Source organism: Aegilops tauschii, chromosome 4 (genome assembly GCF_002575655.3).
Source record: "Aegilops tauschii subsp. strangulata cultivar AL8/78 chromosome 4, Aet v6.0, whole genome shotgun sequence".
Taxonomy (NCBI): Eukaryota; Viridiplantae; Streptophyta; class Magnoliopsida; order Poales; family Poaceae; genus Aegilops; species Aegilops tauschii.
The window spans coordinates 409,990,214-410,061,636 of NC_053038.3; the positions used below are offsets into that span (position 1 = coordinate 409,990,214).

At 44.2% G+C, this 71,423-nt stretch overlaps 4 protein-coding genes across 8 annotated transcripts; 2 read left to right on the forward strand and 2 right to left on the reverse strand.

Annotated features, from left to right (window-relative positions):
* Nucleotides 1–22,151: 22,151 nt before the first annotated feature.
* On the reverse strand, nt 22,152–27,057 carry LOC109733292 (probable UDP-3-O-acyl-N-acetylglucosamine deacetylase 1, mitochondrial). The gene is made up of 7 exons (XM_020292487.2): nt 26,845–27,057; nt 26,459–26,758; nt 26,134–26,340; nt 25,337–25,435; nt 24,493–24,557; nt 23,816–23,960; nt 22,152–22,533 (listed from the first exon to the last, which is right to left on the reverse strand). The coding sequence occupies exons 1-7, from the start codon at nt 26,908–26,910 to the stop codon at nt 22,456–22,458; spliced, it is 960 nt and encodes a 319-aa protein (XP_020148076.1). The 5' UTR covers nt 26,911–27,057; the 3' UTR covers nt 22,152–22,455.
* Nucleotides 26,836–46,697, forward strand: LOC109733291 (uncharacterized). Of its 5 annotated transcripts, none has more exons than XM_045227914.1 (19): nt 26,836–26,987; nt 27,822–27,908; nt 29,970–30,163; nt 30,832–30,936; nt 33,352–33,452; nt 33,853–33,931; nt 34,727–34,738; nt 35,336–35,401; nt 37,261–37,329; nt 37,402–37,458; nt 41,519–41,605; nt 43,659–43,756; nt 43,835–43,880; nt 44,353–44,480; nt 44,634–44,733; nt 45,332–45,400; nt 45,491–45,658; nt 46,099–46,155; nt 46,285–46,697. In XM_045227914.1, exons 1-19 carry the CDS (start codon nt 26,963–26,965, stop codon nt 46,492–46,494), a joined length of 1,758 nt encoding a protein of 585 aa, XP_045083849.1. In that variant the 5' UTR covers nt 26,836–26,962; the 3' UTR covers nt 46,495–46,697. The 5 variants fall into 5 exon arrangements, with proteins under 5 accessions (XP_045083849.1, XP_020148073.1, XP_020148074.1 ...); XM_020292484.2 differs by having other exon boundaries at nt 26,978–27,232; XM_020292485.4 differs by having other exon boundaries at nt 26,978–27,232; nt 41,528–41,605.
* LOC120963049 (uncharacterized) lies at nt 37,879–40,131 on the forward strand. Its single transcript, XM_040387350.3, has 3 exons — nt 37,879–38,429; nt 38,520–38,973; nt 39,057–40,131. Exons 1-3 carry the CDS (start codon nt 37,945–37,947, stop codon nt 39,108–39,110), a joined length of 993 nt encoding a protein of 330 aa, XP_040243284.1. The 5' UTR covers nt 37,879–37,944; the 3' UTR covers nt 39,111–40,131.
* A 656-nt stretch (nt 46,698–47,353) lies between the features above and the next one.
* Nucleotides 47,354–57,091, reverse strand: LOC109733293 (nuclear pore complex protein NUP155). Its single transcript, XM_045227913.1, has 13 exons — nt 56,811–57,091; nt 55,085–55,254; nt 54,400–54,526; nt 53,067–53,329; nt 51,352–52,981; nt 51,067–51,279; nt 50,704–50,951; nt 50,193–50,586; nt 49,423–49,607; nt 48,994–49,339; nt 48,116–48,334; nt 47,681–48,009; nt 47,354–47,551 (listed from the first exon to the last, which is right to left on the reverse strand). Exons 1-13 carry the CDS (start codon nt 56,973–56,975, stop codon nt 47,449–47,451), a joined length of 4,392 nt encoding a protein of 1,463 aa, XP_045083848.1. The 5' UTR covers nt 56,976–57,091; the 3' UTR covers nt 47,354–47,448.
* Nucleotides 57,092–71,423: the final 14,332 nt, after the last annotated feature.

The window sequence follows — 71,423 nt, forward strand, 5'->3', positions numbered from 1 at the left end:
TTAGTGAGGGATCATCTTATAATGCTACCGCCGTACTAAGCAAAATAAGATGCATAAAAGATAAACATCACATGCAATCAAAATATGTGACATGATATGGCCATTATCATCTTGTGCCTTTGATCTCCATCTCCAAAGCACCATAATGATTTCCATCGTCACCGGCTTGACACCTTGATCTCCATCGTAGCGTCATTGGCATCTCGCCAACTATTGCTTCTACAACTATCGCTAACGCATAGTGATAAATTAAAGCAATTACATGGCGATTGCATTTCATACAATAAAGCGACAACCATAAGGCTCCTGCCAGTTGCCGATAACTTTTACAAAACATGATCATCTCATACAACAACGTATATCACGTCATGTCTTGACCATATCACATCACAACATGCCCTGCAAAAACAAGTTAGACGTCCTCTACTTTGTTGTTCCAAGTTTTACGTGGCTGCTACGGGCTTCTAGTAAGAACCGTTCTTACCTACGCATCAAAACCACAATGGTGATTTATCAAGTTTGCTGTTTTAACCTTCAACAAGGACCGGCCGCAGTCAAATTCGATTCAACTAAAGTTGGAGAAACAGACACCCGCTAGCCACCTTTAAGCAAAACTAGTTGCATGTCTGTCGGTGGAACCGATCACATGAGCGTGGTCATGTAAGGTTTGTCCGGGCCGCTTCATCCAACAATGTCGCCGAATCAAAATAATACATTGGTGGTAAGCAGTATGACGATCACCACCCACAACTCTTTGTGTTCTACTCGTGCATATCATCTACACACAGACCTGGATCTGATACCACTAATGGGAAACGTAGCATGCAATTTCAAAAAATTCCTACGCTCATGCAAGATCTATCTAGGAGATGCATAACAACGAGAGGGGGAGAGTGTGTCCACGTACCCTCGTAGACCGAAAGCGGAAGCATTAGTATAACGTGGTTGATGTAGTCGAACGTCTTCACGATCCAACCGATCAAGTACCGAACGTACGTCACCTCCGAGTTCAGCACACGTTCAGATCGATGATGTCCCTCGAACTCTTGATCCAGCAAAGTGTCGAGGGAGAGTTTCATCAGCACGACGGCGTGGTGACGGTGATGGTGATGTGATCTGCGCAGGGCTTCACCTAAGCACTACAACAATATGACTGAAGGAGTAAACGGTGGAGGGGGGCACCACACACGGCTAAGAAATAATTGATGTCCTTTGGGGTACCCCCTTCCCCCGTATATAAAGGAGGACAGGGGAGGAGGCCGGCCCTAGGGGGCGCGCCAAGTGGGGGGACCCACTAGGACTCCTAGTCCTAGTCGCCGCCCCTTCCTTCTTTCGGAGGGGGAAAGGGGGAAGAAGAGGGAGAGGGAGAAGGAAAGGGGGGCCAGGCCCCCTCTGAGGGAGTCCTGGATAAGGGGGTCCTCTCACTGCCGGACTATATACTTTGGCCGGACTGTTGGACTATGAAGATACAAGATTGAAGACTTCGTCCCGTGTCCGGGTGGGACTCTCCTTTGCGTGGAAGGCAAGCTTGGCAATTCGGATATGTAGATCTCCTCCCTTGTAACCGACTCTGTGTAACCCTAGCCCCCTCCGGTGTCTATATAAACCGGAGGGTTTAGTCCGTAGGACAACAACAATCATAATCATAGGCTAGCTTCTAGGGTTTAGCCTCTACGATCTCGTGGTAGATCAACTCTTGTAATACTCATATCATCAAGATCAATCAAGCAGGAAGTAGGGTATTACCTCCATCGAGAGGGCCCAAACCTGGGTAAACATTGTGTCCCCCGCCTCTTGTTACCATCCGCCTTAGACGCACAGTTCGGGACCCCCTACCCGAGATCCGCCGGTTTTGACACCGACATTGCTGCTTTCATTGAGAGTTCCACTGTGCTATCATGATAAAGGCTTGATGGCCCCATCGATCATCGGCAACGATGCGATCCAGGGTGAGGTTTTTCTCCCCGGACAGATCTTCGTATTCGGCGGCTTCGTACTGCAGGCCAACTCGCTTGGCCATCTGGAGCAGATCGAGAGCTACGCCCCTGGCCACCAGGTCAAGTTTGAAAGCTTGAACTATACTGCCGACATCCGCGGAGACTTGATCTTCAACGGATTCGAACCCATGTCAGGTGCGCCGCACAGTCACGATGAGCATGACTTAGCTCTGCCATCGGACGGTGTTCGGGAGATCATACCTGTAGCTGCCCCGGCCCTCAAGCCGGAGCAGATCGTGCCATCCAAGGACGGGTGGATGGACCCCGCCACGGAGGTCGCACACTCAGCGGTGTTAGAGCCGAATACTGACTTCATCTCTTATGAGACCCGTGTTGCCGAACCCTTGGACTCGTCCCCGGCCACGGGCTCTGAACCGCCTGCGTCCATGCCTATCGAATCTGATTGGGCACCGATCATGGAGTTTTCCTCCGTAGATATCTTTCAGCACTCGCCCCTGGGCGACGTGCTAAATTCATTAAGGTCTCTCTCCTTGTCAGGAGACCCTTGGCCGAACTATGTCCGGCTTGAGTGGGAAGCGGAAGACGATGAAATTCGTTCCCCACCCACCACCCACTTAATAGCCGCTGTCGACGACTTAACCAACATGCTCGATTTCGGCTCCGAAGACATCGACGGTATGGACGACGATGCAGGAGAAGAACAGGAACCACCACCCACAGGGCGCTGGACAGCCACTTCATCACACGATATATACATGGTGGATACACCCAAAGAAAACAACGACGAGGAACGGGAGGAAGCAGCGAAGGACAGCTCCCTCGAGAAGCAACCAAAGCGACGACGTAGGCGCCGCTCCAAATGCCGCCTCGGCAAAAACAGCGATAACAGTGCAAGAAAGAATAATACCTCGGTCGACCCCAAAGGAAACGACGACCACATGGACCCAGCGATGGAGCAGGACGAGCCAGCGGACGGCAGACATAGTACGGAGCCGCTGTCCGATCATGGCGACGCCGAGGGTAAAGCTCATCAACCTATCTCCGGAGATGAGAACAGTCCGGACGACGATGCACACATCATCCCGGAAAGGCACTTGGAACAAGAGAACCTCCATAGAAGGCTTATGGCCACCGCGAGGAGTCTGAAGAAGCAGAAGCAAAGGCTTAAGGCCGCGCAGAATACGCTCAACAGCAGATGGAATAAAGTGCTTGACACGGAAGAAAAGTACGGCGGCAGTCGCCACACAAAGAGCTATCCAAAGCGCAAGCGGTTGCCTGAATTCGTCGACGAGGCTTTAGAGCCCACTCAGCTGAAAAATAAAACGGCCGATCAGCCGGACCGACCACCCCATGGCCGCGATAGGGCAGCTAACGATGTCGCACATAAGTCAGCACACGATTTACGTGAGGACTTGCACCAAAAAGCCGGTATGACCAGGTCCATCTACGGATCTAGGAAGCGCGCTCCGGCACAGAATCATGGCCGAACAAACAACTATGCTGACCGAATAACAGCTCGGAATCAAAACCGAACACTACAACCGTCAGAATGCCATGACACATCCAAATACAGGGGTGCCGCGCACCCCCTATGCTTCACCGATGAGGTGCTGGATCACGAATTCCCAGAGGGATTCAAACCCGTGAACATAGAGGCATACGACGGAGCGACAGACCCTGGGGTCTGGATTGAGGACTTTATCCTTCACATCCACATGGCTCGCGGAGATGACCTCCACGCCATCAAATACTTGCCCCTCAAGTTGAAAGGACCAGCTCGGCACTGGCTCAAGAGCCTCCCTGAAAACTCAATCGGAAGTTGGGAAGAGCTTGAGGATGCTTTTAGGGCTAATTTCCAAGGGACCTATGTCCGACCTCTGGATGCAGACGATTTAAGTCATATAATTCAACTGCCCGAAGAGTCAGCCCGAAAGCTTTGGAACAAATTCCTCACTAAGAAGAATCAAATTGTCGATTTCCCGGACGCCGAAGCCTTAGCGGCTTTCAAACACAGTGTCCGGGACGAATGGCTCGCCAGACACCTCGGCCAGGAAAAACCGAGGACAATGGCAGCCCTAACAAGCCTTATGACCCGCTTTTGCGCAGGCGAAGATAGTTGGCTGGCCCGTAGCGGCACCAGAGACCCAGGCACATCCGAAGGCAGGGATGGCAATGGAAAACCACGACGCAATAAAAACAAGCGTTGAAACAATGAAGACAGCCCAGACAACACGGCGGTAAACGCCGGATTCAGGGGCTCTCGACCCGGTCAACGGAACAAGCCATTTAAAGGCAGCAAAGATGGACCGTCCAGCCTAAACAAGATTCTAGACAGATTATGTCAGATTCATGGCACCTCCGACAAACCTGCAAATCACACCAACAGAGAATGCTGGGTCTTGAAGCAGGCCGGCAAGCTAAACGCCGAACACAAGGGGAGAGAGACACCAAGTGAAGACGAGGATGAGCCTCGCCAGCAAAACACTGGGGACAGAAAAAAATTTCCACCAGAGGTCAAAACAGTGAACATGATTCACGTAACGAAGAGGAGGAGCAAACGCGCACTCTGAGACGTATGCGCCGTGGAGCCCGTCACCCCCATGTTCAACCCCTGGTCGGCCTGCCCTATCACTTTTGATCGCAGGGATCACCCAACTAGTATCCATCACGGAGGATCGGCTGCCTTGGTGCTAGACCCAATAATTGTCGGATACCATCTCACCCGAGTCCTTATGGACGGCGACAGTAGTCTTAATCTGATATACTAGGACACAGTCTGCAAAATGGGGATAGACCCGACAAGAATCAGCCAAAGCAATACTACCTTTAAAGGAGTAATACCAGGCCCAGAGGCCCGCTGCATGGGCTCTCTAGTACTATAGGTTGTATTCAGTTCTCCCGACAACTTCCGAAACGAAGAATTAACCTTCGACATCGCTCCATTCCCAAGCGGCTATCATGCACTACTCGGAAGAACGGCCTTCGCTCGTTTTAATGCAGTACCGCATTACGCTTATCTTAAGCTCAAGATGCCCGGTCCACGTGGCATCATCATAGTTAGCAGAAACACAGAGCGTTCCTCACGCGCGGAAGAATGTGTGGCGGCTCTAGCAGCCGAACACTGAACGGCCTCTCCAACCAGAATAAATGATCGGTCGTCAAGACCGCGGACACGGCTAGACGAGTCCGGCGCACCACTAGCTGTAACAGCTCGGATAAACCTGAGATTGGGTCGATGGATATACCCCCATAGGTGGTGCTAGTGGCTTCCCGCATGTAAAAAGGGTTACAGTTCGGCTTGACCTTATTTAGATTAAATTTTAATGGTTTATTAAGAATAACCAATTTTTCGCACGAAAACTTTCACCTGAGTTTTTTCTCTCTTACAGATGATCATCGTGCTACACCCTTCCAGGATACGGCACAACGGAGACACAGGCGCAGACGTGCAGCAGGGCCCCGCTCAAAGGTTTCTTTTTAGATTAAGACCCTGTGTAAACCTTTTTTACTGTCTCTTGTTGCTTTACACCCTCCGGATACTCAACACAACCGAGAGGGATGCTGGCGATATTGGCATTTCGTCACGTCAGACTAATGAACTTACCTGGAAATTCAGGGCTCATTATCAAGGGCGTTACTCAGCCCAGTATATGTTGTAAAGTCCGAATACCTTAGGGAGTGTTCGGCGTCGCGAGTTTGGCCTTATATGCATCAGATCCGAATCATGTCTTTGGTCAATAGTTGGGTTTGCCCGGCTCCCATGTTTTTCTACCTTACATTCCGCTCTATCGGCTAAGGTGGCACCGGGAGAACTACTGCGATTGTGCCCTGGTTCATCTGGATGAGCACCTCAGTAGAGAAAGCCGAAAACTGACTGTCATGATAAAGCGTGAGACTGGTCAACCACTCGATGACTCAGCGGAATCTTCGCGATTCCTCCACATTAACGAAGGGCCGGTTTCCCGATCATGTATGTACGCGCCCTGTATTTGGATGAGCGCGGAAGTACCAGGGGCTATATAGTAGCCCCACCGTCAAACTCCTATGGCTAAGTGAAAGTGCTAAAGCTATATAGTCCGATTGCCTTGTTCGCCGCGCTATCACCTCCTTAATGGACCAAGACGTTGGATCAAGTGTGAATACACGCTTTTCCGAACACCCCCGCATTATATGCGTGGGGGTTGAAGCCGACGACTGCAAACTTTCAGGTTATATACATACATAAACGGCCGCACAGGAGGCATTATAATACTTTCGGGCAAAAGTATAAATACAGCCTTTATAATCCAAATAGCATTATTTTTACAATTGGGACACATGTCACTCGAACATGATACTCTTCGAGCACTGAGCCTCTATTAAATGAGCGCCTTCTAGGACTTCTTCAAAATAGTGCTCAGTCGGGACCTGGCCTGTGGCCGGACCTCGGGTCACAATAGCGGTGGCCTCCATCTGTGCCCAGAATGTCTTAACACGGGCAAGAGCCATCCGCGCACCCTCTATGCACGCCGACTCTTTATAGCATCGATATGCGGCACAACACCAAGGAATCGTTGCACTAAACCAAAGTAACTATTCGGCCTTGGTCCCTCCGGCCAAAGATGATCCACGACAGACCTCATGGCAAGTCCGGACAACCTATGGAGCTCGGCCCACTCGGCCATTTGTTCATTTAATAGCAGCGGACGTGTTGGAGTACTGAACTGCGACCAGAACAGTCTTTCCACTTCATGATCTTTTTGATCTTTGAAAAACTCAGTCGCATCAGTAGCACTCATTGCCAAGTCCGAGTACGCGTCTGCAGCACTCCATAATTGATCCAGAGGGGCATACTTCAGGTCTCCGAACTTCGTCCGCAACAAAAAGGGCTTCCCAACCGTGATATCTCCGGCTTGACGGAGCTCCTCCTTCGCCGCTCTGATTTTAGAACGGGTTTCCTTGGCTGCTTCCATGGCTTTTTTCAGGTCAGCCGCTTTCGCTTGGCTTTCCTTTTCAAGAAGCTCATATCGGCCGGCGGCATCTTTCAGCTCAATAGCCATCTTGGCTATTTTATCTTCGCTCTGGCGATGAGCGGCCTGTTCGGCTCTTAACTCTTCGACCGCTTTTAGGGCAGTCGCATCACTTCTCATGGCTTGTTCCTTCGCTCGGGCAAGTTCCGCCCGAAGGGTCTCCACGGCGGCAGCTCCATCTGCAGTCACAACATATTATAGATACTAGCAGCATGCTCCTCTTAATATTTGTTGACCACACGGAAATACATACCCTGTGCCTCGTCAGGCCGCTTGTTCACAAGCGCGATGTCGGCATCTGCCGCATCAAGCTGCCGCCTCAGTTCGGCAAACTCACCAGTCCGGCCAGCCACCGGACCATCAGTCGCCTGCACATAAAAGTAGCGTGATCATTACCTGGGACTATGATCCTCTGTTTGCTGCCTATGGACAGCAACCAGAGTCTCAGGGGCTACCATCTGTTTAGGGCACACCTAGCATGTGTAGTACCATCAAAAAAATATATTACTTTGCGTACCTCAAAGCCTCTTAGCAGGCTCGTAAAAGCTTCATGCAACCCACTTTTGGCGGATGAAATCCTCTCAACCACCATACCCATTAAAGTACGATGCGCCTCTAAGAAAGTCGCTTGCTCCAGAAGACCCATCAGTGCGTCCGGTTGTGCACCGGACAGTCCCGGACTCTTTCTGTTGCTTTCCTTAGGAGCCGAATACTCCGGACTTCGGGTGGCCAAAGGGTTACCTTCTAGCCTTGGCAGATCAGGAGAAATCCTCCGTGACGACACCTCAGGGTCATCCGCCCCATGAGGCGGGGAGACAGGGGGAGGCGTTTCGCTCTCCATCATCTTCGGAAGAAGATCCCCCGAAGACGAACTCTGTCGAGAAGGGCTACGATCCGGACTGCAAGACATACGTCTCGGTTATTGTCCTCGGAGATAAAGCAGGATATACTTACCAAAAGTACTCTTGTTCACTTATAGCTCATTGGAGGGCTGACCCCCTTGCGGGCACTGTGCGGTAAGGACGCCCTCTGGGGTAGGGGCCCCTGACGAAGGTTTCGTCCCTCGTTTGGAAACCCTCGTTTCCAAATCTTCAGAGGTGGTCCTTTTCCTTCCTTCGGGAGAGGGAATTTTAGATTCTTCTCCCCAATTATCCTCCTTCGCGGAGACACTAATTCCCCCGGTTTGGATGAGTAATGCGTGAGGCCCGCTTTCGGCTTCTTTATTCCCCCCTTTATCTTCCTCTGATGGCACTTGGTAAGGTGCGTGCTCAAGCATCCTGGCTAGTATAGGATCCGGTAAGCCTTCGGGAAGGGGGGTCGAACACCTGATCATCTTCGCCTTTTTTATCCAGTCCTAGTCAAAGAGCGATTTTTTTAAAATAATGTTGTGACAAATAAAAGGACAGCATGTTCGGCCGCAGAATTACTTACGTGGGTATCTGGACGATTGCAGTTTAGACCCGCATCCTCGATGGTGTCCGGACACTTTATTCGTGATCCAAAGAACAATCCATACATCTCTTCGAGCGTCACGCCGAAGAATTGCTGAATAGTTCGTGGCCCTTACGGGTTGAACTCCCACATACGGAGAGGTCGACGTTGGCATGGTAGGACCCGACGAACTAGCATGACTTGGATTACCTTGACAAGGCTGACATCTCTCTCGAAGAGATCTCGGATGCGACTCTGCAATGTCGGCACATCATTAACTGGCCCCCAGTCCAGCCCCTTGTTGACCCATGATGCCAGTTGTGGTGGGGGGCCCGAACGGAAGGCGAGGGCAGCTACCCACTTAGTACTTCGAGGAGCTGTGATGTAAAACCACTCCCGCTGCCAGAAGTTGGGCATCTCCGGGGAGGAACCCTTTGGCCATGGAGCATCGGCGCCTTTGCTTATTATGGCACCTCCGCATTCTGCGTGTCGCCCATCGATCATCTTCGGCTTCACATTGAAGGTCTTGATCCATAAGCCGAAGTGTGGGGTGATGCGAAGGAAGGCCTCACACACGACAATGAACGACGAGATGTGAAGGATGGAATCCGGAGCTAGATCATGGAAATCAAGCCCGTAATAGAACATAAGCCCTCTAACAAAGGGATTAAGACTAAAGCCTAGCCCTCGGAGGAAGTGGGATACAAATACGACACTCTCGTTGGGTTCGGGAGTGGGGATGACCTGCCCTTGAGCAGGCAACCTGTGCGAGATTTCGGCGGCCAGATACCTGGCTTCTCTTAGCTTCTTGATGTCCTCCTCTGTGACAGAGGAAGCCATCCACCGGCCTTGAAGGTTGGATCCGGACATGATTGAAGGTCCGAAGCGCTTAGCCTGAGCCTTGGGTGTTGGAATTCGAGGTGGGAGAAGGGAAGGATCGAGTGCGAGAAGAAAAGGACAGGCCTCGGCCCCTTTATAAAGAGGGCGAATATCAAGCGTCCTCCGCGTGGTCGTTTGGAACTTGCCTAAAATCAAGGAGTCATACCAACAAGTACGATTGGGTTACCCACACCCGTATTGATGAGAATCCCGTGATAAGGGGAACACGATCTCTGCTTCGACAAGACGTGCCAATAAAACCGCCTCGCAAAACGTGCAGTGGCAGGTTGGGAAAAATGGTTCGAATAATGACCGGGCCGTGGCGTGATGTCACGCTATGAAATTTGTCAGCAGATTGGATTTGTGGGATATTATACTCTCTACGGTGGTGTGTGGAATTTGTTTTGCAGAGCCGGACACGATCCTTGTCTTCGAAATCTTCTATGAAGTATTCGGAGGAGGAACCCGCCTTGCAATGCCGAAGACAATCTGCGTGCCGGACTCATCGTCATTGAAGCCTGGTTCAGGGGCTACTGAGGGAGTCCTGGATAAGGGGGTCCTCGGACTGCCGGACTATATACTTTGGCCGGACTGTTGGACTATGAAGATACAAGATTGAAGACTTCGTCCCGTGTCCGGGTGGGACTCTCCTTTGCGTGGAAGGCAAGCTTGGCAATTCGGATATGTAGATCTCCTCCCTTGTAACTGACTCTGTGTAACCCTAGCCCCTTCCGGTGTCTATATAAACCGGAGGGTTTAGTCCGTAGGACAACAACAATCATAATCATAGGCTAGCTTCTAGGGTTTAGCCTCTACGATCTCGTGGTAGATCAACTCTTATAACACTCATATCATCAAGATCAATCAAGCAGGAAGTAGGGTATTACCTCCATCGAGAGGGCCCGAACCTGGGTAAACATTGTGTCCCCCGCCTCCTGTTACCATCCGCCTTAGACGCACAGTTCGGGACCCCTACCCGAGATCCGCCGGTTTTGACACCGACACCCTCCCCTTGTCCAATTCGGACTGCCCATGGGGGGCGCCACCCCTTGTGGGCTGCCCTCTCTCTCCCCTTATGGCCCATGTGGCCCATTACTTTCCCCGGGGGTTCCGGTAACCCCTCGGTACTCTGATAAATATCTGAAACACTCTGAAACCATTCCGGTGTCCGAATACTATCACCCAATATATAAATCTTTACCTCTCGACCATTTCGAGACTCCTCGTCATGTTTGTGATCTCATCCGGGACTCCGAACAATCTTCGGTCACCAAAACACATAACTCATAATACAAATCATCATCGAACGTTAAGCGTGCGGACCCTACGGGTTCGAGAACTATGTAGACATGAACGAGACACATCTCCGATCAATAACCAACAGCGGAACCTGGATGCTCATATTGGTTCCTACATATTCTACAAAGACCTTTATCGGTCAAACCGCAATGACAACATACATCATTCCATTTGTCATTGGTATGTTACTTGCCTGAGATTCGATCGTTGGTATCCTCATACCTAGTTCAATCTTGTTACCGGCAAGTCTCTTTACTCGTTCCGTAATGCATCATCCCGTAACTAACTCATTAGTTACATTGCTTGCAAGGCTTATTATGATGTGCATTACCGAGAGGGCCCAGAGATACCTCTCCGATACTCGAAGTGAAAAATCCTAATCTCGATCTATGCCAACCCAACAAATACCTTCGGAGATACCTGTAGAGCATCTTTATAATCACCCAGTTATGTTGTGACGTTTGATAGCACACATGGTATTCCTCCGGTATCCGGGAGTTGCATAATCTCATAGTCAAAGGAATATGTATAACTCATGAAGAAAGCAATAGCAATAAAACTTAACGATCATTATGCTAAGCTAACGGATGGGTCTTGTCCATCACATCATTCTCCTAATGATGTGATCCCGTTAATCAAATGACAACACATGTCTATGGTTAGGAAACTTAACCATCTTTGATTAACGAGCTAGTCTAGTAGAGGCTTACTAGGGACACTGTGTTTTGTCTATGTATCCACACATGTATCAAGTTTCCGGTTAATACAATTCTAGCATGAATAATAAACATTTATCATGATATAAGGAAATATAAAATAACAACTTTATTATTGCCTCTAGGGCATATTTCCTTCACTTCCAAGGTGAAACAACCCATCTGCGACATCAAGGAGCGCACCATGGGTCTGTGCTCTTCCAACTAGAAGGATTCCGTCCATGACAAGTGAGGCAATATCCTATCAGGAAATCTTACTTTTTCTAGCTAGCCAACCCGCACCCTTTGTTGTAGTAGCTTTTGCCATGCGGTGTTTTAAATGTGTCGTGTTTAATTATTTCAATTATGCAAAAATATAATGTTCAATAGGGCTATGTGATGTTTAATTATGAATTGTCTACTTCAGTTTCACGAATGGTTATATTTGGTTGTTTATAGTGAGTAGATGCCTTGTTTATCTGTATCTGGTTGTTAGGTTGGTTGCTGTGAGCATTTGTCCAGTTGTCAAGCAGATGCCTTATTTATCTGTATTTGGTTGTTAGGTTGGTTGCAGTGAGCATTTGTCTAGTTATCAAGAAGATGCCTTGTTTATTTATATTTGGTTGTTAGGTTGGTTGCAGTGAGCATTTGTCCAGTTTTCAAGCAGATACCTTGTTTATCTGTATTTGCTTGTTAGGTTGGTTCCAGTGAGCCTTTGTCCAGTTTTCAAGCATATGCTATGTTTATCTATATTTTCTTGTTAGGTTGGTTGGAGTGAGCCTCTGTCCAGTTTTCAATGGCTATATTTGGTTGTTATACTGAGAATATATGTCTTGTTTATTTCAGTTATTCACAATGTGATGTTCATTATGTGCAAGTCGGAACTGTGCAGTTTGATTTCATCAATACCAGTTTGAACGGCTATATTTGGTTCCGGTTAGGCCTGGTGTAGTTAACACATGCCCTTTATTTCAGTTTTACACATTTATACAGTGTGATGTTTAACCATGAGCTACGTTCTATTCATTTTCAACAATACCATTTTGAATTACAATATTTGGTGGCTGTTAAGCATGTTGTAGTTAACATTCCCTTCCTTTTTGTATCCACTTTAACAGCATGCTGAAACCAACACATTCAAGCTATCATTTGGAGATGATGTTGTTTACCTTGGCTATATTTGTTTGATGTTAAGGTTGTTGTACTTATCATGCCTTTCCATGTACTTATGCAGGACAACAACGGGAGTGGCCGGCATTTTTCGTCGAGGTTAGTTTCATCCCTCGGCTTGTACTCCCCCGGTCGTTCCATAATGTAGTGCATATAGATCCATGCCTGGACACTTTGTAGCTTCTAATATTAACTTGTTGCTTGTAGGTACATATGTCCTTGGCAAAGATCCATGCATCTACCCTTTTACGTATGGGGCAATGAGATATTCAAGAACCAGCATCAAGTGAGGAAACTGATAAGGATTATTAGCAAAAAGATACGAACGGTGGCAATCAAATTATTTGTTTGCGCTCGATCCAACACAACAGTGAGTTGTAGGATGGTAAAGAACTTTGTAGCCTTCTCTTTTTACTGCCCATAATGAGTTGTTAGACAACAATGTCTGAATCTTTTTTGTTTGCAGTGGTTCCCGAAGCAGTTTACTCAAGATTACCTCGCAAAGTACATGATTGGTGGACATGCAATGAAGATTAAAGTATTTCATCGAGACTACAATAAGCATTGAGAAGTCCTAATGAAGATAGTGAAGGATGGGTGGGCAGCCATCACAAGGGGTTGGCCTAGAGTCGTGCGCGCGTTACGCATGGAGGAGGGCACAATATGGGGATTCCGCTTCACCTTCTCTAGCAACCAGAATGTCTTTCGCCTCTCTCTTTATAGTCTTTAGTACAACCGCGGTTCATCATTTTTTACTTGGTATTTCTGTAGTTCTTCAGTATATGTACCAGTGCATCGAATTATGCATTCATGCTTGAACCTATATCTGTAATAAACATGGTTCGATATGAAATAAGTGATTGCCTACTTTCAAATTCAAAATCTATGATTTTTAAATGCAGGGATTAAATTAGGGATAAAATTATGTTCTGCGGGCCAGTACACTGCACACGGTTTGCGAAAGCAAAAGGTCTGTGATAAATGTCAAGATCAGACACGTTTCTCATATCCCCTACGTGTGCGATGAATCTCTACTGCACACACGATCAGCTAAGAAAAAATGTGAGATTAACAACAGCAGTGCATGATACGTCTCCATCGTATCTATAATTTTTGATTGTTTCATGCCAAGATTATACAACTTTCACATATTTTTGGCAACTTTTTATATGATTTATTGGACTAACCTATTGATCGAGTGCCCAGTGTCAGTTCCTGTTTTTTGCGTGTTTTTTGTTTCGCATAAAATCCATATCAATCGAAGTCCAAACACGATAAAAATTTACGGAGAATTATTTTGGAATATATGTGATTTTTGGGAGGTGGAATCAACGCAAACGGGGGCCCACAATGCCCACAATCCACCAGGGCGCGCCCAGGTGTCTTATGCTCACCTCGTAGGTCGGTTGGGTCTCTACTTTGGGCGCAAGGAAGCTTATATCCGAAAAAAATTGTGTTAAAATTTCAGCGCAATTGGAGTTACGGATCTCCCGGAATATAAGAAACTGTGAAGGGCCAGATCTGGGGAACGCGAAACAGAAGAGAACAGAGAGGGGGGTCCAATCTCATAGGGGCTCCCGCCCCTCCGCCACCATGGAGGCCATGGACCAGAGGGGGAACTCTCCTCCCATCTAGGGGGAGGCCAAGGAAGAATAAGAAGGAGGAGGGCTCTCTCCCCCTCTCTCCCGGTGGCACCGGAGTGCCGTTGGGGCTAGGATCGTGACGGCGATCTACATCAACAATCTTACTACCGTCAACACCAACTCTCTCCCCCTCTATGCAGCGGTGTAACCTCCCTTCTCCCCACTGTAATCTCTATTTAAACATGATGCTCAACTCCATATATTATTTCCCAATGATCTATGGTTATCCTATGATGTTTGAGTAGATCCATTTTTGTCCTATGGGTTAATCGAGATCTTGGTTGGTATGATTATATATTTTATTTATGATGCTGTCCTACGGTGCCCTCCGTCTCGCGCAAACATGAGGGGCCCCGCTGTAGGGTGTTGCAATATGTTCATGGTTTTCTTATTGTCAGTGTTGCGGGGGTGACAGCAGCCTAAACGCAGATAAGTGGGTTATGGCGTATGTGAGTAAAGACGACTTGATACTTAATGTTATGGTTGGGTTTCACGACCTTAATGATCTTTAGTAGTTGCGGATGCTTGCTAGGGGTCCAATCATAAGTGCATATGATCCAAGTAGAGAAAGTATGTTAGCTCATGCCTCCCCCTCATATAAAATTACAAGAATGATTACCGGTACTTGTTATCGATTGCCTAGGGACAAATGATTTTCTTGTTGACAAAAGCTATCCACTTTTATTACCTCACAATTTATTCATAGTTTTATTCTCGCAAAGTACTCGTAGTTTTATTCTTGCAAAATAGTTTCATACTTGTTCTAGGTAAAGCAACGTCAAATGTGCGTAGAGTTGTATCGGTGGTCGATAGAACTTGAGGGAATATTTGTTCTACCTTTAGCTCCTCGTTGGGTTCGACACTCTTATTTATCGAAGAAGGCTACAAACAATCCCCTATACTTGTGGGTTATCAAGACCTTTTTTTGGCGCCGTTGCAGGGGAGCAATAGCGTGGGAAATATTCTCGTGTGTGCTTGTTTGCTTTATCACTAAGTAGTTTTTATTTCCTGTTGTAAGTTGTTCTCTATCTTTGGTTATGGATATGGAACATGAAACACCAAAAAAATTAGTTGTACTTGCTACTCATGGAGATGGGGAACCTCCTAAAACCCTCGATACTCGTTATGTGAAAAATATTAATCACTGCTTTGATAATCCTGAGAAAAACCCATTCAACTTGATAACGGGAGTAACGTTGGATCAACGTGAATACTTTAGGGATTATCGCTTGACTCAAAAAGGAAAACTGTTATGGGATCAAATTCATATGTTGCATTGGTATGCTCGTGAGCTATGCTTGAGATATGATTATACTTGTTGCTCTAGGATGAAGTCTCCACACCTTCCCTTTTCATGCAAATTTAATGATAATGAAACCTTGGCCTCTTATGCTAATGGTATATCTGATTACTATGATGTGGAACGAATAGAAGAATTTGTTGCTTTTAAGAGTGCTTATGAAATTGAATCTTTGTTTGAAAAGTTTGAAGATTTTGATGATTCAGTTTATAGAACTGAAAATTTTGCTATCCTTAAATATTGCTATGATAATTATAAATACAATTCCGATATTGATGAATTTATTGAGAAAGTCTCCGCTGTCCAAGAAGATTCTAATATTTTGCAGGAGTCTACGGAAGAAGGGAATTGATGAAACTGTTAGCTCATTGGATGAAAAAGATGATGAGGAGAGCGAAGAACAAAAGGAGGAAGAGCAGATTAGCTACCCGTGCCCACCTTCTAATGAGAGTAACCCTCCAACTCATACAATGTTTAATTTCCCTTCGTGCTTACCGAAGGATGAATGCTATGATAATTTCTATGATCCCTTGGATTCTTTTGAGATATCCCTTTTTGATGAACTTGATGCTTGCTATGCTTGTGGCCAAGATGCCAATATGAATTATGCTTATGGAGATGAACTTGTTATAGTTCCTTATATTAAGAATGAAATTGGTGCTATTGCACCCACACATGATAGTCCTATTATCTTTTTGAATTCTCCCAACTACACTATATCGAAGAAGTTTGCACTTATTAAGGATTACATTGATGGGTTGCCTTTTACGGTTGCACATGATAATTTTGATGAATGTAATATGCATGTGCTTGCTACTCCTACTTGCAATTATTATGAGAGAGGAACTACATCTCCACCTCTCTATGTTTCCAACACGAAAGAATTGCAAGAAACTTCTTATGCTTTGTATTGGCCTTTACTTGATGTGCACGAATTGTTCTTGTATGACATGCCGATACATAGGAAGAGAGTTAGACTTCGTCATTGCATGATATATGTTGCTTTGTGCTCACTACTAAATGCCAAATTATTGTTAATTAAAATTGGCTGGGCGTGGATGCAGCAGATGTGATCTGTTACATGGCGGCTAGGGTTGGCCGACTTCTCCAATACATAGGCGCAGCCGCGTGGAGAGGCGTGGGTCGGACCCACGACCGGCAAAAATAAGCGCATAGATGTGAGCTTGGCTTGTTCCGGTACGGAGGAGGAGCGAGCGGGAACCACTTCTCTTCTCAAGCTCCAATAGCATGTGGAAGAGAATTCCTTATAAGGAAGTCCAACTTCTCTCCAACTAGCAATATGGGACTAAACTTCCCACCACACCCATTGACATAAAACACACATGGGCCCTTATAGATTTTCTGAAATTGTTAGATGGGCCCAAGACCCATCCTATGTTTCAACATAAGGTCTGTTTGATCCATAAGGTCCCTAGAATGCAAGAATTTCACAAATGCAAGATTGCAATATCACAACATCTTGAATTGTATGTGATTAAAAGGATGTTTGGTTGCAATTCTATGAATCTTTTCAAGTGGTTGAAGTCTATGAAAATAAAAATATGTGAAATGTGGTGCAAATATATTTACGTGGAAAAATCCTTGCAATCCTACAATCAAACTACCAACATAGAAGAAATTCCTAAGTGTTACAATCCTCTAGAAATTCTGGGCATCAAACCGGCATTACGGTTTATGATCTTTTCGGCGAGATGATCCAAGTTTATGCTTAGGAATTTCTGAAATTCATCAAATTATTTGCATGGATGAATACAAAGGTTCTCATTAGTCATCACATATCGCCGTTTCACCACTCTGGCATATAGCACGGCTGCAAAGTTGCCACACCGCAGAAAGGCGCATAACAATAATATATCATGACTGCTGTATGATCCTATGATTGGTCTAGGTAGTATACTAGTGGTTGGGGATACATGATTTCCCAAAGCCTGTGAGGTGACGCCATATATATGCGCTGCATGTGATTGGACTTGCCCTTTAATTAATACACGGGCAATTGCAAGGACCCAAATGCACCAGGCTAGCACATCAACCAGGGAAGGGCTTGATGAGGCGAATCATATGTGCCCTTCTCGTGGCACTTGGTAAGCTACTTGGCTCTTTGATTAATCAAGATGATCAATTTGGCGTAATAAAAATAAATAAACAAACTGGTGTAGGCTATTTACTATATCCACTACGAGGTGGCATGTTACATAGATATAATGCAATTTGAGGTAGTATATTTCCTCGCCGGAAATGCAGTTTGAGATACTCATAGAGTAGCTAGGATTCATATGATATCCATGCACCATGCGTAGTGCTACGTAGTACTACATACATTATTCTAATTTTATTAGAAAATAAATAACTAGATTACTAAACAGTATAACAGGGCGAGCTGGGAGCCTCCACAAAGCTTTGGCGTTGCTAGCCGTACGATCGCCTGCCTGGATATCTCTTGGGCTGCTGCTCCACGGAACTATCTACTTCACCTGTGGTTGATTGGGCCTGGATTGTTTCTTGGGCCGGTGGACTAGCTTAAGCAGACAAAGTGTATATGAAACACAAACGTAAGTAGCTGTTTCCTAAATTTTGCTAAAAAAAGTTGTTTCTCAAATAAAAAATTAGGTAGCTGCGTATGAGCGGGGCATTATCTTTTGATAGTAATGTTGAGGCTCACAATCTTGTGAAAGTCGTGTCTTCTTTGTGGGCGGACCATCTTGTCTGGCTAACATCTCCACCATCTATTATCTGTATTCCCCAAAACATTTTGCAATAGACGGTGGTTTTAAAAAAATTGTTACTCGTGTTGGCGTCGCAGCGCCACACAACATTGACGCCCCACTGCCTAACTCCCTCACGTGCGCGTGGCAACAATGACAAGGTCTACCAATATGGGAATCAAGCAGCGCTAATTCTTTTTTAGGGGAAGTGACACTATTTTTTAAACAACGGTAAAAGATTTGTCTCATCGATTAATTAAGCAGAAAAGATTGCCCGGTTAATTTATCTTACCAATCGTGCTATTGACTATCATGTATGTTCTCTAAACCTATGTTACTTAATCATGTTTTTGTTTCCAAGATATCTTTCATAGACACTATTCATTTAAAAGCTAGAGCAATCACTTGACTAATTCTATTTCCCGAGACAATCGCAATATTACATTTTTTACCATTGTCTAATATACGGGTTAGTTCATGCAAGTTTAATTTCTATATTTTATATTTAAAAAAATTACATGATATTTCATCATTCTATCATAAAATTGGCGGGCGCAGCAACCCGCGCCATCATGGTCTAGTGTATCGTTAGATGTTGGTGAAGCAGAGGGAGCTACATGGGTGACAGGTTTTGTCAAACACTTACTAAATTTCGTGGAAACAAAACCATTAGGAGCCTAGTAGCAGCTCACTCCAAGATTAGACAGGGAGTAAATCCATTCCGATTGAACCACATAAGCTAGAGAATCTAATTTATTTATTGTCATCATTACCTCAGCAAGCTCATGAGTGAATTGCAAAAAACCACCACATTTCAAGTTTATGTTTGGATTTGCCACCACATTTCTTGTGCGCCCCAAAAATCTACCGATTTTCTTGCTAATTTTCTCAATAAACACTGATGATCTATTAGGACGAATTAATTCAATTTCCGATATATCGGGCCCACTGGTCAGGTCCAGATGACACTAAATGGTCAACGTTGTTTGTTTTGACTGCTAAAACAAATCCCACCGCAACCATTGTCCCACCTCCTCTCGGCTCTCGCTCATGGCCGGCGCGGCTCCGCCGCCTCTCTCTCCCGTGACCCCTCCACCTTCCTCCATCTCCTCTCCCTCCCAGTGCCGGCGAGATCCGCAGCACTGCGTCCCGTTCCGAGCCGTCTCACACTAGATCAGGTGGATCCCACGACGCAGCTCCTTCCCCTGCCCTGCATCAGCGAGCTCCGCCCCCCACCTCTGGCGCGCGGCGAGCCTGATGCATGGGACGGCCGGCCGGAGCAGTGCGCGGAGGCTCACGAACGAGGACGACCAACCACGACGGCAACTACGCATGAGGAACGCGAGCACGTCCTCGGCATAGAAGAGCCAGAGCGTGTCGTCGACGCTGCGCGCCACCGGCATGGCCAGGGCATGCCGCTGGCACCGGAGCCCACGGTCACACCGCACGTCGAAGATGCTCGCCAGCCGCGCCATGGAGTTCCCGTTGGCCACAGCTCGGTAACACCACAGCAGCATGCGTCACGTCTCACAGCCTCGCCATGCCGGCTCACGCCACCGTTTCGGCCTTCTCTAGCCAGGGAAGACCGCGTCACCGGGCTACTCGCCTCCTGTTGCTTCCGGCGTTGACCCAGGCAGCACGGCTGATCCGCAGACCATCGCCTCTGCCCTCCCGTCCATCTCTGCCCATGCACGCGAGGTGTTTGTTGGAATGCCACAAGGAGGACAAGGTTTGAGCAAGATGACGATGCTGGCGGGTGGGCCCTCTGTTCAACTTAACGGTCAACCGATGGTGTTGACCATTTAGCGCCATGTGGACCTAACCAGTGGGCCCGATATGTCAGAAATTGAATTACTTCGACCCAAATCGACCATCAGTGTTTATTGAGAAAATTAGCAAGAAAATCGGTAGATTTTTGGGGCGCACAAGAAATGTGGTGGCAAATCCAAACATAAACTTGAAATGTGGTGGTTTTTTGCAATTCACTCCAAGCTCATCTGAGAATAGACTGCAAAAAAAAAATGCATGAATGGACAAATGTAAACGATTAACTTCTTGGCGAAATGCATATCTTGCCAATGAATGTCCATATCTGGTTAATTCAAGAAATAAATAGGATGTTGCTTGGATATATTTAGTACTAGAGCCGATCGTGCCCCCTTCACCCTTCACATACCAGACTCTAGATCTGGCCTCGGCGCGTTCTCTAATAAACATCAAATTTGCGAGCACAGAACAATATATATATTTCATATTTTAGTAAATTGCGAACAGAGCAAGTAAATGATGAAAACTAATCTAGAACTGAAACCGAACTTTGAATTTTGAAGCAAGTACAATTTTGCATGGTTTTATTATACAAGATTTTTCTTCATCGTAAACTCTGCCACACCCGAAAATTATTCCTGCCTTCGTCAGCCGCGGCTTGAATCCCATATTGTCCTTTAGTAAAACATGGCATGCGTTCCCACGACAAAAACGGCACGCAGGCATATAGTGACGTGAAGCGGCATCCTGTCCGGCTCCAATCAGAGCTGGACAAGTCACTCGCCACTTGGGTCGCCAAGGGCATGATCTATCTAGGTTTATGGACCAATGACACAAGCACCACAGCGACACAACAAGCGGGCGGCCGCCAACGCAAAAGAAGCCACCAAACAGCGCTTACGAACCGCCGAGGGCCCCCCTATCATCATCAGGGATCTAAGCCGCTCTGTAGTATTTTAGTGCATCAGAATTACTACCACTACCAGTGTCATCCTACCGCTAATTTGGGCCGTCCCTTGCTGCGGTTGAAGCGATCAACTGACCTAGCCGAGTGGATCGAGCGTAGTAAAAATGAAGGAGTTGCAGCACATGACGGGAAGATCTGGCAGTGCGCGTGTCTGACGAGATGCTGTGGGGAATCTTTCTCTGGAGTTCTTTTCCTCGTCTGTCAATCTACTAACTATTTTTCCTTTGATTCCCCCGAGAGAGGATATGTGGCCATGCCTGTTTCCGTTAGCCGGTAGATGTTGATGATGATTAACTAAACCCACCTGACCTGACGGCGAATCTTTTGTGCATGGCAGGCACGGCCGCATGCTAATAGTCTATAGCACAGTAGTATTGAAAATGGTACTACTAGTCAAGTGGATTTCTTTTCTGAACCATATATATATGTAGTCAAGTGGATTTAGTCAGGTGGGCGTACGAAACAGGTGTGCTGCCCTTTTTCATTTTTGCAAGTAGCTCCAGTGGCAGTAGAAAAACAATTAGCAACTGTCATCGCTACCGCCGTTTGCAGCGCAAAATTTCGCTAGATCCTGGTGCATGCATGATTGGCTTTAGACGTACTAGTATAATTGCATGTAGCGGCGGTGCCAGGCCTGGAAGGTTTGGTTGTTAACCACTTGTACCACGCACGTGGTGCAAGTCACTGGTCGATATCGATTTTGTATGAAACATTTGAGTTTTTATATAGAACTTGTTCGAATACCGGAAGAAAAATCTAGAGGTATGTCTGCATGGGATCGCAAATAGAGACGCAGCCATTGGCCATTCTAGCATGCCCTCCAACTCTGACCAAACCAAACCACCTGGCAACAGAAACCTAACTTTCATCACAAAAGCAACATTTCATCAGCTCCACACGTTTTACTCCATCTTGCGTGGATCCGGGGCGCCAACCCGCCACGTCGAGGAAGACAAGTGCGACTCGGACTCTTGCACAGGCTGACGAGACAACGCCACATCGCCTGGAGCCACCGCCGCCACCTCCCGAGGGGGAACGCCGCGCTTTCGGTCGGGTAGATCTCCATCACTCCATCACCCGACTGCCACCACCACCGCCGCCGCGAGACAGCGAGTCGGCTGCTACCTCCGTAAAGGCACGACCCCATCGCCGTCGCTTTCGCGGCTTGGCGTCCACACATCCTCGCGCCACGGCGCCTTCGTAGTTATCCAGGCCGAACAAAACCAAGGAACCTCCGGCGTGGCCAGCACGGGCTGGAGGACCACACGCGCTAGGCAGCTTTCTTTCTGCCTCCAGAATTCCAAGACTGGTACGTACAAGATTCACTGAAACGTGTTCAGGTACAACTATAACACATGGTGTACAAACATAATTCTTCGGAACAATCTCCCCAAAGCATGTGATAATACTATATATGGCTCGCGAACTAAAGAAATCACTTGCCAAAGATGGAGAAGATGTACAGTACAACCGGTCCGACTGTCAGGGTGAGGGCGAGGGCCATCAGATGGTTGTTAGTACGGTATGCTGAAATCTGCCGTCTTCCTGTCGAGCATCACTATCACCAACATACGAACAGTACCCGCTCCACATGCACACGCTTCAAGATCATTAAGCAAGCGTTCCTTGGTCCACACTGGTCTCCCCCGATAAATGGTGTAGGAAACTGGTGTGCAGGGCATGGCCAGCCTATGACAAATCAGAGGAGAAATATCAAGTTCGGATGCCACAAACTAGTTTATTTACACAGCTCTAAGGGTAGCATAATAAACTGGATAACATAGGAACACAAAGCGAGGACAATACTCTACAAACCATTCTATCAGATAGATTATTCTTGTGCAGAAAGAAAGAAAAATCTAGCGGGAATATGCTATGTCCTAAGATAAACCCTATCGTCTCAGGACGACATGTTCGGCACAGCACGTGAAAGCAAGAGGTTGTGATGTGCCAAGAAACACAAAAAGCTGGTCTGTAGTTTAAGGTCACAATCAGGACAATGAGTGTTATTGCAACTGATGCTTCCTTTGGTTCAGCCTGTCACAATAGCGGAATAACCATACTTTTTACTCGGTAACTGATGCTTCCTTTCGGATCAACTGTAACTTTTTGCCAAACTTTGACTAGATCCCTGATCTACCACTAGCCAGGGGTCATTATTCATAGTTTTCATTGTCATGAACTACATAGTTCTTATTGCCTACCACTACAAATGGTATTGGATGTTTACTTCATAAAGGGAGAACTTCACACAAAGCTAGAAAAGCCAAGCTAATGTGTGCTTGAGCAGCAACAGCGTTGTACAGTTGCGGTGGTGCTCCTGTTTTTTACTTTTTCTGTTCCTTTTGTTTGCTTTATTTTCTTGCTTTTTCTTTTTGGCTGCGCCATTTCGACACTCTCTTCTAATACAAAATGAAACATGGGTGCGTGTTCAAGAAAAATAGGCAAGTGAACGTGATGGATCACAAAATCAAGCCCTCCAAAAAAATGACACATGAACTTACAAAAAAATCTCATGAAAATTGGCACATGAACTTGCAAAATCAAGCCCTCCAAAAACAAGCTGAACTGAACGACAAGAAAATTTTATTTTAAATTCACCTAACAACAAAAGAATCTCAAGTATATTCTTGAAGTAGCCAGGAGATTTGATAAATGTTCAAGGTCTTCTTAATTACTCCCTCCGTAAAGAAATATAAGAGCGTTTAGAAGTAGTGATCTAAACGCTCTTATATTTCTTTACAGAGGGAGTACAAAATAAATTGAAAAGGTGAGCTGGAGTAAATCAAGCCCACAGATGGACTGGATGGAAATCTAACCAGTGCTACACAAGCATACTCCAAATGGTCATGGGCCACGAATAAGACAATTATAGTACCAGTGACAAAAGTGATGCGCAACGAACTTATAAGATGCAGTCGCTACATTATACAATAACAATGCTGTAGTCAATTGAAGTTAAAGAACGTACCTTGTAGGCAACTACATGAGCAATTGGAAAACCCTGGCTGCCATTTCGTGCAAGAAGTGAGAAGTCACCTATAAGATCTAAAATCTTGTGGCGGCAAGGTTCATCATCAAAACGAAGTGGTGGATTAAGCCAACCACCAGACATACTGTCAATTGCCAAACAAGTATACCATTATCTGACTAAATTGACATGGGGATGGCCAATTACTACAATACCAATATAATGCATACACAGTACTTCTGATGTTATTTGACTGGATTAAAAAAAAAGACGGGCACTTCTAGTGTTATTGTAAAGCTATATTATGTGAAGTATGAACTACATAATCAGTTAAGCACCGACTAAATTAAGCTTATACTTAACTACACTTCTACAAAACCATTGAGCATGCATATTCTTAGAAAGCTCTGGCAACTAACCATGTTGATTACTTAATCATTCAGTTATTCCTCAATTAGATTTGATAAAAGAGTTGTTAGTACTGCAATCATATTTTTTATTAAAGCCAGATCATTTATTCATTCATGTAGGCATCATCAGATGTACTCCCTCCGTCCCACAATGTAAGACGTTTTTTGACACTACACTAATGTCAAAAAACTTCCTATATTATGGGACAGAGGGAGTATTTATTAAGACAATGTCAACAATGAAACCACCAACATATTATTATTCACCTGCAAACCATAGCATTTTCCAGTGATCCTCCTTTTATAAGCCCGGCACCACGCATTTTTTCAACCTGACGAAGTTAGAATTGCAGAACGCAGAAGTGAGTGTCTGCACTCACGTGTACTCCCTCCGTAAAGAAATATAAGAGTGTTTAGATCACTACTTTAGTGAAGAAGTGAGTAATTTATAAGAACGAGGCCAGAAAATTGCTGGGGAATGTAAGACATAGCCAGTAATTCTGCAAAATCCCCAGCAGAAAGGATAAAAAGCAGATTGTAGTACTACAGAGCTATACGGGAAATGAAAGAAATACTCACTTGAAATCCTTAGTTATGCAAGATTCATGACATTACTCATTAGTCAGGAAGGTGGAAACGAATATAAACTTTTAAAGTTATGCACCATGGAATCATGATAAAATACATGAGAAACAAACCATGTGCTAGGCAAGTTGCAATGCCATTATTATTGGAGAATTTTTTATGATACTCCCTCTATCCGGGTTTTTTAAGGCGGGCATGGGTTTTTATGTCTTCAATTTGACTAGCAAAACGTGTGTTATATGCCACTAAAAATATATCATTGGATTCGCGTTGAATGAAGTTTCCAAACATATACTTTGGTGGCATGTTACACACATTTCGTTGGTCAAATTGGAGACCTAAAAGCCGTGCCGACCTTACAAACCCGGATGGAGGGAGTATCATATATTTCGTATGAGAAAGACATTGATTTTTTCCCCTGTTAGTACCAGAGAATGAATGATATTGCCAGTATACAGTAAAAAGAGAGGAGAAAACAACAGTAATAATAGATTACATATCAACATCAGTTAATGTGTGCGCAAACCTCTTCAAAAATACAGAAAGTTCTTGCAGGAGCTATCTTGCTTGAGTATATATCAGCATCCAGGAAAGTATTGAACCATTGACAACCAATCGCTGGCGCCTACAATAGGATGCATAGTTTGCTCAAGTCCCTTGAAACATTTTTTGGACACTGTCAAAGCTTTTACTTAAGAAGTACTCTAGTAATAAAAACTAGGTAACATTCCTTTTTCCATGTCCTTGCCAACAGGAGGCATTAGGGCAAGCATTTTATTAATGCATATAAAAAAATGAAGGTGCTTACATTTTTTCATAAATGTCTACTCCTGTGATGATCATCAAATCAATGATTATAAAAAGACAAGGATAATTTCAGCCTTATGCACAAAAAACATTAAGCTTCACAGTCGATGTCCTGGCACACATTATCTGTATGAACAACTACTGTTCTATGCATCAGGATGTGACAGGCTTCGAGCTCTCTCAACTTTGATTCCACCATGATTAAAACATGTGCAAAGTCCGCCAAACTAAAGACCCAATAACAACAATCTAATGGCCTCTACCAAATCACTACACATGAAAAGAAAGTCAAAGGCTAGCTTCAGGCAGTGCTGATCTGACATCGATTTCATAGCAACAAAAATACCATTCTATTCCCGGTAATGCGCCTTTGTTACTTAGAATTTTCAATTCGAGAAGTGATACATCGTACAATAAAAAATACAAACCAAATTGCATATCAACCACATGGTTAACCCCCTACAATAATCACATTATGTGAACTTTAAAAAAAAGGAGCGCATGAAACATACATACCTTTGGAAAATCAATTCCATATGTGATGTGGATTTGCGAGGAAGGGAATGCAGCTACAAAGCAATCGTCCTTCCGCAGGTAAACAGGCTCGTCAATTTTGGGTGCCAGTTTCTCCAACTTTTGTCCACCGATATCCTCGGCCGCACACAGACCTGCACCCCGGATGGCCTCCACCCACTCTTGCGCTGATCCATCAAGCAAAGGGATCTGTCATCGCTTAAAAATAAATTCACATGAATCGGAAATACATCGTGGATACTAGGACTCAGACATGAACGTCTACCCAACTACTCTGTTAGCAGCATCCGGCGAGACTGGCACGCACCTCATCGCCGCCGCTGACCTCGACGCGGCAGTTGTCCACGCCGAGCGCCTCCATGGCCGAGAGCAGGTGCTCCACCGTGCGCACCCGCGCGCCGCCGCTCCCGCTCCGCAGCGTGGTGCAGAGCGGGGACTGTGGCTCGGCATTCCCCACCTCCGCCGCCACCCTCGCCTCCTCCACGACGAAGTACCTCCCCTCGCCGGCGCGCGCAGGGAGCAGCGTGGCGGTGGCGCGCGCGCCCGAGTGGAGCCCCACGCCCGACCTGCTCACCGCCGCCGCGAGCGTCTGCTGCGCCCGGCCCGTCTGGTGGGAGTGGGAAAGGGGTTAGTCAAACAGCCCGTCAGCGCTCCAGGGTTTAGAGACGGACTCCTCCGCTGGCTCCCACTCACCGGCTTCCAGGAGAAGGCGGCGCGGGCGACGGATTTGAGACCTCGGGCGGCGGCGGCGGCGGACATCGCAGCGGCGGCGCCGGAGGAGCGAGGGATCACACTTTGACTAGCGAGAAGTATGGCCCGCGCGTGGGGCCCAAAAGGTTTCTCCTCTCTCCCAGTCCAGACTCCAGAGCCCCTCACCGCATAACCCCCAGGCCAGAGACCAGGAGGCCCAGGGCTGCTCTCGAATAAACCATGTCCTCGCGGCTGCGGCTGCTCTCGCTCCTGCGGAGCGGCCGCCTCGCCCCCGCCCCCGCCCCCGCCCCGGCAGGTCGTCTCGCCGGCGCGCCGGCTTCAAGGGGCCTCCACCTACCCGCTGCGGCGGCCGCTGCCGCCGCCTCCTCAGGTGAGCGCTTCCCCCTGTGACCCTGTTCCGTGGTCTCGCGTTAACCCCCGCAGGAGGATCCCTGGGCCGTGTTTAGCAGGGAAATGGCCGTAGCGAGGCGGAGTAGTGTGATTTCAGCGGGTTTGAGCGGTTGGATCGTGCGATGCGCTCCGGGGTTGTAAAATTGAGTTGATTTAGTGGCAAAATATTGGGGGATGGTGTTGCGTGCCTTCGATTGTTTCCATGGAGAGATAGGAGAACTGATGATGTCCCCCAAGGCGCCCCCCCCCCCCCCCCCCCCCCCCCCCAAGGCCGGTGATGTCATGGGATCAGACTGGAATTGGAATGTGCAAGCTACAACCTGTGGGTGAATCTGAGTCTCTGGGGAGCTGTTCAGCTGTCACGAAATATGCAACGCTAAAGCTTGGTTGATCCATGATAGTAGCTGTGTCCTTTGTTAGTGAACTGTTCTGGATTGATTTATTTCAATTAAATTGAGTTTTTAATTATAGTTTTACCTTCTTCTATTGTTTCTAGTTCAGCCAAGAGTGACATTGCTCGTGTCTGCTTTCATGGTCATTTTGACAAAACGCATGATTTTCTCCCCCAGGTTCTGAATCTAATGATGGTAACTTTGGTTACTTTTCCAATCGACGGCTGGGTTTCAAGTTTGGCGCAATACTGATTGGACAAGCAGGTCTGTCTGGTCTCATGCATATGCACCATCCCCTTTTCATGCATTGCAGACTGCTTAGCTGTTGCTGAATTCATAAATTTTAGTACAAGACAATAGTTGGGCTAAAAGTATTATATCACTTGCTACCAAGTGGGGTGCATGCAATTTCAGCATTTGGGTGAGGTGGAAGAGAAAAGTTGAGGGAGGGTTATCTTGTCACCAGATTGAGAAACACGCTAACTGTGCATGCCGACAAACAAGCAAATGGTATAGCGATAAACTTCTGGACATGCACAACAAACATGCTAATGTTTCTAAAAAATACATTTCTGGAGCCCAGTCTCTTCCAACACACATGCAACAGCCGATAATTTTCTAGGTTCTTAGACACGAGTTTAGGAAACAATGGACTGGACAGCTTGTTTCTTTTGATGATTTCAGGCATTCTCTCACCCATGTTTACAAGCTAAGTTACAAACACAATGACCTGCATATTTCACACATGACGAAACAATTACTTACTATTTACTACAGTTTATTTCTGATAAATACAGACATCACAGTCCTATGAGTGAAAACGTAGAGGATACGGCACCAAGTAGCAATAGAACCTTCACTTTTATCAGAATAAGTGGATGCCAACATTGGTTGTTGGATAAAAAAAAGCCTTCTCATTCCCAATGCAGTTATGAGGTAAGGGGCTCCTGCACTTACAAATTAGATCCCTTGCCCTTCCACTAATATTTTTGGTTTTTTAAACTAAGAAAAAAATAACTAAACTAGCTAAATATACTAAGCTAACAAAAGCAAGAAATTAGAAGCTCCAGCGGTTGCTTCCCCAGTAACGGTGCCAAAAAAACTTTGTGCACATGTGTTGTTGGTATTGCTTATTCGATGAGGAAGAATGCCGAATCCATAAGGAAGTGTTGATTGATTTTGTTTTGTTCCACAGCTGATATCTCACAAAGCCAGCAAGCGGTGAAAGTGGAAATTCATAACTATTCTTCCTCAATTAGTTGCAAGCTTCCAGATCAAAAGAAGAACTAACAAGAGCTAAAGCAAACACTAGAAAGCTAAAACTGAAAGTACTATAATTAATTCTGCGTTTGGCATAGCGGTGGATTCTCATAATCCTGTTTGGCCCACCCGCTTTTCCCTAATTCTAGTGTTACTTTTATGGCTAATTTTCCACAGCAGATTATAAAATATAAGCGCAGCACTGCAAAGTTCAGCAACCGCAGACTGAGCCTAAAACAGGATCCGGAACAAGCAAGAAAAACTATTAAATTAATGCAACTAGGTTCATTGCCCTTCCACTATTCCAGCAATCTCTCTTCCACATATTGGTGTTGAAAACCCCGTGGGGGAGATCAATAGTTAGCATGTTTAGTTCCTGTTTTGCTTTGCTGAAAACTTGTAATTAAGGTCCATTGACCTCCACTGTTCCAGCAATTCCCCTCTTCAGATATTGGTGTTGAAAAACCCAGAAAAAAAAATCAGTAGTTACTGTTTTCAGTTCATGTTTTACTTAGTTGGAAAATCCTCCCCTTTACAGTCGGTGTCTGTCAGCACTTCACCATACACTAACGGCCCCTCAAACTCACTGGCTCCTTCGGTGTACAACCGACAGTCCCGTAGGGACCTTCGTCCATCGGTCAGTCACACACTAGTGTCCAATTAAGCCAGAGATGTCAGAACTCAGAACTAGGCTCTAGTACCAACTGTAGGAATATAGGATTGTAAAGGCATCCACATTCCAAAAGCTACCTTGCTAACATAGGGGACTGCCCCACTTCTAATTTAATTGTATTTATAGCAAATGTGTTCAATTAGGTTTGTTGCCTTTCAGCAACCAACATGGCTACGTTGAAAATAACCAATGTGGGGAACTTCCAAAAGCCTCACAAGTCCTTCCATTATTTTCCCAACTTCAGTCTTCAATACTCCAGAGTTGATCCACAGCAACTTAATAGAATTCCCACTCTAAAGCTTTGAAGCTCTATTATGATTTTACTTTTCAAAATTTAATGAAGGAAAACTCATATTTGATATCGTGTGATCCTAACCTCGCTCTTGTTACAGCTTTTTTTCTTAGCCTGAGCGACGGCTCTGTATTGGCTCAGGATGACTCAGTTGCTCCAGCAGCTACAATGAGTAAGCAAGCTGATGCTATTGTTGCTGGTCTACGTCGGATTGAAGATGGTTCAGTGATCTCAAATGAACACACGATCAAATGGAGAATCTTCACGGATAAAGCAAGAGCTTTTTTCATAAAAGCAAGTACCTCCTGTCCTTAGCTTCATCTAGCCCACCTTTTGGCATTATCTTTCTTATTATAAAAAAATTACTACCTATAGTTCCACACTTTGTTCCAGCATGATCCCTTTTTTAATATGTGTTATCTAAATTTGATGCAAAACTCGATCACGATCATCTTGATATATCATAACCTAGAGAGGATAACTTTGGTGTGTTGCCACATGATGCTAACTGTTTGGTCCACACAGTTTGGCCACCTACTACAACTCTTTCTATGGGCAAAAGCCCTTTAGTTTCCTAATTAAACCTTGTGAAACTGGAAGGTTTAGCTTGTCATTAAACTACGCTCTGTTTTTATGTTCATATGCTGAAACTTAATAGTAATTTGTCATGATATTTTGGATTGCTATTGCTTGAATGCTTGAGTGTAGCAACTTCCATAAGTACATATTCTAAAACTTGCTTGAGTCAATAAACCATGGGACTGCTGAACATTTGCATTAATTATGATCATTTGGACCATATGCCATGTGCATCACAAGTTTCTAATACCATAATGTTCCTTGGAGTATGACTGTACGTAAGGAGGAAAGGAGGGGTCCATCTTTAGTTACTCCTACTCTGCGTTCGACCTTTGAAGTACAGTTATTGTTATCCTATTATATGTATTTATCTCCTTTTTTAGGGAAAACTAGATGAAGCTGAAAGGTTCTTCAAGGCAGCCCTACATCAAGCTAAAGAAGGATTTGGACTGAGAGATCCACATGCTGCATCGGCACTAAAAAACTTGGTAATTGTCACCTCTGACTATGAACTGGAGACCATTGTTTTTAAGGCATCGCCTAGGCGACGCTTAGGCGTCAGGGCGCCCTGCAAGCTCAAGGCGTCCAGCTTGCCTTAGGTACCTGAGTAAGGCGTCCGCCTTAAGCTTTAAGGCGTCTGAAGCGCTGCTAAGGCGTCCAGGTTGGCGCCTTGGTCAATATTGGACGCCTTGAGCTTGCCAGCCAGGCAGGGAAGTTTTAGGCGGGAAACAGTCTTCTGGTGGGAAACAGAGATGCTGTTGGCGCCAACAGGTAAGAGGGGGGGGGGGGAGAGAGAGAGAGAGAGAGAAACAACCCCCAATCCACACACACCTCCTCCTTCTCTGGCTTCTCTCCTCCAACAGATCTGCTCCCTCCTCTGCAGCAGCTCCTCCTCCCCTCCTCTCCAGCAGCTCCTCATCATCATCCTCTCCAGTACAGCAGCAACCAGCAACAGGCAACAGCAAGGAGCCAACACCTCTCCCTCCCCCTTCTCCCCCACCCTCCTCTGCTCTGTTTCTTCCATGTTAAGTTGTTCATTGCTTGCTGTTTTTCAGTTGTTCATTGCTTCCTGCTTTGCTGGTTGCTCACTGCCTCTCTTATAGTAGTTAGTGGATGCCTGGATGGTTAGAATAATGCATGATTACTGTTGGGGAGAAGAGAAAGTGCAAAGAGGATGGATCCTATATGGGCTCTACAACCAGCAGCAAGTGCAAGATGTGTAGTGTGTATGCCTAGTTGCCTACCAAATTCTACTTCATTCTACTGCTTAGAACTCTCTAAGGCGTCTGCCTTGCCTTATGCCTTACCGCTAGGCGGTGAGGCGCCCCCCCAGCGCCTTGCCTCGCCTTACCGCCTTAAAAAAAATTGCTGGAGACTGAAGTAACATTCTGTTTTCCTCTCTAATGAACGGAACTCTTGCACTCCATAAGCTTTATGAGTTTTATGGCCTGTTTGGGTTCATAGCCAAAATGCCAAACATAACCATACTTTGTCACACTCTAAGGTGGGCAAGTTTGACCGATTTAGGTATGGGATTTAGTTTGTAGTCACGCGTTAGGAAAGATTAATTTTCTGACAGATGGGTCTTGTGTGTCATGGACTAAAAAGGTGTGGCAACTGGCAAGATTCTCTTCGTGATGCTAAAGTGCACTCAGATTTTATTGACCTAACTTAACGCGAGTTTGGCAAGAAGTATGTGGCAAAGTTTGGCAAGGTTAGACGTTGAACCAAACAATCTCTTACATATCCTTGTTCACTTACCTGGTAAATTCGTGCGCATTTAACACATCTTTAAATTCACTATGATCCCTAATTTTGGAGGTCTCTCATTCGGTTGAGGTGTTCAATTTTGGATTTGGTTTACGATTTTGAGGTAAACGATTTCTTAAGGAGCTCTCTCATTCGATTGAGGTATTCAATTTTGTATTTGGTTTATGATTTTGACTGGGCCAACGATTTCTCAAATCAATTGGCAACACCAGCCTATGAAAACACATCAGTCCAGCGCACCTCTCACCACCTGGCAAAAAAGAAGCGCCAGCATGCGACACTGTAGCACCTATACAGTACATGCGGCCACCAGCGCAGGAAACTTCCCCACATATTGATTAGCATATAACAGAGTCACGCCATCAGGAAGGGCTCACCAAAACACCGCATTATATTATATTAAAAAAAAACACCCCATCATCTCCCCATGCGCCAAACCAAATAAAAAAATGAAGTCCCACCAACACCAACAGCGCAGCGAAGCGCGCCCAACTTTTCTAGTCCTTGTCTATTTTTTATTCTAAATTGCACAAGAGAAGGCGCCAATCGGCTTACTAGCTAGCACCATGGATGGTGGGCTAGCCAGCCTGGGTTCGAACCTTTGCTTCTACCTTAATTGAAATTGAAATTGATGCCTAGTTTGTCGTAGGTATCACTTTTTTTTAACTGCATATAAGGCTGTATACCACATAAGCCCTCTGGAGGTGGGGTACTGACAACTTAACACTATGTAGGATATGGCCACGATTGAATCAACTAGTTTTTATGCTTTAGAATTAAAATACTTGGGTGTATCAATATTAGATTGCATGCACTGTATTTTAGGGTCCAATCTTTCTACCAAGTGAATATCCATTGCACCAGTAACCAGCCAAGATCCCTCAACCAAACAACTTTAAATGACCCGAATTCTTGGCATCAGTGCATCATGTACTGAATTCATTATGTATCACTACGTTCTCCCAGTATGTTAAGTTGTACGGGTTGCATTTAACACACCAGCACTCGATGGTTTCCATGTAAGAATTTAAAAGGCCAAGCTACGTCCTGTCTTGTGGTGGCTTTCATAAACCTCTCAGTACTGCTCTTGCCTGAACAGACATTCCTCTTGTTCTCTGTTTTCAATATTGCAGGCGGAGTTTTATGTGTTAAGAAAAGAGTTTGAGAAAGCTGAACCGTTATTTCTGGAAGCAATTGAAATCTTGGAGCAATCATTTGGACCTGATGATATACGGTACTGTAAGTTTTAGATTAAGATTTTTTGTTTAGTAACTTCTGATTTGGTTCATTTTGTAAAAGGAGTGAAAATAAGGTTATATCTCAAGGGCAAAAGGCTAGTTTTTAGGGTTAAATTGGAGCGGATAGAAAGGGATGCATAGGTGACATGATATTTGTTTCCATTACATGGTGCATGTTATGCATCCCTGCCTGCTTGGTGTGTACTGTTGTTGATGAGCGGCAGAATGGTGTACACTTCCGCCTTTGTAATAGCAGAGAACTTAATATTATATCCTGATCACTCTGTGTTTGCATGATTGATCACACTTGTCGATGCTTATGAAGTTCCATCGAAATTCCCTACTTTGGTGAATTACCTTGTTCTGCATAAAACATGTTATACATACCTCTTGTAGGGTTGGAAGAGCTTTGCGTAATCTTGGACAACACTATCATATTCAGAACAGGTTTGATCAAGCTCAGACATGTTATGAGGTACCTGTTGTTACCTCATGAATCTTTTCGAGTTCAATTTTCAATTTTTTTTTTGTAATTGTGTTATGCTATACAGTTTGAAAAGTGTTGAAGTGATTAATAAAGTCAGATGGTTGGCCTAAAAGAAGTGTTTGAGTGAAATGTCATATAATAGCTCAATAGAACTCTCCCCTACTGTTCTGGGGAAAAAATGTAACAGCTAGCAGGCAATAGTTTGTACGGCTTGAATATATCAGAACAGAACCACTTTCTGTTGCTTACCCTTAATATGTAGTTCATTTATCTTGCTGAGATCAATCGTGGAGCCGTTTACTCATTTATCTTTGCAAACCTGAATAATTTGCACAATCTGATCCTAACTTGCATATTTTATGAATGTTTCCTAGAGCCTGCAAAATCAAACATAGGAATCAAATGTCCCCTTAAAGAAACATACCATCATTATATACCATAGAGTTCTTACATAGCATCCACAACACTGCAGAAGTTCTCATGTGAATACTCATTTGTGTTGTATGAAAGCATTAGCACGGCGGCCATTTTCTATCTTGCTGTTAATGTGATTCATTAATTTAAGCATCTCTGCTTATTTGAGTTGCTCGTCGTCTGCTCATGCGCAACAAAAATATTAAAGAGGCTGCTTGTGGAATAGAAACTTTGAAAGGAAAAAATGAAAATTTTGCCATTGTGATTTTCATACAATTATTGAATCAGTTCTCTATGATTTATGCATGTTTTCTTCAGCTCAAACTTGCTTCTTATATCATTTTCTATTTCTATTGTTTCTTTTTTCAGCGTGCTTTGAAGGTAATACTAAATTCTTGAACCTCCTTTCTCTTTGCATGTTTGAAATTATTATTTTCAGCGTGCTTTGAAGGTAATACTAAATTCTTGAACCTCCTTTCTCTTTGCATGTTTGAAGGTAATTCTTGAACCTCCTTTCTCTATGCCATTGAGATACTTCATATTAACAACATCCAAGTTAAGCAGTACACACTAGTTTATCTGGCATGCACATCGTTCTGCTGTTGGCACGTAAGCAAGACTAAATGATAGGCCATCAGGAAAATATATCATTATTTGTGTCATGACCCGTTGGACAAAGCACTACAAAAATGTATGCATGTTAATCGATGATAACATGAACAACTCTTGCAACTCACTGTTGAAGCCAGCATGAGCAAGTATTAGTAGATCGTGTTTATGAGTAAAAAGCTTTGGTCATACTATTCTGCTGACTGTTGTTTTATTTGTTTTCTTTTAATCATCAAATATTTGTGAGTGGTGCATATCAGTTACGTATCACTATATGTGTGCTCACTTTTGTACAGAAATAATACTATTGACTAATTTTTCGGATATTTTTTTGTAGTTCTAACGCTCATTGGTTTAACTCTGGTGTAGATACAAGGAAGTGTTGTGGGGCCTGGTCACCCAGATTATGCAAATACAATGTACCTTCTAGCCAGGGTACAAGTACAACTGCTCTGTTGCTGTATAAGTAATGTTATGTACTGTATTCTCTTATTGTTTTCTAGAGACATCTCTCTCAAAGGGCAGGATCTCTGCCTTTCATTAATAAGAATAGAATTGCACAATTAATTAAGGGAAAATCAGATACAACGAGTACATGTCTATGCTAACCTAGGTCCTGAACCCCACAGGCCAACAAAACGACGTATATTGTTTGCTAGAAGATATTTATTTCCTTTCTAGGCACTGGGCCAGATACAACACGCACACACCTAGCTAAACTAGGCCCTGAGCCTCACAAGTTTTTTTTTTTACCTGGAACCTTGCCGATTCAGTTAACCATGTGGTCCAATCAAATCGTTGGCCACCTCATGGGATGCCTGGACCCTGACCTGGCCGCATCTAGGGAGGGTTCTAGGACCAGCTTAGCACCAAATGTTGCCGTGGAATGTGCAGCTTTATTACAGTCTCTGGAACAATAACTACATGAAATCAATATGAAGTTAAGCGAAGAATGGAATTGATCTCACAGAACATGGCTCTAATGACGCTCAGGCCTTCTTCACTGAGGGAAGAGGGAAGGAAATATGTATCGATTAAGCATATCTGACACTGACACTGTTTGGTGGAAACTTTGTAAAGTTCATGGATATTAATTATTATCTAATGGTCATGCTAATTGAAAACTGCATCCGGCCTAAAAACATGTTACTTGATTAATGAGTAAAGATGTTAATTCGAGAGATTCACCTGATAAATCAGCCGGTAAGACATAATCAAGAGAAATATATATATCAAGTTTAGCAATAGATCAAGTTGCTTTGCTCATAACAAAGAGGACCCTCTATGAGGAACTAATTAAGCAAAAATAAATCAGTCTTATCTCAGTCTCCTACTTCCTCTAGTCTCTCCTGCCCTTCAGGTCCGGCTGCCATCAAGGCTCCCTCCCGCCTCTTGTGATTCATGCTACTATCCTACCGTGCAACATTTCCTTTTGCAATATTAATTAATTGCCTCATACAGTTACTGGTTCTGGAACAGTTAGGAGCTTGCAGCTGCCTCCACAGTTGTGCCTCCTTGCTTTCAAACCTCCGTTATTACAGTTCGTGTGTCAGGAGTCGAGAAGTGTAGCCTAACACAGGGCATCCTACCATATGAAAATAGCAGGAGCATTTGTTTCAGCATTTGCTCCCTTTGTTGGTGCACATCCTCCAGTTATTTCTATCCAAAAAAAATATTTTCTATTTGAACTTGTGAAATGTATGATGTCTTGAGAAAGATTGGATTAGAGTGCCTTCTGAGAGCACGTGAGAAAAACCCCTGCCTAATGGGCTTGTATGAGTCTTTTTAGACTCTTTCCTCTTAATATAATGATGTGCAGCTCTCCTGTGCGTTCGAGAGAGAGAGAGAGAGAAAATGATGCGCAGCTCTCCTGCGCGTTCGAGGAGAAAAAGTACGTGAGAAAACATGGCTTCGAAGCTGTTGGTCAGTTTGAAATAAAACCCAGTGTCTTCACATGTGTGGCTGTATGGATCATATATAGTTCATGATTTGTCGATTTGCTGCAAGGCAGTAGTGATGTGTTTCTCTCTCTGAGAATCTAACTGTTATATCACCATGAAGCTCATATGGTTGTGTGTGCTCTGCTGCATAGAACTGTATTGTATTCTTGCATGAAGTGTTTTCATATATATACTCTTCTTGAGCTCACTCTAAACTGTGTTTTCTTGAGATTTCCCTCCTTTTCGTTGGTTCCCTTAACCTAAATAGATGGATTTACCAGGGAAATGCCTTCTAAAACATACTCCTATTGTGTATGTCACAAAAGCTAAACCTATTGTTTTGTCTATTCTTAGGTGCTAAGTCAACAAAGAAAAAGAAAAGATGCAGAAGCTCTTCTCCGGGAATCTATTAGGATACTTGAGGTATGCTTACCATTTCAGAGTAGATTTAATCTTTTTTTGGCATGAAAGGGGGCTTAATGAGGATTAAAATAGGAAGCTGGACTTGGTGAATCCCCTGCTTGCTTACAAAGAATGATGTTTCACTCTATGGTAAGCACCTCTCATATTTCCTGCCTCTCAATAACCACTGCACTTTCTGAACTTGTGCATAGGGGTTTCAACTGTGTTCATGTTCACAAATGGAATATGCAGTGATGCTTTTTAGTGTTCAAACACATGGCATGTATGCCACAGAGTTGCATATTGAAAACATAAAATACATTTGACAACCATGCAACAACATGGTGATTAAACCCTTGTACTCCCAAGCATTAGACCAGTGTCTCTAAAATTTAGTTCACTCATTTAGCGAGGCATCCTTTCAAGGTTCATGGATTCCTTTAATACAGTATCCAGCATGGTTCTGTACAATCAGTTAGAGCATCTCTAGCAGATCCCGCAAACTGGGCCATCCTCTAAAATAACCGCCGGTTTGTGGGATCCATCCCGTATCCCCGGCCCAAGCATATCAGCCAAATCGGGCCGTCCTGGAATTTTTTTTGTGGGATCCCGCATCCGCGAGCCCATTTCCTCCATATGTGTGGGAATCCACACGATTTTGCCGGATCCCCTTTCGGTTGGCGCGAAGCACTTCCGCCGGCTCGTTTCCCGCCTCCCGCCCCAAAGCCGCCGCCCATCCGTCCTCTGACCTCGCCGTCTGGCCTCGCAGCGCTGGAATTCAGCCGGATGGAGCCGCCGGTCCGTCCGCCCGGGCCTCCCACGGCTCCAACTTCTGCCGCCGCCGCCCTCAAGAGGAAGAGCCAAGGGAGCCATCTCGTTCAAAGCGGCGCAGCCGGCGCGGCACCACCGAGCGTCGCCCCTGCTCCGGTTCCACGCGCCCCGCCCAAGAGGAAGAAGACCGCCTCGATCGGCCCCGCCAATGCGCGGGCGAAGCCTCCGAGGAAGAAGGCAATCGCGTCAAGGGGTCGGGCTCCTCCTCCGCCTCCGGCCGACCGCGGCATCCACATTGACGGCGAAGCCGCCGGCCACGCCTACGACGTGTTCAATGAAACGGCCGGGAGGTAAAAAAAATCTTTTGCTTGCTTTGCTCCTGTCATCATTTTTCGGCCTTCTAGAACAATTGCTTGAGCTTTGGCCGTCGATTTTTGTAGCCAAAATGTGCCCTACACATATACGGAGATGTTGGCTGAGAGCATGGTGAATTTGAGTGCCCCTCTTGGCGATTGCGATGCATCATATGTTGAGGTCGATGCGGAGGTGCACGATGAGAATGAAGATGATGATGATGTGCAAGAGATCCTAGAGACCGACTATGATGCTAGGTTGGGGAGGACCGGCAACTACATGGAGACGAAGGATGTATGCTTAGTTAAAGGATGGGAAAGCATCTCTCTTGACTCCATCACCGGCAAGGATCAAACATATGGCAACTATTGGCAAAGAATTGAAGACAAATTTCATCAAATGATGCCATTCCCATCCGGTCGGAGCTTGAAAGGCCTTCAAGGCCGTTGGAACACCATCAACAAAGCTTGCTCCCGTTGGTTCGGATGCTTGGAGCAAGTGCGGAATGCACCGCCAAGTGGCGTCACTATTGATGATTATGTGAGCATTTCTTCATCTTCAAGTCCCCAGCGGTGTGCATAGGATGATTATGAGCTCATACTTGTCTCAATGTTTGTGTTTAGGATCGCATTGCCAACGAGTACTACAACCAAATCCCGGCCTCCAATGTCCGGTAATTCAATTGTCAACGTGTTGGAAATGGCTCCAGGATAATGAGAAGTGGAGGGTGAGGGACAAGGGATCCCCTTAAAAGAGGCATCAAAGTGGAGGTTGAAGATGATGATGATGATAGTGATGATGCACCAAGAGGAGGAAGAAACAAGGGCAAACTGGATGGAAACAAGGAGAAAGCAAGAGTCAAGAGGAATTCCGAGGCAATCACTTTGAGGGATCAAATTGGTGAGATGGCGAAGATGAAGGAGGATATGCTAGCCAAGCATTGGGATGCAAAAGTTGCCATGGCTGAAAGAAAGAGAAGCACAAAGAGGAGAAATGGGAAAAGAGGTCTGCCTTTGAGGAGCGCAAGCTCATCCTAGAGGAGCAAAGGAGGAAGGACGAGAGGACCGCCGAGGAGGACCGGTTCATGATGATGAATCCGGAGGGCATGGATGCAATGGCAAGAGAATTTTGGGAGATGAAAAGAATGGAGATCATGCTCCGGAGGAAGATGGAGCTCCAAAATCTTATGACCGGTGGTGGTGTTGGGTTTGGAGGGGGCTTTTCTTTCGGCAATGGTGGTGGTGGCCTCGACATGGGTGGCGGAGGTGGCTTCGGCATGGTTGGTGGTGCTTCGGCAAGCCAAGTGAATGGTGGTGATGGTGATCGTGCTCAATCTCCGGTCCAAGTGAATGGTGGTGACGGTGGTGCTCACTCTCCGGTTCAAGTTCGTGAAGATGGAGGTGCTCACTCTCCGGTTCAAGTAAGTGAAGATGGTGGTGCGAGCTCTTCGGTCAATGTGGATGGTGGCGATGGAGGTGCTAGGGGCGGTGTTGGTGGCAACGTTCTTTGCAACAATGAGAATGTTGCTTGATTGATCAATGTCGTTTGAGCATCTTTTGTCTTGTTTTATCGCGCATTCATGAACCTAAACTTGATACCTCGTTTGTTGCACATGATTTTGGATGTGATGAACTAGTATGATGATCAACTAGTGATGTATATATATGATGATGAACTTGTCATGATGAACTTGCTAAATATTTGCTTATTATTGTATTTGCGGGACGGCAAGCCCTCCGGCGTGGAATAGATCCCGCAAACGCGTCCCGCAAAACATTTGCGGGACGGATTTACGGGAACTGTCCCGCCGGAGGGTTCGCCGTCCCATAAATAATTTTTGCGGGAGCCCTCAAACGACTTTTACGGCCCAGACGTTTGCGGGGTCTGCTAGAGATGCTCTTAGACGGATATTATAGGGTTGAGGACAGAGAATGGAAAGACTAGATGACGCGTAAAAGTATCCCCAAAATTTTATATGCTAAATTTTGTTCAGATCCCTAATTATTTGTTTAAAATACGCTAGGCTAGGCAGGGGGCTGCAGGTTACATCGGCATGTCTTTGTTGCCAATCTGAGGAGAGCATGACCCACCTACTGATAGGTTGCCCTTTCTCGTGCACCTTAGGGCATGAGGTGCTCTTGTGGATCCACGGCGTAACCTCCAGTTATTGTGATATGGTGGCATCAGGTCATCCTCTCCACCCCATCAGCGGTGCGGAAAGGCACGTAGTCGGTTGCCCTTTTTAGGTCTTCTCCCAGCGATGCCTAGCACTTAGAAGTGTGGCATTGTAATTTAGGGTGTTGCCCCTTTTAGGGCTTGTACAGAGCTTGTTCTCTGTCGTGCAAGACTTCTGCATTTTTTCGGAAAAGAAAAATATAATAGGGCAAACAAAGGACTGCAGCAATTGTATTCAACGGTTTGTTCCATTTCTGCATACTGCTTACAGGAAATTAGTTTAGACACAAACCATATAGTGTATGTAGAAATTGTGGTGTGTATAATCCATTCTGAGTTGAATACTAATTAGACAAAAATCGCAGGAGTCTGTTCCTAACATGAAAGTTAACACGTCAGGTCTTGCACACTGTGTCTGTTTTTTAGTGTTAAGGAGACAGTGAAATAAAGTTACGGATCTAACATACTCCCTTGAAAATCAGTTTCATCATTTTTAGCGCTGATTGACAATTGGCATCAAATTTACACTAAAATTATTAAATTGTTACATCAGAACCATTTGCTAGGTAAAAGGCTAAGAATGGTTATAACTTGAAGTTGTGCCATAGATCATTCGTACTTCATCGTGGTCTAGGTTGCTGATCAGTCCTTTTAAGTTCCTAGCAATGATTGCATCTCTTTTTTCTCTTATTCTATGCCCTACACTGCTTTTTTTAGTAGAACTGTAGGGGAGAGCCCTACAGTATGAATAGGAACGTAAGTTTGCATCGTGAGGACTTGAACCCAGGTGGTAGGATTGTACATCCACTCCCCCAACCAAGTGTTACCAGTTTGTGATTTTATGATCGTAATTTGTGATTTTACTTTGTTCTTGAGTGCATTTTTTGTGGCTTCATACTCATGTTACCAGTTTTTCCAGGAGTTGATGAATCTGAAACAACTGGATGAAGCTGAAAATTTGCGAAGGAAGATATTACATATTATGGAGCTTTCGAAGGTATGCACATGTAGCTGTAATCCTACAATGTTTCTTCAGTAGTCTGTCGTACGAAATCAGGCATGAACATAATGTGGGCCTTAAATTGGTGCTTTAGTTGGTCACACTGATTTTTTGTTAAGTTCTGCATTAACTTTGCCCGAAACACAAGTCGTGTTTAGTTGTTTGTTTATTCAAGGTTGAGTGGGGTGGCAAGGAAGGACAATGTATCACTACATACGCATTCAAGCGCGTTGAAGCACAGATCACTATTGCTCTTGCCTCATTCTTACTCCCTCCATTCCAAAATAATCAAAGTTATAGGTTTGTCCTAAGTCAAACTAGCTTAAGTTTGACCAACTTATATAGAAAAATGTGCTAGGATCTACATAACCAAATACACATATGCGAAAATATAGTTCATAAAGAATCTCGTGGGACTAATTAGGTGCTCTAGATGTCAATATATTTTTCTATAGACTTGGTCAGACTTAAACAAGTTTGACTTAGGACAAACCCAGAACTTCAATTATTTTGGAATGGAGGTAGTACGTAGACCAGATGTGCAAATTTAGCGAAATAGCATCACGGTGATCCTAAATGTGCAAATTTATGAAATATCAAGAGCTTCAGCTATGTCCTACTCGTTATGTATAACAGTGGATTTAACATGCCAACATAGCTAGGGGGGAAATACCAGTGCATTCACAGTGATCCTTGACATTCCAATGGATTGATATTCTACCAGAAAATAGCATACAATGATTCTTGACCATTCGACAACATCTCAAGTAGTAGAAAGTCTGAAATAGTTTCGATGTGACATATTTTGTGAAACTCTAGTCCAATTGGCAGTCCATACTATTTTCTGATAAAGCATATAAAGCACGGACACGCCAGGAATCGCCGAACTGCCGTCCTGATACGCCGGGATACGGCGGGATACGCCGGGATACGCGAATTTTGGAGTATCCCTGAAATTCGAATTAAAAAAAACAAAAAAACGATTGGGATACGCGGGGACACGTTAGGGATACGGCCTGGCCCAAAAAAACAGCCTCGGCCCATCAGGAAACCCTGTTTTGCAGGGTCGGGACATAATGAAGAGGCGCTCCCTCCCTGCCTCCCAGGTCGCACAGACGGCGCCGCCACCTCCTGGACTCGCCCCCACCGCCTGGACTCGCCGCCACCGCCGCCGGCGCGCCTGGATTCGACCGGCGACCGTCCCCTCTAGCACCAGCAGCAGGAGCAGCCTCTCTCTCAGCCGCAGGTAACCCAGCTGCATCCTCTCCTCATTCTTCTTCAACCTCTTCCACTTCTAATCTTCAGATGCTTGCTGCTTGGTGCTCTACTGCTGTTTGCTTGCACTAAGTTATTGGATCTGATGCTTGCTGCTTTCTGCCCTTTGCTTGTGCTGCTGGCTGCTGCTGCTCTTGATAGGAATTGATTGCTTGTTGTTGGCCTGATAGGTACCAAACCATGGCATCTGCGAGCGGCACAGCCGGTAGCCAATCATCCGTGGGTGAGAGTGAAGGGCGTCCGGGTCCTGGTGCTGCAATTGGGAGCCAAATGGCATTGCAAATTGGGTGAGCAAAGCAAAAGTCTTTACTCTTTTGATGTGTTCATATTGTCTTCTGGTTATGTCTTCTATTTTTCTAATCTTCTTTGTTGTTTGATGTGTTCTGCAAGATGCAACTTGCAATGACATGGGGGGACGAGGATCAATCAAGCACTTGATAAAAGAGCCACCAAATGGGGCAATATTCTCTATTCTCAACTCTTTTTCTTTAATTTTCTGTCTTAATTCTATATTATATGTCATATTTTTATTTTATTTTATATATACTCACCGTATCCCTGAATGGCTGTTTTTGGAAAATGCCGTATCCCGTATCCCCGTATGCGTATCCCCGTCCTTCCGTCCCCGTGTCCGTGCTTTTCAGAAGCATATAGGAAACAAAATAAAAGCTGATTGAAAACAGAAAAGGAGAAAGGTGACAGGCACTCTTGACCAGAGCCTGTCACATCATCCCTACGTAAACTACTGAAAATTATCTGTGGAACTGTTTGCTAGGGATGGGATTCGTTGGGTACTACAGCCGCAGCCGTACAATTAAGTGTCACTCTTGTAGCCCTAGGGAAGCTGAGGGAATCAGAAGAATTATTGCAAAGGTAAAAAGGTTACTTTTAGGTTCTTTGGCCAGTTTTAAAGTTTTCTTACTTACAGGTTCAATGATTTACGATGTTTAGATGCCTTGCAGTCAGAAAAAAGATTCTATCTGAAGACCATATTCAGGTTTGCCATTGCCTTATAATATTTGGCTTTTGAGCTGATTTTCAATTTATGGTAGAAAGTCATCTTGTGTTACCAGATGAGAACATTGTGGCCAGTTGTCTCAAATGGTCATAGTTGGTAGTATATCACAACCTCCGTTACTTGGAACCTCCGCCTTCTTAAAATTGTTTATCTTACAATACCTTTGTGAAGTTTTTTAAGAACATGTAAACAGGTGTTTGAATCCTTTGTTACATGTGATATTTGTATATGGGATGACTGATTCGGCCCATATGGCCCTTCTAGGATGACTTGGCTCATGTGGCCTAATACTCTCTCTGCTGTGGTTAGAAGCATAGAACCTGATGGTAATACCAGCCACCTTGCTGGAGCCAGTATGGGACTGGCTTCTGAAACATCAACACAAATTTGTTAAACAGTCACATACTATTAGTGGTTAATAACCTGTTGTATGCTTGTCTCATTGTTACAGGTAGCAAGTATATTGGTACACTTGGCAAGGCTAAGTTTGCTTAGAATTATTAGTGATATCAAAGTGAACAATGACCTATGTAGATCTCACCTTGTGAGGGGAAAAAGACTTGTCAATGATGCGATAAGGTATTCCTTTTAGCTCCATATTTGTACACGTTTTGGGTTCCTAATCTCCATAGTTCCATTCGGCACATCAAAACTAAAAAGATGCCTAGATACTAAGTGCAGTAGTGTAGTAAATTGTTTGAATCTTTGTGAATCTATGTTTCGTCATGGTAGGATAGCGGAAAAAATACTGAATCCTTCGAGGGAAGATCAGAAAAAACCGAAGAATGCCTTCGGTATCGAATTGGAGCGGATTGCGGCAACAGGAATACTTGTATGTTTCCCACCCACCCACAAAGGGATTTATCTTCCAGTTATATGTTCATGATGTCCAACCCTTGTCCATTCTTACATTTTTCTTCCCCTGCTTTTGTGGTTATTTAGTTTTCTCTCCACTGATTAAGAATCCAATAGATTTGCAACTCTCAGGATTCCATGGATTGTGTTTTTACATAAACAATTGGTGCATTAAATTTCATGTTTGTCATGGTTACCATAAAGCTTCCTTTTAACATCACCATGCCTTCACATTTCTCCTGTTTTTTGCATGCCTCAATGTGACTCTTATCATATTCCCTTTCTATTTAGGTCCTTCTCTTGAGTCATGTCAGCATAGACAAGCATGCACCCAAATACTTTTCAACCCCATTTTCCAATGAAGACATAACACAAACACTAGCATTATATCCGAAATTCTTTACATAAGAATTATCTCCCGGCATCCTTGAATCCATTTGTAACCGGATACGGCAGAGTTGTAGCTAGGATTGTGAAACGTTGGAATTTTATTTACTTAAATGTTGTTAGTTTCTTCTCAACCAGGTAGATGTGTGAATGCCATGTTTTTTCTATTGATGATACTGTTGTTGTAGTTGGAAGCACTTGAAATTGTTGGACATCTTGACTCTGGAAGAATGGCAATACAAGCATGGGCACCAGCGGTACTTTTCCTGTGCTTCATTTATACATTTGGCAATTATTGGATACATCATCTTTTTTGTTTGCTTCTAACAAAACAATGTTCACTCTAGAACTCGGTACTCTTGCTAAGGCTTCCTCGGGAACATATGAAGCATGGATACTTCAAGATTGATGTTGTGCGCATACCAGACAAATGCTGGCTATTCATATGGCCAGCAAAATATCGCATAAGTCTTCGATATACCACGTTACGAATCCATTTTAATAAATTTGAAAAGGTCCGATACACCACTGTTGCATGTTGAATTTACTTAATCATGTAATAATTATGTTTTATCAACTTGACTGCTTATATACAGTTTCTTCATTTAGCTTTTGTTGTAGTAATGCATGTTGCTTTATTCATATAATTCCTACTTCGTTCTCAGTGGGTCAATGGGATGAGACTTATTGTTGTTCTAGAATTTATAAAGTGAATGCATTTTATTTTAAAAATTCGGTCACTAATTGTAATGGTCTCGTTCAGTTTATTATTTTATGGTATATGCATGGCAAAATTTTGTTTTACTGTTCTAAGTTACAAATCCCACACATAAAACTGTGTCAAATGACAAGGATACAGCTGCTTCTGCATACTTGACCAACTTCCTTCTGTGTTACGGTATTCATGCCTAATTTACCTTTGGTGTCTTAGCTGACTTGGATCTCTCTGTTTCAGTTTGATTATGAACATTTTGAACAAGCTCTGCGCAGGTGGGTTTCACTTTACAATGAGGTATGTGTTGGGTCCTTGGACTGTGAATTTCATTTATTTATTTATTGAACCTTTCTGCTTAATATGATCTGCAGTCAGCACAGACTACAGAACTAAATAACCATTTTAACACGATATTTACTGTTGCAGCCTCGTACACGAAACATAGTGTCCAACGCCCTCAGGCCGCTCTACATGAAATGCTGGAGGACCCTCGTCGGTGCTACTCGGCACGCTCCTTTCATGGATGCACCACATTTGCAAGATTTGCTGGCTGAGTCACAGCAAATAATGAAGGAATTGGGAGGAGAGAACAATATGATGACGGGCAGTGTGGATTTTGGTGATGCAGAGGAATAACCATGTCAGACTCGGTCATTGACAGTACATGTAGTTATACAAAGTCTATCTAGGATCGCTTCATGATTTTTTGGATTTCCTGTGCAAAATGAGTGCTTGCACTCCTTTTGTCTTATTTTTCAAAACAACTCTTTTGGGTAGAATATCAAAAGATTAATTAATGTACTGTTCAGAGTATCCAAATGCTAACGACTGTTTTTGTCGCTGTGTGTGTCGACAGTACAACAACTTGCGTTCAAGTTTCAAACAAGCATCAATTTATAAATGGGTTTAAACTAGCGTTTGGAACCCAATACATAGGCATGCAAATTTGGAACCTCCAGGGTGTTTTTGCACCCTCTGACCCTACAACCAAATTTTCAGAATTCACCTCATTTGAAAAATAGTGTGTTTTTTTTAACAAATTTGCATCCCTTTAGGTCCCGAATTTGCATCCCACCAAAACAGTTGCGTGGATTTGCGAAAAGAATGGGGGTTCCACGTGTAGCCTCTGCGGCACTAACCTGTATGAAGCACATGTGACATATGACCAACAAGTTTTCAGAAGAAACTGATGTTCTAACTAGGAACTAACAACACTACGGAAACAGCTAGCTTGAACAATCATTTAACTACAGAACTGTACAACCTCATCACAACACAATCAAACGACAGCAATGCAGTAACAAACCAATATCATAGTGACGCGCAAAGAAAAGAGGTTGACGGCCCTGTTTCCAAAATTCAGGCAACAGTTCTGCAGACCCACGCTGACGTATAAAGGATGTACAAACAATTTGATCCGTGATGAGCCCTCTCCTGGGTTCTTGCACAAAATTCCACTAGATGGATAAACAGCGTATGAGAGATCGATGCCCAGTTGAATCAAGATGTCTTGGCTTTATTCCCATACTTGGTACAACAACAAATGTGCATCCCACACTTTACAATGTTGAGAGGACAAATAAAGAATGGCTAGTAAGGAGATAACAATTTCTCCTCTAGGTCACGGAAACCTCGGTACACATTATCTGTTTGGTTCTGTGGGAGATTTAATCGCCTCACCTCAGTCATATACCTGAAGATGCAAACACAATGTGAGCATGTAGAGTTGTGGTGCTTATGTGATTTACAAGAGGTGACACTAAAATAGCAAGTATAAACAAAAAGGATTAGCAATTTGACTCACGGGGATTACGTTGCTTACCTGTTTGCCAAACTAATTATTTTATCTCGAACACCTTTCTGCAAAGACCCTGTTTGATTCAGCGAAAATGTTCCATCCAAAAAGAACGAAGCCCCAGCAGTTGTGGTGCCTAGCTTATGGGCAATGACCGACATTCCCCATTCGCGAAGGATTGCGAGAACTGATCTCAGAAGCCGCAGCTTCAGATTAAGTGAGGGCACGATTGCACCATTCGATAGCAGTTGATCATACACAGCAAGCACAGGCTCGGCTTGACCTTTACAGGCTCCGAGAAGGGCTCTTGCAACATCCTCATCACCAACTAATTCTTGTCCTGAACTTAACCTATCCTGTAGATACGAGCATTTGATGATACAAGTCTCCCTGTGAAGTGCACTGCTGCTAAGTATGAAATATATATATATATATATATATATAGATGCCATGTACACATACCAATGCAGCCTTCTCAAGATGAAGGCATATTATATCCAAAGGTAAACAAGCTCCATCTGCAGGATCTAGTTTTGAGCCAACTCTTTTCACCACAGAACATGCTTCTGCTAAACCACCTCTTGTCAGTGTTTGGTCAAGGAGTCTGGCCCAAATTTCCCGGACAATTTTGCTATCAGCATCTCCAGAGTAATTTGCAAAGTTGAGCATTTCCAGGCAAACCTAACAACAACAACAACAAGCTTTAAGCCGTCAACTTTTTGAGTAATTACCCAAACCCGATGTAAGCCTTACGAAGTAAAGGCACTCCTAAGTACAAATGCATGACTCAACAACAGAAACACCAAAGCCAGAACGTCAGTTTGCCTTGAGGTTCTTTTGTTTTGGAACTAGGCAAACTTATTGAGCAGCATGATTTATTTTTGAGAAAAGAAACATAATGATACTAGCAGCAAGATTTCCCAGTAGTGCACACTTCATACTCCCTCTGTTCCCTAATATTTTAGCTTTTTCTTGATTCGTATGTATCTAGACACATTTTAGTATGTATGTTCACTCATTTTAGTATGTATGTAGCCAATATTTTGAAATAGCTAAAAAGGTCTTATATTAGGGAACGGAGGGAATATATCATAGTAAACATAAGCCAGCATGATCTTACAGTGCACATCAACCAACATCTCATGCAACTTCAATGCTGGTTAGGGTTCAAAATTTTAGGTGAATAAGTGGAATGCACACGAGCATGCTAACAAACAGGACATGAAAGGTTGTTTTGAGAAGTCCATTTGCTAAGACCTCAGCTCCACAAAGGCAAGAGTTGAAATCATGTAACAATGTTGTGATCCAACTTGAATTCCATGAAACACAGAAAATCGTACCTCCCAAAGATTAAATGGAACAGCATAGTCGTTGTATAGTTGAGTAATGCTCTTAAGATTCAGTGAAAGCTCTTTCGCCTTGTCCTTGGCCTCCTTGGCAGATTCTGCATCAGCTAGAACATTATCACGAGGAAAGGGGTCGCTGGGTGATTCAGAACTGCCTGGGATAGTTTCAAGCCGTGAAGCCATAGACTCCAGTTCTTGTTTAATTTGCATTTGAAACCGAAGCACTGCAAGTTTGCCTTCAAGTAGATCCACTGTACTACTGTCAATAGGATTTCTCGACGAATCAGCAGCAATGCCTGCACTTTTGGCCTGTAGCACAGCATTGCTCAGATATTGATACCTGGATTCCAAAGTTAGGTGTTAATAGATACAACGCATGGACATACGGAGGTAAAGAAAAGAAGCAGAACAAAATCTGGAGACCTCTGATCAAGAGCAGGAGCTTCTTCGGCATTGGAGCACTGCCTTTCTGCCAATATCAATAACATCCTGGCAGCAGCAACATGCTCCCCCTTGAGAACATAGTACCTTGCTAGGAGCTCAAGATACTTCGTTTGGCTAGTAGAAATAGGTGCACCTAAATCATCCAACCTAGGAGCCCCTCGAACCTTAAAAGTGGAAGAAAGAGACAATCAGGACAGCACAACATGTATATTCTTTTATTAACACAGTAAAGTCTTGAACTCAGTATAAGTTACGATGATGATGACTTGGAAAGATCTAGCAAACGTACAGGCATTTCTAATGCAAGGAATCATATAGCCAGAAGTTGAAGAAGACACTTTTAGATTATCAGAGGAAAAAGAAAACTAAGTAGCAGGAACAATTGAATGATAGTATGATTGAATCGGCTGGTATTAGACAAGATATGGGCAGGCTCCATGTAAACTTTAGCAGATGGTGTACCTTTTAGCTAACACTAAACAGGATATAAACTAAATGAACTCATGTTAATAATTTCAATTTCCATTTTATTAAGATGAGAACAATATTAAGTTGAGGCAGTGGTGGAGCCTGTAGGATCGATAAGGCAGCCAGCTCAAGCAAAAATGGAACAAAATACAACATAAAATGCAAGATATTCTTCTACACTCTTCTACAAGGCCTTCAGATTCAACACGTTAACAAAATTTTCAATTGAGTTAACATACTAAATACATCTCTAACAATACCAGGTTGTTATTAGGATTCACCTCTTCTTGATGCTTACGACCAGCACTCTGAAGAAAAGCAACCAAATCGGAGCCTCCGTACTCCAAAAGTTCATTATCCAGACCAAGCTCAATAAGTGTCCTGTATAGATGCTCGTGGAAAGCTGTGTCTGGCCACTGGACACTTAGCTGAATAATCTGTTTGATACATTTGCTTCGAGAAGCTGGATCAAGGGCAGTCACTGGACCAGGTGCCCCACTTCGTCCCGCACCTTTGAGTGTACGCAGAGCATTCATAACTATTTCATAGCACTGTACACGCTGTGCAGTTATAGTATCATGATGCCTTGCATCAATTTGCCCATTAATAACATCAGCATTGGAATCAAGTGCTTGAGCCTTCTGTAGTGGCAACCGCACTACTGCCTCATAGAATCTGAACTCCCATTCAACAAAACACAGAGAATGTCAGCTTGCAGACCGAATAAATGAAATTGTTCAGGATTTATAGATTTGTTTTATCATATACAAGATGATTCAGTAAGGAACTAACCGTAGGTTCTCAAATCTCTTGCATATAGCACTCAAATCAGCAGAGTCTGGAATTTTGGTCAAGAGATTGAAGGCTTCCCTAGCAAGAATATCCCTCTCGTCTTGGTTGTTTGTCATAGATGCTTTCTCGAGACTCTCAACTGCGGAGTAATACTTGTAGTCTGACTCGTTGAAGTAGCTAGGACAGCCCTCCCTCAATTTAGTGCTGATATCCTCAACAGTTCCTTTGCCCTCTGGGCCAATGTAGTACTGCAAAAATCAAATGAAAGTACAGATTAAACTGCAATGAGTGATGAATCACCAAGGCTGTTCCCTTTTTGTTGGCAGTTTGGGCAGAGCAGAGAGAGAGGGAGAAGAGTGCTACCTCCATGAGTGAAGAAATAAGCCGCATCGCAAGCTGGTCACCATCCTCAGAACATACTAACTGATGAAAAGTTAACTGAACTAACTTTTTACGCAAATCATTGCCTAGTGTCTGAACCAAGCGAGCAACATTATGCTGACAAATAAGTTGAAGTAGAACAAGTGCTTCACCAGATCTTCGAAGCAACCGCCTAAGGCACTCGATTGCCCTCACCTGTTATACAAGTAAAGTATTAAGCAAACAAATTTAGATTTTCTCTTCCTTGAGAAATTACAGAAATGTTACCTCCATAGCAGCTAGTTCTGCTGATGTATAAAGCGACCGTGGCTTCTTATTCGATGCAGATTGATCTGCAGAGTCCATGTCTCTAATGCGGTAGGGGCTCTTTCCATTGTTATGGATACCAGCACCAATGGTAGGCCCTGTTTTGTACAGTATGGAACCAGAATCTCCCAGGCCAGCAACATACCCATAAAGTCCTCTTCTCTTGTTTCTTCTGGACCTCAAAAATGTTTCCAACGAACGAATCTTACTCTCAAGAACTTTCATGGCACCAGTAGAAAGCCTACAAACGACCACGCCATCCCCGTGGTCATTGGAACCTATCAGCCCCCGAACCACCATAACTGGAAGCTCCCACACAGGATACAGAAGTCTGGATGAGCATAAGCAAAGCCCTTCATATGCGCCGGAAAACAAAGGTTCTGCTTCCTGAACAACTTGTCCCATGCTAAAGCCTCCAGCCTGAGTTCGAGTGTTAGACAAAGCAGTAGTGCCATTAAGTTGAGGCATTCCAACAAGCCCAGGGTCCTCAAATGCTTCAGCAGCCTTCTCAGAAACCGCATTGCTTATCAGACTATCTTCAGTGTAAAGTAACTTCGCAGCTAGCATTAAGCACATTGCTGCAGCCTCTCCAGCACCAAAGCGATTAAAGAACTCTTCTATTTGTGATCTCAAGGTGTTCCCATCAAACAACTTCCTTAGAATGTCAACAGGCCTGTTAAAAACTAATTCCATCAAACCCATTGTATTGAATACTACCATCCTTCTCCGTGGTAAGATATGTTGGGTAGGAAGATCGCCTTTGGCCCACAGCTTTACAGATGCTTTCTCAGAAGGTTTTCTGAATGCTGAAAGGCATTCCACATCAGCGTATAAAGACTGCATGATGAAAGCAGCATCTGGAAGTGGGAAGACATCAGAAGCACAAAGCATCCGACCCTCAACTGGCAAAGCGGAGACTGTTTCTCGGAGAGCCTTAGAGCTTCTAGAAGCTGTTGCGAAGGTACTAGGCAGTGATAACTGGGCAGCAGAATCTTTCTGCACAGCTAGAAGGGAGGACATAGCTGTAGCAGATGAATCTGACATTATAAGAGCGCCGGCAGAATAGAAAGCAGACTCCACTTTTAACGCCAGATCCTCCGGCTGAGCTCTGCCAGCAGCAGAAACAGCACCAAATGTGAGTCCCCCACCAACCCCTAGAGGTGGGGAAGGCCTAGTAGCAACAATTTTTAAACAGCTTGGCCTCTGCAAACCAGAGTTCAGTCCAACTGAAGAACTGCTTCCACCTGATGTTGAAATGAATAATCTCTTGCCATCTGATAAAACAGCAACAGCATGGAGCCATTTCGATTCCATGGCGGACAAAGGTGAGATGCATACTATTGATGGTTTTGGGGATCGTGCAGCTCTTGATGCATTAGGCCTTCGACCACCATAAGGTGCATCTCGTGGATCAACAAGGTTCTTTTCTTCAGTGATTTTTTTCAAGGGACCATCACCGCTAGCTCCTAAATCAAATAGTTGCAATTTCATGCCTTCTGTGCGTGCATAGATAGTGTTCCTCTCCTCATCAATAACCATGTCCACTATAGGATCAACAGCAGAGAAATTAAACGCACTTGGCAGGACCCACCTGAAAATCAAGTCAACTGAATAAGCAGGTGACCAGAAACACATAAAAGGCAAAGAAAAAGGTCAGATTATTTCACAGCTGATACCTGGAAAGAAGACTGCCTAAACCCGTGGTAAGGCAAACTTTACGGCAGCGTTTACGCCAACCTGAACCAGTTGTGTATTGCAATTCATATATATGCCCATCACGTCCTGACAGGAAAATCTGACCCCTATCTGTACATGTGATGCATGTCATTGTGACACCATCAGTAGAAATCATGTACTCAGGTAAAGGTTGCAATGAAAGTTCAGCATATGGATCTGTTCCATCAGCACTAGCAGAACAGCAAACTCCAACAAGCATCACCTGACACAACAGATGTAGGTGAGTGTATATTTATTGACTAGAAAATAAGTATCCTAGATAGTAACTTTTGTAAAAGCTTGCACGATTTGCAGGTTCGCAACAGTAAATGTCAATCAATCAATGGAAAATCAGAAAAAGGAAAACAGCTGCGTAACCAGAGGATTTATATCAACCTCAGTTCAGCAGAAGACGTTTCTGTGATGTGTATCATTCTCCAATAAATGATACTTCACTATAATTGATTGCTTTAAATCACTTCTAGTATTCTAATATTATACCTACAGCATTCTCTGTCCTAACAGAAAGTAGCAGCCATGAAGCTGTTAGGCATATGCAACTTTTATTTCCACAAATCTTAATTAAAATGGGATCTCAGTAACGTGACTGCACGAGGCTTAAATGAAAAAATGAACACAATCATTTGAATGAGTTCTTTCTATCAAGCAAACAAAAATTATCCGTCTAATTGGATTCTGAGCATATCAATAATTCGGCAATTCTAGATGGTCCAGCTGGTAACCGACTAACCGTTCGTATCAGTATAACCATTGTTATTACAGATTATTTCTGTCTAACAAGCAAGCCACACAAGGGCATTGTTAGGTTCCTATACAGATGTTGACAGGAAGGAGAGAAAATAATGACTAGTTTGGTATTCTGTTGGTAAGCTCCATGCTGATGTTTTTCGTAGTTCACTGCATACATCCCTATATATGCTGCGTGGTGATCTAATCACCTTGGCAGAACTAAAGGGTATGACATGGCTATAGGCAACTAGCCAGACAGGGGTGGCATCCAGTGCTCCACTAGTCAAGCATTGTGGAACGCCAAAATAGTCACATGCAAACCCAAAAAAAACTGAAGAATAGATTTAAGAGTTGTGTCCATCATTTTGTAAAATATAAATTTCTGTTCTACCTCGATATTTGCAAGAAAATAGGCTAGTGGGAAGAGTAAATTTGACCCTCTTTTCCAAACTATATTTTTCACAGGTTATCAAATTATTTCAAGTTCTCAGTTTAATGATTGAATCTCAAATTTTGCTCAGGAGAACCCGCAAGCATTCTTACCTCCACAGGAGTTGCTAAAATCAAAATGTACTGGATTGCTTCGACAAAAATCCCAGGCTTTGCTCTAGCAAGTCCAACAGCACAAATTGCTTGCTCATCTGCATGATACTCTTGACACTGGCCATCCCTGGTAAATAGAGAAAGAATATGCCATGTATTAGATGGTTAGCGACAAACATGGCCTATCACCAGTGAGGGGGATTACTATTCGAATTTTGATGAGAAGTGAGATCATTTGTGCTAATCATTGGATTTAACTATATAAAGGTGAAGTTACTTTTGCTAATCAGACATGATCTTTGCCATCTATGCGATTACACAGAAATACAGGAAGATAATTTTCAACAACTACTATACAGTTATGTTGCCTAAATGTGAGGTACAATAAAAGAAGGTACAACTTCATAGACAATAATAGATGCTTGGTTTAATAGAAGGTAACACATCATAGACTCATTACACTCAGTTTCGACCAAACAAACATGCATATCAAAAGGAATGGTATTAAGGCATTATCTAGAAAAAAATTACAGAGGAACTGTGCTGCACCTGGCAAACTATTCAAAACAATGGACGAGCTTTGAGATGCAAAGTAACAAGAGTCGCATCATAAAGTATCACTGGCGTTTTTTAGCTTAAGTTGTGTGTCAGCAAAGGGGGTGAACAAACAAAAATAATGAATTACCACTTATCAAAGCGCCAAATGTAAAATGAATTGTCAACAGTTGCCCAGGCCCGGTGTATTTCAGAAAATATTCCACAAAGAGCTGTTCCTTCACCAGCAGCTGCATTATATCTCTCAATCAGCATAGGAGGAAGCTGCCGAGTTTCTGCAACTTCCACCAGAGGAGGCCACTGCAGCAGAACATAAAAGTATCTTACCTAGTTATTAACTTCACAAGAATACAATCAAAAAAATTGTGTTCAAAATGCATAATAACTTCAGAATATAACTTACAACTCACACAGAAGGTAGAAAAGACTAGGCCTTACTAAACCAATGTATTTATGTGATTGCAAAAGTGCACTTTTACAGTCAAGGAGTAAGGGAAGATCTACATCATTAATATCAACAATTGTTATCCAGTATCATGAAAATTGTTGATTATAGCAAGACTCGAGGATCAACTGTGTTTGAGGCAAAAACTTCCCACAGAAACAAGCAAGAAAAAAACAATAGCACCTAAATCCTAAAATTTTGTTTCAAATTTGAACTAAAACCACGACAAGAATTATGGAACGGAGGGAGTAGAACTTTGAATCTGTCACCAGAAATGAAGGATGCCCATCGCCTAAAAGAGTTTAAGTGGGTGGGAAAAGCAAATTTTAAATAACCTCCGCATGGCAAGAACAAGAATGCCATTGGGCTGGTAGTACTGTGCTGCAGGCTCTCGAACGTAAAACAGAGGTTGCTTTAACTGGCATATACTGTAATCAATCTGTTCTGCAAAGGATGTTGGAGAATTCACAGGCAACAAGGAGAAGTTGCAGGTGATGTTGCAGACAAGCTCAGCTCAACAAGATACGAGCTCAGCTCAGCACCAAATCAACCCAAACTCAGACTCAAAAGATTATTGAGTTTAAGCTGAAGCTAAGCGTAATTAGAAATTAGAAGTGAATATATGCATGCATTCTAGTAAATACTAATACACACCTAGAAACACAAGTGCATTTTACGATATGGAGGTCTAGTGTTACAGGGTCTACTGTTAAATAGCATTGTACAACGGCAATGAGCTTGCAGAGAGACATGATTAAGCTCTCCTTTGAGCTCAGATGCATCCTTTGCGGTTTCGCTTATATGCTTAGGCCTGCTCACATGAATCTTAGTAAAGAAGGAAGCTCACTGCTTCACACGGTGGTCGGTGATGTTGCAAAGTTTACACAGTTTTCGTCTTGTGTTTTGCGTACAACCCCAAAACAGGGAGGCCCCAAAAACACTAGAATCCCCCTGGTTTAGTCTCCCACGTAAATTGCCAAATGCGCACGGTTATACCTTTCGTTTGTTTCCCATAATTTACATGAAATTTCACAGGATTTGCCTCAAAGTTCCACATAGGCAGCCAAACTTGACAAAATAATACACCGCTGCATCTATGTAAAAAAATCAACCTCGATTATCTACCAAGTTCCAAGTAAACAGGTCCAATTTCAACCCCATCGTGTTCTCCTCAGCCTTCGACGGCTTCCAACCCAAAAGGGAGAGCAGAAAGACTGAAAAAACGCCCGCGAATCCCCCAGAACTAATGCTGCTTAACCTACGCGTAGCTCCGCTGCAAGCCTCGGATACACCGAAAAAGAGCAGATACGCTGCCGCGGATAAACGGCTCCAGCGCGTACATGCCCTAGAACGCATTACGCGGCCGGTGGCGGGGGGGGGGGGGGGGGGGGGGGGGGGGGGGGGGGGCTACCTCCTTGGGGTGCGAGGAGTAGGGGTGGGAGGCGTAGCGCGAGGCCTCGAGCGCCTCCTCCAGGTCGGGCTGCGCGGCGGCGTCGCGGCCGATCCGCTCCGAGACGTGCAGCCCCGCCGAGGCGACGTCGGGGCCGATGGCCTCGTCCTCCGCCCACGCCATCATCGGAGCGCCGCGCCTCTGCGGGGAGGAGGGGGCGGGGGACGGCGAGAGGCGGGGGAAAACCCTAGAGCGCGAGTAGGGGGGGCGGGCAGTGGGGAACGGTGCGCGGCGGGGTTTGTTTGGGGTTTTGAGGTTTTCGTGGGCGGGGTCTGGATTTTGCAGTGGCGCGTTCGGGGAAATTTTCCCGTTCCCTTCCCGTGAAACTCACCGGTGGCCCCGGGCACAGCTTTTTGTGTCCGACCTCGGTCGGGGTCCGTTTTCTGTTTGTTCGTGCCATTCCAACTAAGCCCGGCTTTGGAGCCTCGTTTTGACCAAGGGAGCTAGTAAAAGGAAATGCCTCTCTTCCTGCTTAGAAAATAAGCCACTTTTAAATTTCCGAGCCTATCAGTGCCACAAGTGTGGCACTAAGGGCAACTCCAATGGAGCGACCTAAACGGACGGCGATTTCGTTCGTTTTTTGTCCGTTTGGGTTGGCCGCCCGTCTGGCGTCCGTCTTGTTTTAGACATGGGTCGGCAGTGCGCCCGACGCGCCGACCAATATGTGCCGGCATGGCCGGCTGGCCGCCCTATTTTACATTGTAACATAGTTTGAACCGAATAAAATAGCATAGTTTTACAAGCCGAATAAAAATAAAAATGTCTCACGTAGTTTTGAAAACGAATAAAAGAAGATACATCTATTGGTTGTCAACATAAGCCCACATATGCTCAACCAAATCATTTTGCAGTTGCACGTGAGTTTCCCAATCACGCATGTCATGATAAAATTGGGTGAACTGTTCAAACGTTGCCGCTCCTCCATGCTTAGGCATAACATTCTCACCCTGAAACTGAAACTCTTGATCGTACAGACGTTCCGGGCGCTCGTCTTCTATGATCATATTTTCATGATCACACAAGCAGTCATCACTTCCCACAGTTTTTGCATGCTTCAGGTATTAGCAGGATACCGAACGATGCCCCATCGAGATTGCAGAACACCAAAGGCACGCTCGACATCCTTCCTAGCACTCCCTTGCTCTTGGGCAAATCTTTTCCTCTTCTCTCCGACGGGGTTGGGTATTGTCTTGATCCAGTCATGCCAAAGAAAGAGTGTCAGATCCAGAGATCTTGAGACGCCACGGCCTCTAGTATGACAGTGCAAGCCCTGACATGGCCCTTATTTCTTCCACTCCTAGTGCATGCAGTATATGCTGCCAAGCATCCCTGGGAAGCCCCAGCTGGCATTCATCGCCAACAAACGGGTTGTATCTTCAGCAGTCGGCTCTCTCAAGTACTCTGGGCCAAACACAACAATAACAGCCTTGCAGAACTTATACAGGGACTCTAGGCATGTAGACTCGCTCATACGGACGTACTCGTCAATGAGATCACAGGGCACTCTGTATGCAAGCATTTGGATGGCGCAGTGCATTTCTGATAAGAAGAGAAACTAATCCTGCCAACGGCATCCTCTTTGCACTCGAAATAGTCATCATAGCCGACCACCCCCTCTTTAATACGGTTGAAAAGATGCCTACTCATACGGAAACGATGGCGGAATTTTTGATGTTTGAACAACGGGTTTGTTGTATCAAAGTAGTCCTTCCAAAGAAGAAAATGTCCGCCCTCTCGGTTGCGATTCAACGCCGGAAGTTGGCCCGGAATAGAGCCACGGAACAACGGCCGCTGGCTGTTGAGGTGGTGATGGACCAACACGGCAGCCAATATCTCCTCCTCGTCATCGGGCGACGAATCATCGGAGTCGCAAAGGAAATTGTGAAAAAAGAACTCGTCAGCGGAGTCCATTTTGTACCTTGGAAAATTGTCGAACATCTTGCGGGCATCGACGAAGGAGACGGCCGGCGAAGGGAGTCGCGGCGCACACAGACCAGCTAGCTGCCCTGCCGATGTCCGACGAGTGGGCCAGCATCCGACGAGCATGCCGGTGAGGATCTGGCCGGGGCGGCGAGGCGGCTTCTTGGTCGCGGGCGGATGTGTGGTGGGGGGCGGGGGTGGGAAGCAGTGGGCTCCCCGGTGGCAAGACGGCGGTGGCGGGCGATGTGAGAGTGGGCAGCGCTGCTGGGCGGGTGTGGAGGCACCGGCAGCTGGCAGAGTCGCCGGCAAAACTGGGCGGCGGCGTCGGCGATGAAGGAGGCGGTCGAGGGTTGCTGTTGGATGGGGGAGGCCAATGTGCCACAGACCAGCAGGCCCAGGGGAGGAGAAGGCGAGCGAGCGTGTTGGGGAACGTAGTAATTCAAAAAAAATCCTATGATCACGCAAGATCTATCTAGGAGAAGCATAGCAACGAGACGGGAGAGTGTGTCCACGTACCCTCATAGACCGAAAGCGGAAGCATTATGTAACGCGGTTGATGTAGTCGAACATCTTCACGATCCAACCGATCCAAGTACCGAACGTACGGCACCTCCGTGTTCAGCACACGTTCAGCACGATGACGTCCCTTGAGCTCTTGATCCAGTAGAGGGTCGAGGGAGAGTTCCGTCAACACGACGGCGTGGCGACGGTGTTGGTGATGTGATCTGCGCAGGGCTTCGCCTAAGCACTACGACAATATGACCGAGGTGGTAAACTGTGGAGGGGGGCACCGCACACGGCTAAGAGAACTATTGGTGTGCCTTTGGGGTGCCCCCCGCCCCCGTATATAAAGGGAGGGAGGAGGAGTCGGCGGCCTAGGAGGGGCGTGCCAAGGGGGGAGTCCTACTTGGACTCCTAGTCCAAGTAGGATTCGGCCCCCCACCTTTTCCTTCCAACGGAGGGGGGAAGAGGGAAGGAGAGGAGGGGAAGATGGAAAGGGGGGCCGCGCCCCCTCCCCTACCTATTCGGACTCCCCTTGGGGGGCGCGCGCCTCCCCCTTGTGGGTTGTTCCCTCTTCTCTCCTATGGCCCATGAGGCTCATGATTTCCCCGGGGGGTTCCGGTAACCCCTCGGTACTCCGATAAAATATCCGAATCACTAGGAACCATTCTGATGTTCGAATATAACCTTCCAATATATGAATATTTACCTCTCGACCATTTCGAGACTCCTCGTCATGTCCGTGATCTCATCCGGGACTCCGAACAAACTTCAGTCACCAAAACACATAACTCATAATACAAATCGTCATTGAACGTTAAGCGTGCAGACCCTACGGGTTCGAGAACTATGTAGACATGACCGAGACACATCTCCGGCCAATAACCAATAGCAGAACCTGGATGCTCATATTGGCTCCTACATATTCTACGAAGATCTTTATCTGTCAGACCGCATAACAACATATGTCATTCCCTTTGTCATCGGTATGTTACTTGCCCGAGATTCGATCGTCGGTATCATCATACCTAGTTCAATCTCGTTACCGGGAAGTCTCTTTACTTGTTCTGTAATGCATCATCCCGCAACTAAATCATTAGTCACATTGCTTGCAGGGCTTATAGTGATGTGCATTACCGAGAGGGCCCAGAGATACCTCTCCGATACACGGAGTGACAAATCCTAATCTTGATATATGCCAACTCAACAAACACCTTCGGAGACACCTGTAGAGCATCTTTATAATCACCCAGTTATGTTGTGACGTCTGATAGCACATAAAGTGTTTCTCCGGTATTCGGGAGTTGCATAATCTCATAGTCAGAGGAATATGTATAAGTCATAAAGAAAGCAATAGCAATAAAACTAAATGATCATAATGCTAAGCTAACATGGGTCTTGTCCATCACATCATTCTCTAATGATGTGATCCTGTTCATCAAATGACAACACATGTCCATGGTCAGGAAACTTAACCATCTTTGATTAACGAGCTAGTCAAGTAGAGGCATACTAGGGACACTATGTTTGTCTATGTATTCACACATGTACTAAGTTTCCAGTTAATACAATTCTAGCATGAATAATAAACATTATCATGATATAAGGAAATATAAATAGCAACTTTATTATTGCCTCTAGGGCATATTTCCTTCAGTCTCCCACTTGCACTAGAGTCAATAATCTAGATTACATAGTAATGATTCTAGCACCCATGGAGTCTTGGTGCTGATCATGCTTTGCTCGTGGAAGAGGCTTAGTCAACGGGGCTGCAACATTCAGATCCGCATGTATCTTGCAAATCTCTATGTCTCCCTCCTTGACTTGATCGCGGATGGAATTGAAGCGTCTCTTGATGTGTTTGGTTCTCTTGTGAAATCTGGATTCCTTCGCCAAGGCAATTGCTCCAGTATTGTCACAAAAGATTTTCATTGGACCCGATGCACTAGGTATTACACCTAGATCGGATATGAACTCCTTCATCTAGACTCCTTCATTTGCTGCTTCCGAAGTAGTATGTACTCCGCTTCACACGTAGATCCCACCATGACGCTCTGCTTGGAACTACACCAACTTACAGCTCCACCATTCAAAATAAATACGTATCCGGTTTGTGACTTAGAGTCATCCGGATCAGTGTCAAAGCTTGCATCGACGTAACCATTTACGACAAGCTCTTTGACACCTCCATAAATGAGAAACATATCCTTAGTCCTTTTCAGGTATTTCAGGATGTTCTTGACCGCTGTCCAGTGATCCACTACTGGATTACTTTGGTACCTCCCTGCTAAACTTATAGCAAGGCACACATCAGGTCTGGTACACAGCATTGCATACATGATAGAACCTATGGCTGAGGCATAGGGAATGGCCTTCATTTTCTCTCTATCTTTTGCAGTGGTCGGGCATTGAGTCTGACTCAACTTCACACCTTGTAACACAGGAAAGAACCCTTTAGTTGACTGATCCATTTTGAACTTCTTCAAAACTTTATCAAGGTATGTGCTTTGTGAAAGTCCAATTAAGCGTCTTGATCTATCTCTCTAGATCTTGATGCACAATATATAAGCAGCTTTACCGAGGTCATTCTTATTCAAGTATCCTTTTATGCTATCCAGAAATTATGTATTATTTCCAATCAACAATATGTCATCCACATATAATATCAGAAATGCTACAGAGCTCCCACTCACTTTCTTGTAAATACAGGCTTCTCCAAAAGTTTGTATAAAACCATATGCTTTGATCACACTATCAAAACGCATATTCCAACTCCGAGAGGCTTGCACCAGTCCATAAATGGATTGCTGGAGCTTGCACACTTTGTTAGCACCTTTAGGATCGACAAAACCTTCTGGTTGCATCACATACAACTCTTCTTTAAGATATCCATTAAGGAATGCAGTTTTAACATCTGATAACCCACAAGTATAGGGGATCAGTTGTAGCCTCTTTCGATAAGTAAGAGTGTCGAACCCAACGAGGAGCTAAAGGTAGAACAAATATTCCCTCAAGTTCTATCGACCACCGATACAACTCTACGCACGCTTAACGTTCGCTTTACCTAGAACAAGTATGAAACTAGAAGTACTTTGTAGGTATTGTTGGATAGGTTTGCAAGAATATAAAGAGTACATAAATAAAAACTAGGGGCTGTTTAGGTAAAGAAGCAATAAAGTTAGTATAGCGAGTGTGGAAAAGTGGTGGTAGGAGTTGCGAAATTGTCCCTAAGCAATTGACTACTTTACTAGACTAATGGCAAGTTTTATGTGGGAGAGGCCACTGCTAGCATGTCATCCCTGACTTGGAATTCTATGCACTTATGATTGGAACTATTAGCAAGCATCCGCAACTACTAACGTTCATTAAGGTAAAACCCAACCATAGCATTAAGATATATTGGTCCCCCTTCAATCTCGTATGCATCAATTTCTGTGCTAGGTTGAAGCTTCTATCACTCTTGCCCTCCAATACATAGTCCTATCAACATACAACTAACCTATGGTGTGATCCACGCGCGCGCTCATATGATGGGCACCAAAGGACAGCAACATAACCACAAGCAAATTAAACCAATCGTAGCAATTCACCAATTACCGATAGGACAATGAAAATCTACTCAGACATCATAGGATGGTAACACATCATTGGATAATAATATGAAGCATAAAGCACCATGTTCAAGTAGAGGGTACATCAGGTTGTGGGAGAGTGGACCGCTGTAGATAGATGGGGGAAGGTGATGAAGATGTTGGTGAAGATGACGGAGGTGTTGGTGTAGATCGCGGTGACGATGATGGCCCCGGCAGCGTTCCGATGCCATCGGGAGAGAGGGGGAGAGAGCCCCCTTCTTCTTCTTCTTCCTTGACCTTCTCCCTAGATGGGAGAAGGGTTTCCCCTCTGGTCCTTGGCTTCCATGGCATGGGAGGGGCGAGAGCCCCTCCGAGATTGGATCTGTCTCTCTCTGTTTGTGCGTTCCCTGATTCTGCCCTTTCACCGTTTCTTAAATTCTCGGAGATCCGTAACTCTGATTGGGCTGAAATTTGGACACGATTTTTATCTGGATATTGGCTTTCTTGCGGCGAAAGAAGGGCACCAACCACCTTACGGGGTGGCAACGAGGGCCCAGGGTGCGCCCCCTGCCTCGTGGCCCCCTCAGGCATCGTCTCGCGTTGATTCCACTTCCCAAAATTCACATATATTCCAAAAAAAAATCCGTCAGTTTTTATCCCGTTTGGACTCCGTTTGATATGGATTTTCTGCGAAACAAAAAACATGCAACAAACAGGAACTGGCACTGGGCACTGGATCAATATGTTAGTCCCAAAAATAGTATAAAAGTTGCCAAAAGTATATAAAAGTTGTAGAATATTGGCATGGAACAATCAAAAATTATAGATACGACGGAGACGTATCAGCATCCCCAAGCTTAATTCCTGCTCGTCCTCGAGTAGGTAAATGATAAAAAAGATAATTTTTGTTGTGGAATGCTACCTAGCATAATCTTGATCATGTAATCTAATCATGGCATGAATATTAAGACACGAGTGATTCAAAGCAATAGTCTATCATTTGACATTAAGACAATAATACTTCAAGCATGCTAATAAAGCAATCATGTCTTTTCAAAATAACATGGCCAAAGAAAGTTTATCCCTACAAAATCATATAGTCTGGCTATGCTCCATCTTCACCACACAAAATATTCAAATCATGCACAACCCCGATGACAAGCCAAGCAATTGTTTCATACTTTTGATGTTCTCAAACCTTTTCAACTTTCACGCAATAGATGAGCGTGAGCCATGGACATAGCACTATAGGTGGAATAGAATATGATGGTGGAGGTTGTGTGGAGAAGACGAAAAAGGAGAAAGTCTCACATCGACGCGGCTAATCAACGGGCTATGGAGATGCCCGTCAATTGATGTCAATGTGAGGAGTAGGGATTGCCATGCAACGGATGCACTAGAGCTATAAGTGTATGAAAGCTCAAACTGAAACTAAGTGGGTGTGCATCCAACTTGCTTGCTCATGAAGACCTAGGGCATTTGAGGAAGCCCATCGTTGGTATATACAAGCCAAGTTCTATAATGAAAATTCCCACTAGTATATGAAAGTGATAACTCAAGAGACTCTCTATATGAAGAACATGGTGCTACTCTGAAGCACAAGTGTGGTAAAAGGTTAGTAACATTGTCCCTTCTCTCTTTTTCTCTTATTTTGTTGTTGTTTTTTTCTTCTTCTTTTTTTGGTAGGCTTCTTTGGCCTCTCTCTTTTTTTGGGGGGGGGGGGGGGCTTCTTTGGCCACTTTTATTTTGATAACCTCACATAGGACAATGTTCTAATAATGATGATCATCACACTTTTATTTACTTACAACTCGATACTAGAACAAAGATATGACTCTATATGAATGCCTCCGGCGGTGTACCGGGATGTGCAATGATCTAGCGTAGCAATGACATAAAAAACGGACAATCCATGAAAACATCATGCTAGCTATCTTACCATCATGCAAAGCAATATGACAATGAATGCTCAAGTCATGTATATGATGATGATGGAAGTTGCATGGCAATATATCTTGGAATGGCTATGGAAATGTCATAATAGGTAGGTTTGGTGGCTGTTTTGAGGAAGATATAAGGAGGCTTATGTGTGATAGAGCGTATCGTATCACGGGGTTTGGATGCACCGGCGAAGTTTGCACCAACTCTCGAGGTGAGAAAGGGCAATGCATGGTACCGAAGGCTAGCAATGATGGAAGGGTGAGAGTGCGTATAATCCATGGACTCAACATTAGTCATAAAGAACTCACATACTTATTGCAAAAATCTATTAGTCATCAAAACAAAGTACTACGCGCATGCTCCTAGGGGGATAGATTGGTAGGAAAAGACCATCGCTCGTCCCCGACCGCCACTCATAAAGAAGACAATCAATAAATACCTCATGCTCCAACTTCGTTACATAACGGTTCACCATACGTGCATGCTACGGGAATCACAAACTTCAACACAAGTATTTCTACAATCCACAACTACCCACTAGCATGACTCTAATATCACCATCTTTATATCGCAAAACTATTGCAAGGAATCAAACATATCATATTCAGTGATCTACAAGTTTTATGTAGGATTTTATGACTAACCATGTGAATGACCAATTCATGTCATCTCTCTAAATAGATATAAGTGAAGCAAGAGAGTTTAATTCTTTCTACAAAAGATATGCCCACGCTCTAACAAATATAAGTGAAGCAAAAGAGCATTCTACAAATGGCGGTTATGTATGTGAAGAGAAACAGGCAATCCAAACTTCAAATGATATAAGTGAAGCACATGAAGCATTCTATAAAGCCATACTCAAAAGATATAAGTGAAGTGCAAAGAGCATTGTATAAATCAACCATGGACTATCTCATACCAGCATGGTGCATAAAAGAAAAGTGAAAACTAAATGCAAAAGACGCTCCAAGATTTGCACATATCGCATGAACGAAACGAATTCGAAAACACACCGATACTTGTTGAAGAAAGATGGGATGCCTTCCGGGGCATCCCCAAGCTTAGATGCTTGAGTCTCCTTGAATATTTACTTGGGGTACCTTGGGCATCCCCAAGCTTGAGCTCTTGCCTCTCCTCCTTCTCCTCACATCGAGACCTCCTCGATCTCCGAACACTTCATCCACACAAAACTCAAGAGAAAACTCTGTAAGATCCGTTAGTATAATAAAGCAAATCACTACTCTAAGTACTATTGCAAACCAATTCATATTTTGTTTTTGCATTGTAGCTACTGTAATATAACTTTTCCATGGCTTAATCCACTGATAGAAATTGATAGTTTCATCAAAACAAGCAAACTATGCATCAAAAACAGAATATGTCTTAAACAGGACAGTCTGTAGTAATCTGAACATTCACCATACCTCTGGTACTCCAAAAATTCTGAAAAGATTAGGAAAAGTAAAAAATTTGTATAGAAAGACAGTGCAAAAAGTTTCAGAACCATTTGACGTTCCAGTAAAAAATGTAAAATCGCGCACTACAGCCAAAGTTTCTGTCTTGCACCGCACAAACCAACAAGCAATCTAAACATCCTAAAGGCAAACCTTGGCACATTATTTTTATAATACAATGGAATTGTACAAGGGGATAATTATTTTTGTTGAAAAGTTTCTGTAATTAAGAGTCACAAAGTTTCCATGAGCATGAACAAAGTTCAAGGAGCTCCCCCACTTCAACAATGCTTGTCTTTCTCACTTTCACTTTCCTTTTTGAAAATTTTTGGGTTCCCCTCTATATTTTTTTGTTTTTAAACTTTATAAAAGCACTCAACAGAAATAAATGACTCTCTAAAACTTCCGGGTTGTCTCCCTGGCAGCGCTTTCTTTAAAGCCATTAAGCTAGGCATAAAGTGCTCAAGTAATGGATCCACCCGGATCCCAAGGTATATCAAAGCCAATTTTAATTAACAATGATTTGTGATTTAGTAGTGAGCACAAAGTAACATATATCATGCAACAACAAAGTCTAACTCTCTTCCTATGCATCGGCATGTCATAAAAGAACAATTCATGCACACATAGTAAAGGCCAAGGCATAGCATAAGCAGTTTCTTGCAATTTTATCGTGTGGGAAACATAAAGAGGTGGAGATATAGTTCCTCTCTCATAATAATTGCAAGTAGGAGCAGCAAGCACATGCATATTATATCTATCAAAATCATCATATGTAGTAGTGAAACACAATCCATCAATATAATCCTTAATAAGGGCAAACTTCTCCAATATAGTGTAGTCGGGAGAATTCAAAATGATAATAGGACTATCATGCGTGGGTGCAATAGCAACAATTTCATGTTTAACATATGGAACTATAGCAAGTTCATCTCCATAAGCATAATTCATATTGGCATCTTGGCCACAAGCATAGCAAGCATCATCAAAAAGGGATATTTCAAAAGAATCAACGGGATCATAACAATCATCATAGCATTCATCCTTCGGGAAGCACGAAGGGACATTAAATAATGTATGAGTTGTAGAGTTACTCTCATTAGAAGGTGGGCACGGGTAGCTAATCCGATCTTCCTCCTTTTGTTCTTCGCTCTCCTCATCATCTTTTTCATCCAATGAGCTCACAGTTTCATCAATTTCTTCTTCCATAGACTCCTGCAAAATATTAGTCTCTTCTTGGACAGCGGAGGAGTCCTCAATATATGGTTTAACATAGGCATTAGAAGCATAATTATCATAACAATATTTAAGTATGGCAAAATTTTCAGATTTGTAAAGAGTAGCACCATACTTTCCAATCAAAGAAGCAATTTCATAAGCACCCTTAAAAGCAACAAATTCTTCAATTTGTTGAACATCATAGTAATTATAAACACCCTTAGCATATGAAGATACGATTCCATTATCACTAAACTCACATTGGTAGGGAAGGTGTTTCTTAGGGTCTTCAGAACAACAAGTAAAATCATATATTTCGCATAAATTCCAAGCATAGCATTGCAAACGATGAATTTGATCTAGTAAAAGTTTCCCTTTTTTAGATAAGCGGTGTCGCACATAACAAGCATGCTCATCTAAAGGTTTGCCCTCAACTAAGCTAGTTGGGGTTTCAGCACGAGCACAAAGGGATCGAAGATGATCCAAGTAAAAAGCTTCAGGAGCGTGATAGATTTTGAGTGGTTCTTCAACCATTGGTGTAGTAGGTACAACTAATTTTTTTGGTATTTTGCGTTTCCTAACCATAACTAAAGATAGAAAACAAGAGCACAAAATAAAAACTACTTAGTGATAAAGCAAACAAGCACACACGAGAATATTCACCCCACGCTATTGCTCCCCGGCAAGAGCGCCAGAAAAAGGTCTTGATAACCCACAAGTATAGGGGATCAGTTGTAGCCTCTTTCAATAAGTAAGAGTGTCGAACCCAACGAGGAGCTAAAGGTAGAACAAATATTCCCTCAAGTTCTATCTGATGGTAATCGTAGCATAATTTAAAATTTTCCTACGTTCACCAAGATGCATCTATGGAGTCTACTAGCAACGAGGGGAAAGGAGTGCATCTACATACCCTTGTAGATCGCGAGCGGAAGCGTTCCAATGAACATGGATGACGGAGTCGTACTCGCCGTGATCCAAATCACCAATGACCGAGTGCCGAACGGACGACACCTCCGCGTTCAACACACGTACGGTGCAGCGACGTCTCCTCCTTCTTGATCCAGCAAGGGGGAAGGAGAGGTTGATGGAGATCCAACAGCACGACGGCGTGGTGGTGGATGTAGCGGGTCTCCGGCAGGGCTTCGCCAAGCTTCTGCGAGAGAGAGAGAGGTGTTGCAGGGGAGGAGGGAGGCGCCCAAGGCTGTAGGTTGCTGCCCTCCCTCCCCCCCACTATTTATAGGACCCCTGGGGGGGGCACCAGCCCTTGGGAGATCAGATCTCCAAGGGGGGCGGCGGCCAAGTGGGGGGGAAGGGGTGCCTTGCCCCCCAAGGCAAGGGGGAAGCTCCCCCTAGGGTTCCCAACCCTAGGCGCATGGGGGGAGGCCCAAGGGGGGCGCCCAGCCCACTAAGGGCTGGTTCCCTTCCACTTTCAACCCACGGGGCCCTCCGGGGTAGGTGGCCCTACCCGGTGGACCCCCGGGACCCTTCCGGTGGTCCCGGTACAATACCGGTAACCCCCGAAACTTTCCCGGTGGCCGAAACTTGACTTCCTATATATAATTCTTCACCTCCGGACCATTCCGGAACTTCTCGTGACGTCCGGGATCTCATCCGGGACTCCGAACAACTTTCGGGTTTCCGCATACATATATCTCTACAACCCTAGCGTCACCGGACCTTAAGTGTGTAGACCCTACGGGTTCGGGAGACATGCAGACATGACCGAGACGCCTCTCCGGTCAATAACCAACAGCGGGATCTGGATACCCATGTTGGCTCCCACATGTTTCACGATGATCTCATCGGATGAACCACGATGTCGAGGATTCAGTCAATCCCGTATGCAATTCCCTTTGTCAAACGGTATGTTACTTGCCCGAGATTCGATCGTCGGTATCCCAATACCTTGTTCAATCTCGTTACCGGCAAGTCTCTTTACTCGTACCGCAATGCATGATCCCGTGACTAACGCCTTAGTCACATTGAGCTCATTATGATGATGCATTACCGAGTGGGCCCAGAGATACCTCTCCGTCACACGGAGTGACAAATCCCAGTCTCGATCCGTGCCAACCCAACAGACACTTTCGGAGATACCCGTAGTGCACCTTTATAGTCACCCAGTTACGTTGTGACGTTTGGCACACCCAAAGCACTCCTACGGTATCCGGGAGTTGCACGATCTCATGGTCTAAGGAAAAGATACTTGACACTGGAAAAGCTCTAGCAAACGAAACTACACGATCTTTTATGCTATGCTTAGGATTGGGTCTTGTCCATCACATCATTCTCCTAATGATGTGATCCCGCTATCAATGACATCCAATGTCCATGGTCAGGAAACCGTAACCATCTATTGATCAACGAGCTAGTCAACTAGAGGCTTACTAGGGACATGGTGTTGTCTATGTATCCACACATGTATCTGAGTTTCGTATCAATACAATTCTAGCATGGATAATAAACGATTATCATGAATAAGGAAATATAATAATAACCAATTTATTATTGCCTCTAGGGCATATTTCCAACAGTCTCCCACTTGCACTAGAGTCAATAATCTAGTTCACATCACCATGTGATTAACACTCACTGGTCACATCACCATGTGACCAACATCTAAAGAATTTACTAGAGTCAACAATCTAGTTCACATCACTATGTGATTATCACTCAATGTGTTCTGGTTTGGTCATGTTATGCTTGTGAGAGAGGTTATTAGTCAACGGGTCTGAACCTTTCAGAACCGTGTGCTTTACGAATATCTATGTCATCTTTGTGGATGCTACCACGCGCTATTTGGAGCCATTTCAAATAATTGCTCTACTATACGAATCCGGTTTACTACTCAGAGTCATCCGGATTAGTGTCAAAGTTCGCATCGACGTAACCCTTTACGACGAACTCCTTTCCACCTCCATAATCGAGAAAATTCCTTAATCCACTAGGTACTAAGGATAAGTTCGACCGCTGTCATGAGATCCTTTCCCGGATCACCATTGTACCCTCTTGACCAACTCATGGCAAGGCACACTACATGTGCGGTACACAGCATAGCATACTATAGAGCCTATGTCTAAAGCATAGGGGACGACCTTCGTCCTTTCTCTATCTTCTGCTGTGGTCAGGTCTTGAGTCTCACTCAATACTCACACCTTGTAACACAGCCAAGAACTCCTTCTTTGCTGATCTATTTTGAACTCTTTCAAAATCATGTCAAGGTGTGCTGTCTTTTGAAAGTATCATCAGGCGTCTTGATCTATCTCTATGGATCTTGATGCCCAATATGTAAGTAGCTTTATCCAGGTCTTCCTTTGAAAAACTCCTTTCAAACAACCCTTTATGCTTTCCAGAAATTTTACATCATTTCGGATCAACAATATGTCATTCACATATACTTATCAGAAATGTTGTAGCGCTCCCACTCACTTTATTGTAAATACAAGTTTCTAACAAACTTTGTATAAACCCAAAAACTTTGATCACTCCATCAAAGCGTATATTCTGACTCCGAGATGCTTGCTCTAATCCATGGAAGGATCGCTGGAGCTAGCATACCTTTTAGCATCCTTAGGATCGACAAAACCTTTCTGATTGTATCACATACAACCTTTCCTTACGAAAACTGGTAAGGAAACTTGTTTTGACATCCATCTGCCAGATTTCATAAATGTAGCTAATGCTAACATGATTCCGACGGACCTAAGCATCGCTACGGATGAGAAAAAATCATCGTAGTCAACTCCTTGAACTTGTGAAAATACTCTTTGCCACAAGTCGAGCTTCATAGACGGTAACATTACCGTCCATGTCCGTCTTCTTCTTAAAGATCCATTTATCTCAATGGCTTGCCGATCATCGGGCGAGTTCACCAAAGTCCATGCTTTGTTCTGATACATGGATTCTATCTCGGATTTCATGGCCTCGAGCCATTCATCGGAATATGGGCCCACCATCGCTTCTCCATA

Excerpts from the sequence above, each read along its gene's own strand:
- LOC109733292 (XM_020292487.2), bottom strand. The coding sequence starts at position 26,910 with ATGTCCGCCGCCGCCGCCGCCCGAGGTCTCAAATCCGTCGCCCGCGCC. Across the intron at positions 26,341-26,458 it reads AGGTCAGCGGCGGCGATGAG|ATCCCTTTGCTTGATGGATC; the intron begins GTGCGTGCCAGT and ends AAGCGATGACAG. Across the intron at positions 23,961-24,492 it reads GAAAATGCTATGGTTTGCAG|TATGTCTGGTGGTTGGCTTA; the intron begins GTGAATAATAAT and ends GGCAATTGACAG.
- LOC109733291 (XM_020292484.2), top strand. The coding sequence starts at position 27,082 with ATGTCCTCGCGGCTGCGGCTGCTCTCGCTCCTGCGGAGCGGCCGCCTC. Across the intron at positions 37,330-37,401 it reads AATCTATTAGGATACTTGAG|GAAGCTGGACTTGGTGAATC; the intron begins GTATGCTTACCA and ends GGATTAAAATAG. Across the intron at positions 45,401-45,490 it reads TACAAGCATGGGCACCAGCG|AACTCGGTACTCTTGCTAAG; the intron begins GTACTTTTCCTG and ends TGTTCACTCTAG.
- LOC120963049 (XM_040387350.3), top strand. The coding sequence starts at position 37,945 with ATGTGTGGGAATCCACACGATTTTGCCGGATCCCCTTTCGGTTGGCGC. Across the intron at positions 38,430-38,519 it reads TTCAATGAAACGGCCGGGAG|CCAAAATGTGCCCTACACAT; the intron begins GTAAAAAAAATC and ends CGATTTTTGTAG. Across the intron at positions 38,974-39,056 it reads GCGTCACTATTGATGATTAT|GATCGCATTGCCAACGAGTA; the intron begins GTGAGCATTTCT and ends GTTTGTGTTTAG.
- LOC109733293 (XM_045227913.1), bottom strand. The coding sequence starts at position 56,975 with ATGATGGCGTGGGCGGAGGACGAGGCCATCGGCCCCGACGTCGCCTCG. Across the intron at positions 48,335-48,993 it reads TTCCATTTAATCTTTGGGAG|GTTTGCCTGGAAATGCTCAA; the intron begins GTACGATTTTCT and ends TGTTGTTGTTAG. Across the intron at positions 48,010-48,115 it reads ATCTTGAGAAGGCTGCATTG|GATAGGTTAAGTTCAGGACA; the intron begins GTATGTGTACAT and ends TCGTATCTACAG.